The 62,292-nt window shown below is 52.4% G+C and overlaps 9 protein-coding genes across 17 annotated transcripts in view; 6 read left to right on the forward strand and 3 right to left on the reverse strand.

The window, feature by feature from the left end:
- YBX2 (Y box binding protein 2) overlaps positions 1-3,506 on the forward strand; it is a 5,842-nt gene extending 2,336 nt beyond the window's left edge. Inside the window, exons 3-9 of the mRNA XM_012655650.1 lie at positions 119-152; positions 1,010-1,099; positions 1,659-1,943; positions 2,089-2,189; positions 2,424-2,601; positions 2,951-3,035; positions 3,141-3,506. Of these exons, the coding sequence (XP_012511104.1) occupies positions 119-152; positions 1,010-1,099; positions 1,659-1,943; positions 2,089-2,189; positions 2,424-2,601; positions 2,951-3,001 (739 nt within the window). The 3' untranslated portion in view covers positions 3,002-3,035; positions 3,141-3,506. The remainder of the gene's footprint in view (positions 1-118; positions 153-1,009; positions 1,100-1,658; positions 1,944-2,088; positions 2,190-2,423; positions 2,602-2,950; positions 3,036-3,140) is intronic.
- Positions 3,507-3,818: 312 nt separating this feature from the next.
- Positions 3,819-9,736, reverse strand: SLC2A4 (solute carrier family 2 (facilitated glucose transporter), member 4). Of its 2 annotated transcripts, none has more exons than XM_012655652.1 (11): positions 9,435-9,736; positions 8,068-8,184; positions 7,786-7,958; positions 7,570-7,694; positions 7,342-7,457; positions 7,080-7,242; positions 6,796-6,983; positions 6,527-6,631; positions 6,277-6,378; positions 5,530-5,733; positions 3,819-5,011 (listed from the first exon to the last, which is right to left on the reverse strand). In XM_012655652.1, exons 1-11 carry the CDS (start codon positions 9,465-9,467, stop codon positions 4,808-4,810), a joined length of 1,530 nt encoding a protein of 509 aa, XP_012511106.1. In that variant the 5' UTR covers positions 9,468-9,736; the 3' UTR covers positions 3,819-4,807. The 2 variants fall into 2 exon arrangements, with proteins under 2 accessions (XP_012511106.1, XP_012511105.1); XM_012655651.1 differs by having other exon boundaries at positions 7,786-7,985; positions 9,435-9,643.
- A 10,894-nt stretch (positions 9,737-20,630) lies between these two features.
- On the forward strand, positions 20,631-22,982 carry CLDN7 (claudin 7). Its single transcript, XM_012655653.1, has 4 exons — positions 20,631-21,283; positions 22,127-22,291; positions 22,412-22,496; positions 22,604-22,982. The coding sequence occupies exons 1-4, from the start codon at positions 21,061-21,063 to the stop codon at positions 22,764-22,766; spliced, it is 636 nt and encodes a 211-aa protein (XP_012511107.1). The 5' UTR covers positions 20,631-21,060; the 3' UTR covers positions 22,767-22,982.
- Positions 22,983-23,244: 262 nt separating this feature from the next.
- ELP5 (elongator acetyltransferase complex subunit 5) lies at positions 23,245-29,764 on the reverse strand. 3 transcript variants are annotated; one of them, XM_012655654.1, is made up of 8 exons: positions 29,418-29,764; positions 29,202-29,262; positions 29,033-29,113; positions 26,775-26,995; positions 25,050-25,231; positions 24,432-24,527; positions 24,201-24,301; positions 23,245-23,593 (listed from the first exon to the last, which is right to left on the reverse strand). In XM_012655654.1, exons 1-8 carry the CDS (start codon positions 29,569-29,571, stop codon positions 23,479-23,481), a joined length of 1,011 nt encoding a protein of 336 aa, XP_012511108.1. In that variant the 5' UTR covers positions 29,572-29,764; the 3' UTR covers positions 23,245-23,478. The 3 variants fall into 3 exon arrangements, with proteins under 3 accessions (XP_012511108.1, XP_012511109.1, XP_012511110.1); XM_012655656.1 differs by having other exon boundaries at positions 23,535-23,593; positions 24,184-24,301; XM_012655655.1 differs by lacking the exon at positions 24,432-24,527 and having other exon boundaries at positions 23,283-23,593.
- A 548-nt stretch (positions 29,765-30,312) lies between these two features.
- Positions 30,313-36,267, forward strand: CTDNEP1 (CTD nuclear envelope phosphatase 1). Its single transcript, XM_012655657.1, has 8 exons — positions 30,313-30,824; positions 33,466-33,532; positions 33,630-33,748; positions 33,967-34,038; positions 34,445-34,561; positions 34,691-34,802; positions 35,214-35,298; positions 35,615-36,267. Exons 1-8 carry the CDS (start codon positions 30,723-30,725, stop codon positions 35,673-35,675), a joined length of 735 nt encoding a protein of 244 aa, XP_012511111.1. The 5' UTR covers positions 30,313-30,722; the 3' UTR covers positions 35,676-36,267.
- Positions 36,268-37,375: 1,108 nt separating this feature from the next.
- On the forward strand, positions 37,376-39,439 carry GABARAP (GABA(A) receptor-associated protein). Its single transcript, XM_012655658.1, has 4 exons — positions 37,376-37,589; positions 38,157-38,235; positions 38,374-38,492; positions 38,928-39,439. The coding sequence occupies exons 1-4, from the start codon at positions 37,500-37,502 to the stop codon at positions 38,991-38,993; spliced, it is 354 nt and encodes a 117-aa protein (XP_012511112.1). The 5' UTR covers positions 37,376-37,499; the 3' UTR covers positions 38,994-39,439.
- A 1,261-nt stretch (positions 39,440-40,700) lies between these two features.
- On the forward strand, positions 40,701-45,137 carry PHF23 (PHD finger protein 23). The gene is made up of 5 exons (XM_012655659.1): positions 40,701-40,963; positions 42,538-42,569; positions 42,721-42,813; positions 43,394-44,234; positions 44,336-45,137. Exons 1-5 carry the CDS (start codon positions 40,930-40,932, stop codon positions 44,548-44,550), a joined length of 1,215 nt encoding a protein of 404 aa, XP_012511113.1. The 5' UTR covers positions 40,701-40,929; the 3' UTR covers positions 44,551-45,137.
- Positions 45,138-45,652: 515 nt separating this feature from the next.
- DVL2 (dishevelled segment polarity protein 2) lies at positions 45,653-54,749 on the forward strand. Of its 3 annotated transcripts, none has more exons than XM_012655665.1 (15): positions 45,653-46,133; positions 49,198-49,267; positions 49,906-50,051; positions 50,182-50,291; positions 50,411-50,546; positions 50,677-50,767; positions 50,915-50,984; positions 51,095-51,234; positions 51,317-51,393; positions 52,024-52,091; positions 52,227-52,355; positions 52,461-52,592; positions 52,727-52,906; positions 53,357-53,575; positions 53,712-54,740. In XM_012655665.1, the coding sequence occupies exons 1-15, from the start codon at positions 45,940-45,942 to the stop codon at positions 54,158-54,160; spliced, it is 2,211 nt and encodes a 736-aa protein (XP_012511119.1). In that variant the 5' UTR covers positions 45,653-45,939; the 3' UTR covers positions 54,161-54,740. The 3 variants fall into 3 exon arrangements, with proteins under 3 accessions (XP_012511119.1, XP_012511121.1, XP_012511120.1); XM_012655667.1 differs by having other exon boundaries at positions 45,841-46,133; positions 50,200-50,291; positions 53,712-54,749; XM_012655666.1 differs by having other exon boundaries at positions 45,841-46,133; positions 50,182-50,279; positions 53,712-54,160.
- A 64-nt stretch (positions 54,750-54,813) lies between these two features.
- ACADVL (acyl-CoA dehydrogenase, very long chain) lies at positions 54,814-59,963 on the reverse strand. 4 transcript variants are annotated; one of them, XM_012655664.1, is made up of 20 exons: positions 59,827-59,912; positions 59,672-59,747; positions 59,344-59,409; positions 59,185-59,257; positions 59,033-59,097; positions 58,802-58,936; positions 58,266-58,410; positions 57,908-58,037; positions 57,683-57,808; positions 57,202-57,400; positions 56,871-56,975; positions 56,352-56,438; positions 56,205-56,267; positions 56,009-56,110; positions 55,837-55,934; positions 55,677-55,749; positions 55,518-55,590; positions 55,360-55,432; positions 55,194-55,269; positions 54,814-55,119 (listed from the first exon to the last, which is right to left on the reverse strand). In XM_012655664.1, exons 1-20 carry the CDS (start codon positions 59,886-59,888, stop codon positions 54,979-54,981), a joined length of 1,968 nt encoding a protein of 655 aa, XP_012511118.1. In that variant the 5' UTR covers positions 59,889-59,912; the 3' UTR covers positions 54,814-54,978. The 4 variants fall into 4 exon arrangements, with proteins under 4 accessions (XP_012511118.1, XP_012511114.1, XP_012511116.1 ...); XM_012655660.1 differs by having other exon boundaries at positions 57,683-58,037; XM_012655662.1 differs by having other exon boundaries at positions 58,802-59,097.
- Between the last annotated feature and the right edge of the window lie 2,329 nt (positions 59,964-62,292).

The raw sequence follows: 62,292 nt of genomic DNA on the forward strand, positions 1-62,292 counted from the left end.
TGTGGAAGCTGGAGCAGATGGGCCCACCAACCTTAGGAATGGACATTTAGTGGGGGACCTCAGTGGAGCTGAGCACTTTACCAAAGTCACCCCCTTAACAAACCATCCTGTTCTGCAGGAATGACACCAAGGAGGATGTCTTTGTTCACCAGGTAAGAGCTAGGCTGGCTTTCTGGGGGGAAGAACCAGCCCTCTCTTTGAAGGCCTTTGCCATCCTTAGCAGCGTGGTTGGTTGTGTTTCTCCGGCTTTTCCTTCACCATGGCCTGCCCACCAGGAAATAGCTCCCCTCCCACCTGCTCAGTTGCCTGTATCAACCATTAGCCCCACTTGTGTTGGGTTATTGAACGTCTGTCAGAGTTGTGCGTGTTTTGCCCTCTGGGCTTGGCATGCTCACTACCTTCTGGGACCTGTTGACACTTCAGGAAGACTCGGGCACTTTTCAGAGGGAAAAGATACTTGGATGCAGTGGTTCTCAAAGTGTGGTCCCTGCGCCGGCAGCATCACCTGACAGCCAAATTCTCAGGCCCCACCACAGACCTACTGAATCAATCAGATGTGGGGCTGGGGCCCAGCAATCTGTTTTAACAAGCTCTCCAGGTGATTCTGATGCATGCTGCAGTTTGAGAACCACTGCTTTGGTGGAAAGCGCTCTCAGTGGGATTGAGGTAAGAAGCACAGCACGTTTTACCCACTTTGCGACTTAAGACTCTCTGCTGTTTGTTTTGCCTTTAAGCTCATAATTCTTGCCTCCCTTTTTGAAATCCCTGAGGGGTAAAGGGGGAAGGGAATGTGTCCTGGGGACAGTGGTAACTGCACAGTCGTTCCTGAGGCAACTAGTTGATGACCTTTCCCCTACTAAACTTTGACCACCCTCTCCTTGCTCCACCCTCCAGCCCCAGACCCCAAATAAAAAGTTGCAAAGAATGAAATTGGGTGGTGGACCCAGCAGGGGCCAGAGAGACTCCTGTCTTGCTGTCAACCCTTTCTCACTGACTTTCCCCCATTCAGACAGCTATTAAAAGAAACAACCCCAGGAAGTTTCTACGCAGTGTTGGAGACGGGGAGACTGTGGAGTTTGATGTCGTGGAAGGAGAGAAGGTTTGGGGGCTGCTGTGGGGTACTGAGTCATTGCAGGGTTCAACCCTCCTGGGGCTATCTCTGCCTTGGCTGTGGGAATGGGACTGTGTTCTCTCAGCCAGAGGTGGTCATCTTTAAGGCTACGGCTACTCTAAGGGATGGTCTAAAGAATATGTCCCTATCATCAGTCTATAGTGTCTGGATTTTGTCTCCATAGTTCTCCAAGCACTTCTGCGTCTGTTCTCCACGTGGGGCCCTGTCCCTGAAGGACCCTTCTCAGAGTCAGCGCTCTGGAGTAACAGACGCATGCCTGCTGCCAGGCCTTCCTCCACCCCTGCCCTTCCCCCAGCCTTAAACTTAGGAGGCTACAGTAGCAGTTCTTTCAAGAGGACAAGTTGCTCCTTGCCAGATGGGTGCAAACACTGTATTGGCCCTTGGGAGGGTAGAAAGAAGTAGAAGTTAGAGGAGCTAAAGGAAAGTTGGAGGAGGGGACTTCCCCTAGAAGGGGAAGACATGAAAAGAGTCAAGCAAGTTCGTGCATTTGGAGCAGGTTCTGACTATTCCCTTTCCACCTTCCCAGGGTGCAGAAGCTGCCAATGTAACTGGGCCCGGGGGAGTGCCAGTGAAGGGCAGCCGCTATGCCCCCAACCGACGCAGGTTCCGCCGATTCATCCCCCGGCCTCGCCCAGCTGCCCCCCCACCCATGGTGGCAGAGGCTCCCTCAGTGGGGACAGAACCTGGGAGTGAAGGGGAGCGGGCTGAAGACTCCGGGCAGCGGCCCCGACGACGGCGCCCACCACCCTTCTTCTACCGAAGGCGGTTTGTGCGAGGCCCTCGGCCCCCCAACCAGCAGCAGTCTGTAGAGGTGAGGGGAAGCCAGTTACCCAACTTCTGGGAGTTGGTAAGGAGAAAGTCCACAGGGTCCCCAAAGGAGGTGGGAAGAGCTGTGGAGAGCCTGGTCCCAGGGTGGCTGGTGTCCCCACAGCTCACCTGGGCCTTTATGTTTCTAGGGCACTGATGGGGTAGAACCCAAAGAGACAGCCCCACTGGAGGGGGACCAACAGGGAGATGAACGGGTCCCCCCACCCAGATTCCGGCCCAGGTACCGAAGGTAAGACTCTCTTCTTGGGGCTCTGTCCTTCCCTCCCCAGCCAATGTTGGGGAGGGAAGGGGCCGGAGGACAGGAAGGGAAGAGCCTGAAGCCCCTGGTGAGAGGTGCCTAGAGGCAAGTGGGTGCTCATGGGCTGGAAGCCTGGCTCCTGGAGGTGGGAGCGGGGCAGCTGGGAGACCTGGGAGGAAGGTGGTCTACCCATGGTCCCTTCAGGGCCCCTGTCTCTCTCCTTAGGCCTTTCCGCCCCAGGCCACCCCAGCAGCCAACGACAGAAGGTGGGGATGGTGAGACCAAGCCCAGCCAAGGCCCTACTGATGGTTCCCGGCCTGAACCCCAGCGCCCACGAAACCGTCCTTACTTCCAGCGGCGACGGCAGCAGCCCCCTGGCCCCCGGCAGCCCGCAGTCCCGGAGGTGAGGACCCTGGGATGCCTAATCTGCTGTGGGATGAATGAAAAGGCTGGGACCAGCTCCCCCTCCCGCCTTTCTGTCCTTTTCTTTTCCCTTCCCTTCTTACTCTACCCCTTTGCTCCCCTGTCCCCTGGCCCTGCACCCACCAGGAAGCCCCAGCAGAAGTGATCTAGCCCGTGTCACCCCTGCAGAGTCCCCCTCAGCTCTGCCTGGAGCCACATCACCAGCTTGTGGATGTGAATTGGGGAACTGGGGTGGGGGGAATGGGGGGGAAAGGGAAACGTTGGGAGAAGGTTGAAGTTGGGGACCCTAAAGAACAAGGGAATCTCAGTTGGCCACCGCTGTTCTCTAGACCTCAGGCCCCATCAACAGTGGGGAACCCCCCACTGCCATACTGGAGTGATTCCAACTCAAGGGACACCCAGAGCTACCATCTGGTGAGTGGCTGCTCTACTCAGGGCCGGTGGCCAAGAGGCGGGAGACTGGGTCTTTATGATAAGTTGCTCTTATTCATGGTTCGTGCATTTCTTTCTCTCTCTCAGGTATCTGCCAGTTTTTCCAACTGACCTGTACCCTACCCAGCACCCCCTCCCCCCTTTCCCATAATTCATGACATCAGAACACCGGCTTTTCCCCTTTTCCTTGAGACTCAGGAGGGCCAAAGCAACAGCCTTTTGCTTTTTTTTTTTTTCCCACTTAGGGATCCATCCTTCTTGTTCAGAGGTACCAACTCCCTCCCCTAGATCAGGCTGAGAAGGAACCAGCCAGCTCTTACCTCCTCCTGGTTGTTTTTCTTTCCCACCCCAGTTTATTTTTTGTTTCCCTTCCACCTACCTCTGAAGCCATTTTATGAACTGTCATGTGCCACCTGAGCCTCCAGTAAAAACAAAAACAGGCTTTCCTGTTGTCTGGTCTCTGCCTCTTTTCTGTTTTGAGAATTGCCGGTAACTTACTGTTGAGCCATGGTGAGGAGGATTTGGGGCCATGGGCAGGGCCTGATCTTGAACCCTTGCTCCAGTGTTTCTAGCTGGACAGCTCTGAACAAGTGCCTTCACCCATGAGATTTGCTGTCCCATCTGTAAAATGGGCTAACACCTCCCTTGCAGAGCGAGTGTTTTGCAGAGTGCCAAGAGCAGTGCCCAGCACTTGCAGCTACAATTTATTGAGCATTCACTGTTAATAAAGCCACTCATAGAAATGTAAGTAGAGGCATGAGTAACTGCATCCAGAGGATTCTGAGTCCTTGAACTGAGGAAGAGGGAGGAGGGGGAGTTATGGTCCCTGTTTCAGCCCATCCTTGAGTAGCCTCCATGACAGGACGCTCACCTTCAAACAGTGACTTTATAGATGTATCTATATGTACACATTTAGTACAACAGACCTTTGGTTTCTTTTTTCTACCTCTTTTTCACGTATACAAAAATATCTGAAGGCTCCTCCCAGGCCAGTGTTTACAGGCAGCCTTTCAATTCCCCTCTTTCCCTTAGTTGGTCAAAAGCCTGTGGGGATAGCACCCTCCCAGGCAGGGAGAGGAAGAAAGAGCTAGAGTCCTTGCTTGGCAGCCTTGGGGGACAATCGGGGTAGGGCCCCTAGCCCTAAATTTAGAGGTGGGAGTTTGCCGTCCCTTCCTCTTACCATACATGGGCACATACTTTTCCTGTTTCCTCTCGCCCTGGAAGGCTGAGCCTGCAGTGACAGAGGTCGAGTCCTTTGCACAGGAGGGGACAAGACAGAATCCCATTCGCCCAGAGTCCATGTGGCAAGAATTCAGTGAAGTCCCAGGTCATGGGAGGAGTGCAAGGTGGTGGGAAAGTCACATCCTGCTCTCTGCTTCAGTTTGTCCCACTGAAAAAGTCAGTCTGGCCTCTTCTCCCTCCAATCCCTCTTCTCTAGCAGGGAAAGAACTTATTCTGGAGCGGAGTCTGGGGAGGGGTGGGGAGGAAAGGGCTGGACTACGTGGGAAGGGGACAGTGGCCCACCCTGATGGCCACAGCGTAACCACAACACATAAATATCCAAGAGTCACACAATGGGAGCGAGGGGGTGCTCAGACCACCCTTCCCTCCCGCTTCCCAATTTTACCAGGTTGCAGAGGTTTTCTCCACCCTGGCAGTGATGGGGAAGAGAGGGTTAAAGTGCTGCAGAGGAAAGGAGGGGGTCTCTCTGGGGGGGTAGAGAAAGCTGGCTTTCCCACCCCTGCCTTGCCCCCTCAGTCATTCTCATCTGGCCCTAAGTACTCAAGTTCTGTGCTGGGTTTCACTTCCTGCTCTAAAAGAGAGGGTGTCCGGCGGAAGGTGGCTGAGATCTGGTCAAATGTCCGGCCGCGGGTTTCAGGTACTCTTAGGAAGGTGAAGATGAAGAAGCTGAGGAGGAGGCCCGCAAACAGGAGGAAGACGTAGGGACCCATGGCATCCTGGGGCGGGTGGAGAAAGAGGTGTTGACAGCGTGGGGTGGGGAAGGAAGGGGTGACTTCAGGCAAACCAAGAACTAAAGGCTCTCACGGGGCTGAGGCTACTGCAGAAAGCAGCTGGCTCCTTTGAGGGACAAGGGAAATCACTGGGAATGAGAAGTCACCCTGAAAAAAGGATTCTCTGAACCCCAACTCTCCTTTGGTTCTCTGCCCCCTTCCCCATCCTGAGTTACGGCACTCAGGAGATTCCCAGCTGTTTGTAGTATGAAAGTCTATAATTTTATTCCTGGTCTAAGTTAGGTTATGCCACTGGTTTATTTTGAAGACAACAGTCACTATCCAATCTAGGTCTTCCCCCTTCTTTCCTCTGATACTGGTGGATCAGGCAGTTCACCAAAGTGATCCAAAGACCAGTGGCCAGCAGCTGGGGGAGTCCCCGACCAGAAAGCAGTGGGCTGGCTGTGAGTCGTCCCCCTGCCTACAGTGTGGGAGAGGAGCCTGGGGGAGGAGTGGGGACCTACCGCAACATACTGGAAACCCATGCCAATGATGAAGTTGCATGTCCAGTTGGAGAAACCAGCCACAGCCATGGCTGCTGGGCGGGGTCCCTGGCTGAAGAGCTCGGCCACGATGAACCAGGGGATGGGGCCAGGCCCGATTTCAAAGAATGCCACAAAGCCAAAGATGGCCACGATGGAGACATAGCTCATGGCTGGAACCCGCTCCTAGGGCCAGGTAGGGAGGGGAGGGTATCCAATTCAGGCCTTTCTGGATCTTCCCTTGCCCTCAACCTGGCGGGAAACTGAAATCTACCCCTCCCAGCAGCTTGTGAGGGGCCTGCGCCCTGGGTGGGAACAGGCCCTTGAGCATTTCTGAGCACTGACGTTCTGCCGGCTACTTCAATCAGATTCAAGGCAGAGGAAACGTCATGGCCTCTCAGCTCTTATGACGGTTGATTCCTCCTTGGCTTTAAAGCTAGGTCATTAGAAATTATTGTTCCTGAGGCTTGACAGGGGCTCTCTCTCCTGGCTGCCAGAGGAGACCATATCCTCCTCCCCCAAAGCAGGCCTCAGTGCAGCCTGGGTCCTTCAGGAGCACAGACCACAGTCCCAGCAGACTCTGGTGCCAACCACCCACAGTCCTGGCACAGAGGTGGCCCCAGGATTAAAGGTGTGTATGTTAAGGAGTGGTCCTGGTTGGCCACAGAGCCTCTTGGGGCTGTTCCCATGGGCTGGGCTGCTGGTCCCCTGCCAGCCCTCCGGCCTCACCAGCAGGAGCAGAGCGACAGTCATCAAGATGGCACAGCCACACATGCCCGCCAGGCCCAGGAGATGGAGCGTCCGGCGCCCAGCCCGCTCCACCAAGAACACCTGTGGGAAGAGTCAGAGCTTGGCAGGGGGCCTTCAGGACACAGGAAGTGGGAGGGTTTGGGTGGGCAGGGAAACCAAGAGTGGGATCTCTGGGACATCCAGGGACATGAAGCCAGTGGCGTGGGCCATTCCAGAAGGGAGCAGTTACCGAGACCAAGGTGAAGACTGTGTTGACCACACCAGCTCCTATGGTGGCATAGGCTGGCTGGCCTACCCCTGCTGTCTCAAAGATGCTGGTCGAATAATAGAAAACCTAGAGGTGGGGGAGAAGAAAAGGTGATGGCAAGGATGTCCGTTCCTCCACTCCAGCCACAACAAGGTGGACCTTGAGTTTTAATGGAGGGGGCTTGCTCCCTTCTCCCGTCCCCTTGGGCTATTGCCTGCCCCAGGCCCTGCCTAGAGGCTGCCCATACATACAGCATTGATGCCAGAGAGCTGCTGGCTCAGTTGCAGCACAACTGCAATGATCAGGGGTTGCCGGTGGGTATGGCTGCCCAGGAGCTGGGGTAGGGACAGTGGCCGCTCACGCTCCAGCTTCCGCTTCTCATCCTTCAGCTCAGCGAGAGCTCCAGACACATCGGCCCAGCCTGTGAGGCGCTTCAGACCTGGGGGTGGGAGGTTGGGTCTGAGGGGTCAGGCCCAGGTGCTAGCGAGAGGGGGTGGAGGCATGGGCCAGGCTAGACTGCAGGGTGAGAGCTCACTCTTTCTGGCAGGCCCCTCCAGGTTCCTGATGATGTAGAGGTAGCGGGGGCTCTCGGGGCAGAAGGGCAGCAGGGCCAGCTGCAGGAGGGCAGGTAGCACTGTGAGGCCCAGGAGCAATGGCCATAGGGCAGCAGTGCCCAGCAGGGAATCCAAGCCCAACACCTGCAGAAGAAGGTTAGGAAGGAGGTAAGGCCCCGCTGCCTTACCCTGGAGGTCTACCCGAACCCCTGCCCAGCCCCCCATGAGGCCAGGCCTGGTCACCTGGGCGATCAGAATGCCAGTGACGATGGCCAGTTGGTTGAGCGTCCCCAAGGCGCCCCGCAGGTGAGTGGGGGCAATCTCCCCCACGTACATGGGCACTAGCCCCGATGTCAGCCCTGGGCAGAGGGAAGAAGAGAGGGCTGAGGGTAGGTGCCCACTCCCATCTGAAAGCCCAAGCAGGGTGAAAGAAAACAGGGCACTTGGCAGGGCTGTGGTGCCTGTGGGTACCTGAGTAAGCGCCAATGATGAACCGTCCCAGAATGAGCATCTCATAGGAGGCAGCGGCGTTGGCCAGGCCCATGAGGGTGCCCCCCAGCACCGCCAGGACATTGTTGACCAGCATGGCCCTTTTCCTGGTAGGCAGGCAGAGTGGGGCTGTGAGGGTTAGGGCACTGTGCTGTGGCTCCCTCCCCGTTCCCTCACCCTGGCCCTCCAGCTCCAAACCTTCCAAGCCACTGAGAGATGATGCCAATCAGGAAGGAGGAAATCATGCCGCCCACAGAAAAGATGGCCACGGAGAGAGCCCAGAGGGTGGTGAGGGTGCCCGGTGGGATGGAGTTGGGTCCCTCAGGCCCCTGCCTCCCCAGCCACGTCTCATTGTAGCTCTGTTCAATTACCTGGGGGTACAGCGCAGGAGTGATTCCCTACACACCCTTCCCATTCCGCCAAACCTGAAGCTCCCGTCCTCTTTGAGCACCCCCACCTCACCAGCTGTAGGCCCCTCACCTTCTGCGGGGCATTGATGACCCCAATGTTGTAGCCAAACTGCAAGGAGCCAAGCACGGCAGTGAACACAGCAAGGGCCAAGGTCCCAGTTACTCCCTGCTGAGGGGGTTCTCCATCCTGGACAGGCAGAAGCAGACAGGGGGCATGTCATATGGATCCATGCTTTCCTGCTCCTAGGGGCCCCGGCCCAGCTGGAGCCTGAAGATACTGGGTTCCATCCAACATGTTGGGTGAGGGAAACTGGCCCATATTAGGAGTTGCACAAAGATCTCAATGTAAACAAGAGCACACAGAACTCAACAGCGGCACGGCAGGGGAGAAACTAAACGTTTGAGTCCACAAGGCAGACGAATGTTTGAGGACTTAAACATCAAAATCCTTCTGTGACCTTGGGACAGGGTTGGCCTTAAGAGTTCAGATTTGTGTGACCTTGGGCAAGTCACTTCCCCATTCTGAACCTAGGGTTCCTCTTCTGTGAAATGCAGGTGATGTTGCCTACCTTGCCTACCTGTCACTGAGAGTGTTGTGAAAACCAACATCAAATATTAACAGTATTCCTGACAGTGCTGGTTTTACAAACTAGCAAGTGCATTGTTATCATCAGCTGTCCTCTTCCCTGCCCTCTGGGGGTTCTCTCAGCTAGCTCCAGGAGTCTCTCAACAGGCCCAAGAAGTGCAATTCCATGGTCATCTCCAGACGGCCTTTTTTATCTCCGGGGCAGCCTCCCATCCCCCTCTAAGCTCGACCAACGACAGGGGACGGTGCAGGGGTTCTGCCTGAGAGAGCTATGCCCAGGGGAGGAGGGCGGGAAGGTGGTGTGAGGGGCGGTGGCAGTGGTGGCCGCTCGCTGGCGGCACAGACTGTCTCCAAGCGGAAACCTGAGCTGGGGTAGGGGGGGCTGACGCTCCCCTCTGCCCCTCCACCAACCATGGGGCCAAGGGAAAGTTCAGCGTCCTGGAGGGCGTCCAGGAGTGGGGGTGGGGGCCCACGCAGAGTCTCCAGTCCTCGAAACACTGCCCACGAGCTGGGACAGACAGACAGCTCCTGGAGGGCAAGATCCGCCTGGATCTGCTTTCCCAAGTTGGATTGAGGGCAGGGTGTCCCCGATTCTGGCGCAACTAGGCAAGGGGACGAACCCTGGACTCGCAGAACCAAATTGTGCCCCCGAAAGGTCTCCCAGACCCACTCCGCGTCCTGGTAGGACTGGAATCCGACAGTCACGGGTTGGCCAGGCAGGGTATAAATAGCCAGCCCCCCACCTCCACCCCCTGCGCCTGCGCAGGGAACGCCCCCAGCTGACCCCACGACCCCACCCCAGGAAAAACGGGACCCGTGCCCCCGCCTCGCCCCCGCACGATGAACCCTACTTCGGAGCCGATCTGTTGGAAGCCTGACGGCATCTTGTCCTTAGAAGAGGTGGAGGCTCAGGGGCTGCGGTGATGAGAGGCGAGTGGGGGATCTGTGGCCCAGCCTGGCGGACAGAGGCCGCGGGGGCCACGGGGGTCCCGGAGCGACGTGCAGAGGGCAGGCCTGGTAGGACTCACAGTCACAAGCCAAGGAGGTAGAAAGCAGCAGGGCGCCCGGGGATCTGTTGGAGCCGGGCTGGGGGAAGAGACGCAAGGAGCCCCCGCCACCTCATCCCCGCCCCCCCAAGGGCCACGCCCTACACAGCACCCATTGGCCAGGAGCCTGCACACCCCAGAAGGCCACGCCCCCCTCCAAGACTGGGGTTTAGTTTGGCTCGAGTTAGTGGGGGTGACCAGTGAGGCCACACCTCCTCAGCGTGGCTGGCGACACACGCCCCTCCGGTTCCCGCCAGCCTGGAGCTGGGAAGTTTTGCGAAAAGGATCCCAAGAACAAAAGGCCCCGCCCACCCACGTGTTAGGACTCCGCCCGCCAGCTAAGATCCCAGGCTTCAGAAGAACCTTCAAGTCTAGCGCCACGGGTCTGGACAGTGGGGTCCGAGAGGAGGGGATGGGCCAGGTGTTCTTGGCCCGGGGCGAGGGCGGAATCCAGCCACGTGAGAGACCGCGCGAGCCGGCGCGCGGGGTGGGTGAGGAGCAATGCCCCGAAGTAACCCGGAGCGGCTATTTTTAGCTCCCGCGTTGGGAGCTGCCAAATGTCAGGTCCCGGGTGTCCCGGCCTGTCCTGGGCGGGGGGAGGACAGGGATATGGAGCCTTAAAGGGTCCATGACACGCTTCCCACGCGGGGGTGGCCTTGGAGGCCAGGAAATTCCGTTCATAAAGGGTCGGGTGGCGGGACTCCGTCCTGTCTTTCAATGTATATCCCCGCTCCAGGCACTGCCTATTCGGTCCTTCCCTTACATATATTTCCCATGTTGGTTCCTGGAGGCGGCCCGAGGGACAGTTGGTCACGCCGACCGCACTACCAGCCCTGAGGTTCCTGAGCTGCCACCATGTGCTGGCCGCGTGGACGACACGCTCTCCAGAGGCCGCTCGAGGTTTGGATTCTCAGCTAAATCCTGCCGAGTAGAGAGGGTGCGATCTAGGGTTGGCTCTCCGGAGACAGAGAAGCGGAGCACGCGGAGTGTGGAGAACGCGCGGCTCAGAAAATGGGCCTCAGAATTGCAGGGCTGTAGTGCCACCTGGAGGGAGAGCGAGGAACCTCAGCGGATTGGACCAGGGTAGTCTCCGACCCCACTGTCCCTTGTCATGCTACCTCCCTAAGGCTTCGGTGACAGCCAACCCAGGCCTCTCTCTAGAGCTCCAGATCCAGGTGTCCAGTTACAGCCTGAATGGGGCAGCTCACGTGATCAGCATGTCCAAACCTGCTCCTCCTCCTAACTTTCTTATCCCAGTGAATTACCCACCCAGTCGCTCCTGTGGTGGAAATCATGCTTGGTTCCTCCTGTCCCGCGCTGCTCCTTTCCTCTTTAGCCAGTTAGACCTCAACATTGGGGTCTTGACCCAAACCCTCTCACATTCGTCTGATTTTCTCCACCTGTACTGCTGCCACGTTAGTCGAGACCACCATCACCCTGACTGGTCTTCCTGCTACTCCTTTTCCCTTACAAAGAGGGCAGAGTACAATTTTCAAAGGTCTGACCTCATCAATCTCACCTAAGACTTCACTGACTCTTTGTTGCCCCCACTGTCAATTTGAAACCCTTTTTCACAGTGAACAAAGCCTCCTGCCTCTCCTATCTCTGCATTGCCTATCTCTCCTGTCTTACCTTCTCTCCTCTCCTCTCATGTTCTGGGCAATGCCTGACTACTTCTACCCAGAACACACTGCTCTTTCAACCCTTCTTGGTGCTTTTGCTGCACTAATCCTCCCCACAATCTGGAATGCCAAAGGACTCCTATTCATCCTTCAAAAAAAGCTCCCCCCACGCCCAACTCCTATTCTACAGGTCTATTTTGCTTCCAGCTTCTGGGGAGAGACCTTGACCTCTGAACTCCAGCAACACTGTCTTTTCTCTATATTTTGTTCATATATTTGAGTCTCAGGTGCACAAGATTGAATTAATGATACAGTTCTTGGCATATTGTCTTCATTGATCTATGTCCTATATTTATTTTAAAAATTATTTATTTCCCAGCCCAGGCAACATAGTGAGACCTTGTCTCTATAAAAAATAAGAAAAATTAGGCCGGGCGCGGTGGCTCATGCCTGTAATCCTAGCTCTCTGGGAGGCCGAGGCGGGCAGATTGAGCTCAGGAGTTCGAGACCAGCCTGAGCAAGAGCGAGACCCCACCTCTACTAAAATTAGAAAGAAATTAATCGGCCAACTAAAAATATATATACAAAAAATTAGCCGGGCATGGTGGCACATGCCTGTAGCCCCAGCTACTCGGGAGGCTGAGGCAGTAGGATTGCTTGAGCCCAGGAGTCTGAGGTTGCTGTGAGCTAGGCTGACGCCACGGCACTCACTCTAGCCCGGGCAAAAAGAGTGAGACTCTGTCTCAAAAAAAAAAAAAAAAAGAAAAATTAGCCAGGTATGGTGTCACGCACCTACAGTCCCTGTTATTTGGGACGCTGAGGCAAGAGAATTGCTTGAGCCCAGAAGCTTGTGGCTGCAGTGAGCTATGATTGTGCCATTGCACTCCAGCCTGGGCGACAGAGTGAGAATCTAACTCTAAAATTAATAATAATAATAATAAATAAAATTATTTATTTCCATATCCATTTTTTTCTTCCTTCAAAAGGCTACCATTTCATTCTCAGAAAAAGATGTTAGGAAAAAAAGGCAACCATTCCAATGCATTTAATGTTCATTTTTTTTGTGTTCTTGCAAAATATGAATAATTTTGTGTGCAAATATTTTTAATTTATGTAAATAGCATCTTGTATATTTCACTCTGCTCTTATTTTCAGTAAGCACTATGTTTTTAAAATCCACTTGTGCTCTATGATTATCAAAGCTATTGCTGCATGACACTCCAGTGTGAATCACACCACATTTTACCTGCCGACAATCCCATGTCACCTCAAATTCCCAACTGCAACAAATAATATGGCAATGAACATTTTCATACAAGGTTCTTTATAGACCCTTGTGAGAACTTCTTTGGAAGATATATCTATGTCTATGTCTATGACTGTGTCTATATTTATATCTAACTGCAGGACCAGAATTGCTGAGTCATAGGGTGTTCTTATACCTAATGACTAAGTACTGCCAGCTTGCTCTTCGGAATGGCTGTCTCATTCTACTTCCATCAGCAGTACAGGAGGGTTCTGCCACCATCCTGTCCTCTCAGTCAGCATCCACCCAGAGGCAGCATAGTTAAGAGTATGGACCCTGGGCCCAAACTGCCCGACTTTGAGCCCCAGCTCTGTTACTTACTAACTTTCTGCCCTTTGAGAGTTACCTAAGCTCTTTATGCCATACACGTCATCTGTAAAACGAGAAGGGAGATAATAATAGTATCTACATCTTAGGGTGTTAATGAAGGTGAATAATATAATATTTATATAGTGCTTAGAATAGATTGAAAAATGAGGTCTTTTGTTTTTGTTTTTAAACACCTCGGCCCAGGTTGGAAACTGAGCAGGTGAAAACTCCTGCACTGATCAGTAGAGGGATTGTGCCCGGGAATAGCCACTGCACTCCAGCCTGGGCAATATAGTGAGACCCCGTCTCTAAAAAAAAATTTAAAAATTAAAAATAGGCCGGGCGCAGTGGCTCATACCTGTAATCCTAGCACTCTGGGAGGCTGAGGCGGGAGGATAGCTTGAGCTCAGGAGTTCAAGACCAGCCTGAGCAAGAGCGAGACCCCCATCTCTACTAGAAATAGAAAAAATTAGCCGGGCGTGGTGGCACATGCCTGTAGTCCCAGCTACTCTGGAGGCTGAGGCAGGAGGATCACTTGAGCCCAGGAGTTTGAGGTTGCTGTGAGCTAGGCTGACGCCAGGGCACTCTAGCCCAGGCAACAGAGTGAGACTCTGTCTCAAAAAAAATTAAAATAAATAAAAATTAAAATTAAAAATAAAGTGTACGATATATTTTGACATATGTATATATATACCTGTGAAACTATCCCTACAATCAAGATAATGAACATATCTTTCACTGCCAATTAAGTTTCCTTGTACCCCTTGGTAATCCCTTCCTCCAGCCCTTTCTCTCACCCCCTAGGCAAGCATAGCACTGATCTGCTTTCTGTCATTATAGGGTAGTTTGCATTTTCTAGAATTTTATGTAAAGGGACTCATACAGGATGTACTTGTTTTGTCTGCCTTCTTTCACTTAACATGATGATTTTGAGATTCATCTATTATGTTGCACGTATCAAGGGTTTACTCCTTTTTACTGCTGAGTAATATTCCATTGTAGAAATATACCACAATTTATTCACTCACCTGTTGATGGATATTTGGGTTGTTTCCATTTTGGGGCTATTATAAATAAAGCTGCAAGGAATATTCAATGTACAAGTCTTTGTAAAGACATATGATTTCATTTCTCTTGGAAAATAGCTAGGAGTAGAATGGCTGGATTATATGATAGGTGTATGTGTCACTTTTTGTGAAACTGCCAAACTGTTTTCCAAAGTGGTTGTACCATTTTACGTTCTCACCAGTAGTATATAAGAGTTCCAGTTTATCCACATCTCCATCAACACTTATATGGTCAGTCTTTTAAATTTTAGCCAGAATGGATTATATGAGATTTTAATCAAATAAATGAGAAACTGTTTGGATTTCTAGTATTCATAAGTAAACTAAGTGAGAGGTGATATCTTACTGCAGTTTTCTTTGATTAGTTATGGTTTGGAATATCCCTTTAAACACTTGTCAGCACTTCGGCTTTCTTCTTTGGCAAATTTCCTACACACACACACACACACACACACACACACACACATATATTTTGGAGTGGGGGTCTCACTATGTTGATGAGGCTGACCTGGAACCCCTGGGCAGCATCCTGAAGCTGAAACTACAGGCTCACGCCACTGTGCCTGCAGTTTCCTCCTTATATTCTTTGCCTCTTTTCTCTTGGAGTATTTTTCTTGTTTATTGGTAAGACTTGTTAAAAAATGGTATCAGTTCCTTGTCAGATTGGACGTTGCAAATATCTTCTCCCATCCTATCATCTGCCTATTAATTTTTCATTGGTGAACTTCATTGAAGAGAAATCCTTTGTTTGGGTGTAATCAAAATGACTATTTTTCTTCTCTTATGGTTTGTGATTTTGAAAATTTGTATATGTTCTTTTCCATCTCGCACCACGAAGATATTCTTTTACATCTTCTTCCAGTAACACTTCATAGTTTTACTTTTCACATTTAGGTCTTTTTGATCCTTCTAGAGTTCATCCTTTTTGTAGGTGTTAGAGATCCAATTTATTTTTCTCTTTAGTGAGCCACTTTTACCATATATTGAATTCTGACATACACAAGTGTCTATCTCTGAGTTTATATTCTGTTCCATTGGTGTATTTGTCTATTCTTGAACAAATTGATTTTCACAATACTTTGTAGCAAGTTTAAATTTCTGGAAGGGCAAGACACCCTCTTTTTACTCTTTCTTTTCATTGTGGACTTAACATTTGTGGTCCTTTATTGCTCCATACAAATTTGGGGGTAAACTTAACAAGATCTGTTGAAAAACAAAACACCAGTTGGGTTTTTATTGGTAACAGTGAATTCTAAATAATTCTGGGGACAACTGATATCTTTATAATATTAAGTCATCCCATTCAAGAGCATGGACCATTTCTCTATTTATTCAGATCATCTTCTATGTCCTTTATTAGAATTCAAAATATTTTTCCACTGAGGTCTTAGGACTGATCTGCTAATTCTTAAATACATTATAATTTTTGTAACTGATGCAAATTGAATTTTATTTTTATTACATTTTTCTAATAGGTTATTTCTGGTCTAGTGAAATACTAGTTTTTTTTTTTTTTGTAGGTTGATTTTGTATACAGCAACCTTGCTGAACACTCTCACTGGTTCTACTAGTCTTTCTGTTGATTCTATTGGTTTTTCAAAGTGAATGATTATATCATCTGTAAGTAACCAGTTTTATTTTGTCCCTTTCAATCTTTGTACTACTATTTCTTTTATTTCCTTGTAGTATTGGTCCAGACCTCCAGGATTTTGTCAAATAAGAGTGGTAAATGTAGACATCTTTGTCCTTTCTCCAATCATAAAAGATACGACTCTAACATTTTTTTCATTGAGTATAAGAATTTCTAATCTTTGTTTGCTAAGAGTTGTTACGATGAGGAGGTGTTGAACTTTATCAATGCTTTTTAAAATTATCTGTTGAGGTAACCATATGACTTTTTTCTTCAGTCTGTTATTGTAGTGAATAACATTAGTGGATTTTGTAATATTGAAACACTTGCATTTCTGGGATAAACTGTCCTTGTTAGTGATGTATTGCTCTTTAAGTACACTTTTACATTTGGTTAGATAATATTTTATTAAGAATTTTTGCATCTATATTTATAGATAAAATAGGCCTACAATACTTTTCTTGTATTATCCCTAACTAATTTCATAGTCAAGATTAACCTAGCCTCTAAAATGAGCTGGTCGCTTTTCACTCTTTTTCCAAATCTGTATCTCAAATTCACACCAAAATCAACCATAGGCGATCACCTGGCCCAGCTTCTTGTTTCCTAAGCAGGTACAAATATTATCACTCCTATTTCATAGATGAGACAATTGAGGCCCAAGAATAAAGTTCTGAACGAAGTGGAGTTAGAACCTAGACTATTCTGCCTTGGGTCTATAACTTCTTGGTCTCACCAGTATAATAATCAGTGACCAATTACTTTATAAATAATACTGCAGTTTCCAAAGTTCATTTTTGTATCAGTTTTTCAGAACTCAGAACATTTTCCCATAGAAACAAATAAGTTGGTTGGGTTTTCATACCAGGTTGTTTAACTCATAATATCATCATCCCCCTACTGTGGTGTATAACCCCTAATCTGACCCCATCTTCCAACCAGACTCGATCTTTCAAACTCTTCCACTGTGACCTCTGGACCCAGTATGTGTCATCATCTTTATATGCCCAACCTCTTCTATGAATTTAGCTTTCTTAGATCTTACTGAGAGCTGGCTGTCTGGAGGACTTGGTCTTAGTTCACATACCTCAGGGTCTGCATTTAGACCATTACTCTTCCTTTATCCTTCAAAATCTCCTGTTCCTTTGAAGTTCATGTTTCAAATTATATTATCCGCCACCTTTTCTTGTTGCTAGGGTCTTTAAGCCTGGTCATCTGCCCACGTTCACTGATAACTTTGGCACCTGGGTATTCATCTTCCTCTTTACACTGTTTTCCTAACATCATTGTTGATGACTGTTAAAATCCATCAGAGTAATCCATCTAACTGCCGCCTCTTAGCTCCTCAGTCTTTTTTTTTTTTGAGACAGAGACTTGCTCTGTTGCCCAGGCTAGAGTGCCGTGGCGTCAGCCTAGCTCACAGCAACCTCAAACTCCTGGGCTCAAGTGATTCTCCTGTCTCAGCCTCCCAATTAGCTGGGACTACAGGTGTGCACCACCACACCCAGCTAATTTTTCTATTTTTAGTAGAGACAGGATCTCGCTCTTTCTTAGGCTGGTCTTGAACTCCTGACCTCAATTGATCCTCCTGCCTCGGCCTCCCACAGTGTTAGGATTATAGGCCTGAGCCACCTTGCCTGGCCAGCTCCTCAGTCTTCTCTTCAGTGATCTTTCTCTCCAGCCCCTCCTTGGACATGTCCCAAAACAACCTCTTCCGATTTATTGAATTCAAGCCACCCACCTCTTATATCACCTCCTAGCCTTCCAGTTCATTTACTCATGTATCGTCACTTCTTTCACCTCATGGAGAACTCTAAACCATTGACCTTTGCAGTTTTTTACTATCCACCAACTCCTTTTTGTGTTTGCTCCCATTCTTACCCAATTTATATTTATGATCTAACACAAAAGCACTCTCATGCAAATACCCTAAGATCCCTTCTCCCTCTTTTTAGCAAACCCACAACCCTGATTAATTTCAACCATCCATCTCCTTGGGTCCTTGCACCCAACTATTTATTTCAAGGCTATTAGAGGAAAAGAAATCCACAATAATGCTCACTGGTCACACTTTAAATCAGTGATTCTTCACTGGGACCAATTGTGCCCCAATTGTGCCCCTTCCCTCCCTGGGACAATTGGCAATGTCTGGAGACATTTTTGTCACACTGGGTTGCAGGGGAGGGTTCTATTGGCATCCAATTGATAGAAGTCAGGGATGCCGCTAAATAGACTATAATGCACAGGACAACAAAGAATTATCTGCTCCGAAATGGCAATAATTAGAGGTAGCAACTCTTCTGGGGGAAAAAATGTCAATAGTGTCAAGGTTAAGAAATTCTTCTTTAAGTTAATGAGGACAAGTCTCAAATGGGCAATTGACACAGGGCCTTTGCACTTGCTGTTCCTTCTGCCTATAACACGATTCCTTCATGGCTGGCTTATTATTTAACAATCACTTCCTCAGAAAGTTCTCCCTGACTTCACCCTAGAGCAGACTCAATCTCATCACATTACCCTGTTTTATTGTCTTCAAAACATGTGCCATTTTGTTTTTGTCTTTTGTTGCCTGCTACCTCCATCTAGAAAGTAAATTACATGAGTGCAGTGTCCTTATCTGTTTTGTTCACTGCTGTATCTCTGGGGTCAACTATAGTGCCTGGCATATTATACATATGTGTTGAACAGTGGATGAAAATATTGTTTACTTGCAATTCATTCATTCATCAACTATTCATTGATGATAAAATCCTGACACATCTCTACCCTCTTGGAACTTATATTACAGTGACAATACTGACATTGAATAAATAACGACACAAAGTAAATATAGTCATTTCAAACTATGATAAGAGCTTTGAAAGAAAAGTACTGGCAGCTGTGAGAGTGTTGAGCAGATGATCTGACTCAGTCTGGGGTGGGGTGGTCAGGCCAGGCTTCCTAGAAGAAGTGATATTTGAGCAATAGCTGAATGATGAGTCGGTTAGCTGGGTAGAGGAAGGCGGGTAGGGAAAATGGAGAGGAACATCCAGGCATAGATAATGGAGGGTGCGAAGGCACTTCAGTGGGAAGGAACACAGTATGTTTCAGGAACAGAGAGAAGGCGAGTGTGGCTGAAGCACAGAGTCGGGTAAGCCATAGTGTGGCACTTACGTGCAGGAACATAAAAGTGCCACTGAAAGATCTTAAACAGGAAATGACAAGCTCTAAGTTTGTAAAAGAAGTCACTCCATAGAATAGACTTTAAAAGGACAGGAGTGGAAGCAGGGGGGTTGGTTTGGAGGCAGTTGCAGTCCAGCCTTGGCCTTGCTCGAGGTGGTGGCAGTGAGTTTGGAGAGAAGTTGGATATACTTAAGTAATGAGAAAAATGGAACTTTAGAGCTGGAAGGCACCTTTTAAAAAAGTCTCACCATTAAAAAGAAGAAGAAGAAAAAAAGCCAGTGGCCAGCCTAGACAACATAGAGATCCTATCTCTTACAAAAACGAAAACCAAAAAACTCACCATTAATCCAAAACTACAATACAAATGAATAACAAAGAGTTCGTTAAAGTCTGCATTTTATACAAAAGCAGGTTAATTAGCTTAGCATGAAGTCCTTTAGTATGTTTATTGAATAAATGAAGGAGATTTACAGAGAAATGTTTGAAAGGGAAGAACAAAGATGGGAAATGCGAGAGAGTGGAAGTAAAAAATGGAGAGAGGAGAATGAAATGAGAGACAGAGTAAACAGAGTGTACGAGAGCCTGAGCGGTGCGAGGAGGTTGGAGGAAACTGGGCAAGAAGAAAGGGTGGGGGAGGCAGCGACCAGCAGTTAGGAAAATGGAAGAAAGACTGATTGCGATGCTAGGCTCCAAGGAGGCTGGAGGTAGCGTACAAAGGTAAACTAAAAGAGAGAGAGGGAAACAGAAGCTACAAAGTGGAAAAGGCAGGAAGGGGAGATGATCAAAGACGAGGGAGAGATGAAAGGATGCTTTGGAGAAAGAACACGGCAATGGCTTTGGGAGAGAGAGCAGGAATGCGAGGGTAAGGTGGGAGGCAACAATCACCTTGGAGAGCCAGATGGTAGGGAGAACAGAACGGTGAGGGGAGTAAGAGAGTGCACACCAACAGTCCGGTCCAGGCTCCAGAGGGAAAAAGAAATGGGTGAGTGGCTGGGGCAGCGGGTGGGGAAGGTGGAGGATAGGTTTGAAAAGACTCCAAAGGAGGGGAAGGATGGGTGTGGCCAAGACTCTGACCTAGACCTTACCCTGCTCCCCACCCTCTGTGGCTTCTGGCTTCAGTGTGGTTTCTTCCTTTTACTAGGAGCCTTGATGCTGGAGGGGATATTGACAGGTGGGAGGTGGAAAATGAAGGGCCCAGGCATTCAGTCATGTCAGGGATTGGAATGGGGGGCCAGGAAGGTGGGGGCTATTGGGGAGCCGTGCTCAGAAACCGGCTGTCTGTCGGAGGGCAGAGCAGGAGGGCCAGGAGTAAGAGGGTGCAGTGCTGGGGAGGTGTCGCCGGGAGTGGAAACTCCAAGAAGGCTGCTGAAGGGCGTGATTCTCGGGGATCAGGCCAGGGCCCCAGAAGGCGGGATCGGCTAGAGTAGGAGACAGAAGAAAATGGAGAAGAGCAGAGGATGGGGGCGAAAGCAGGGCTGGACAAAGAGCACTTAGGGCAGAAACTGGAGGGGGAAAGGGCAGCACCGAGGCTGGCCAGAGGCGTCCCCCAGCTCAGGCTCAGCCGCGTCCCAGGCGCACCTGTTGGGAAGAGGGGAAGAGGCATCTTGTGCCCATGGGAAGTCCAGTCCGAGGGGCTGACTCGGAGCTTGGGACTCCGGAGCAGCCACCGCCTTCTCCGCATCAGCGGTCAAAGCACTGCAAGTGAAGGGGTGTGACCCTGGAGCTCAGGTTTCTTCCTCCTCACCTGGGCAAGGAGGGGTGGGGGCAACGACTTCCGGTTCAGGTGAGTGTCCCTTCGGTGACGTCAGGTCACCCTCTGCCGCCCCTCCGGCCCCGCCCGCCTTCCCGGGCTCTTGGTGCCCGCGGGGCCGCGCCCCCGACGCCCTACATATACTCAGGTGCGCCGCACCTGCCGGCTCACCTCGGAGCAACCTCTTCCGCGCACCGCAGCCTCGGGCTGACAGCCCAGGATACTCTCTGGGGCTTGCTGGCACCCAGGACCGCGCCCATACGTCCCCTCCACCTTTTGCTTGGGTAGGGTCCTCGAGAGCGCCGGAGGGAATCGCCTGGCCTTCGGGGACCGCTTTTGTCTGGAACCGCTCCTCCCGGCGTAGCCTGTTCCCTCTGCTGCGAGACCATCGCTCCACCGGGAGGCCGATCTGTGTGTACTAGAGGTGACAAGATTTGCAGTCACTTGGCCAAGAACTTTTTTGTCTTTTTGGGTGACTTTAAAACTCCGCCCCAAGTTATCTTTTGTGGGGCTGCCCCCTAAGTTTTGTTTGTTTTACCGTAGGGTCGCCTGCTCGGCGCCCTTAGTCTTTTTCTGAGGGCGGAAATGGCCAATTCGGGCCTACAGTTGCTGGGCTTTGCCATGGCTATGCTGGGTTGGGTGGGCCTGGTGGCTTGCACCGCCATCCCGCAGTGGCAGATGAGCTCGTACGCGGGCGACAACATCATCACGGCTCAGGCCATGTACAAGGGGCTGTGGATGGAATGCGTCACGCAGAGCACGGGCCTGATGAGCTGCAAAATGTACGACTCAGTGCTCTCCCTGTCGGGTAAGGCCGCGGGAGCGACGGGGCGGACGCGCCCAGGGCCGAGGTGTCGGGTGGTGTGCGGGGCAGGGCCGAGGCCCCGCGGCGGGCGCCCTGGGTTGCCGGGGAGCAGGAGGAAGCGGAAGTGGTCGGGCCGGGCGGTGGGGCTGGCGGCAGCGGGCCTGGGTTCTGGCGGGGCCACGCGAGGCCGCACCCCGGCCCCCTGCGCTCTTCTTCCGCCCCCTACCAGGTCTCCACCTAGGCAGGGGAAGCCTGGGGAAACTGAGTCGAGTCCGAGGCCGGGGTCATCCTCTCCTCCACCGCCCCGGGCAGGCAGTGGCCTCTGACGTCTCCCGCCCTTTTCTCTCAGGCAAAAGGGGGCGCGGGACGAGGCCACGCCGAGGGCCTAGGAGCCGTAGAGCTGTGCGGTTTGCTAGACGTGGGCCGCCGCCTGCGGCTTCTAATCTTATCGGCCGATTAGCCGAAGCCACAAACCCCGTGTCCTCGATAGCGGGTCAGAGCTGGGACGCAGCTGGGATGTGCGGCCAGCGTGGAGCCTCCGGCCACCGTCTCTGCTTCTCTTCGCTGCCCCCTTTCACCCTTCCCCCTACCCGGGGCAGTTTCATCGAAACCCTGGCGCCCCGGGCGGATCCTTGAGCAGAGGGCGGGGCGGGAGCAGGAAGGCCGGGGTGTCGGGAGGGGCGGGAACCTGCAGGCTCAGGTCGGAGCCTTGGACAAGGCTCCAGGCCGGCGGCAGAACGCAGCGCTCGACTTAAGAGGGTCCAGGGGTTAGTGGGCACCGGCTGGAGCCGTCTGAGGGCTGCTTGCATTTCCAGCAATGAGGGCGTCTTTTCCCCTTACCCGCAGCGGCCCTGCAGGCCACTCGAGCCCTAATGGTGATATCCCTGGTGCTGGGTTTCCTGGCCATGTTTGTGGCCACCATGGGCATGAAGTGCACGCGCTGCGGGGGAGACGACAAAGTGAAGAAGGCTCGTATAGCCATGGGCGGAGGCATCATTTTCATCGTGGCAGGTGAGCCACAGGTCCAAGGTGGGCCATGGGCTCCTCTCTTTCCCATCTGGGAGGAGTTAAGTGTGGGCAAGGTGCTGGTTTGGGAGCCTCTCAAAATCATAATATCCATTCTCTTTCCAGGTCTTGCTGCCTTGGTAGCTTGCTCCTGGTATGGCCATCAGATAGTCACAGACTTTTATGACTCCTTAATCCCCACAAATATGAAGTAAGTTTGGGAGCCCTTCCTCCTGAAGGGATAGGTCTGGGGTCCTGGGATATGGAGGAGGGCAAGGGCAAGGCAAGATTTCTGACCCCAACCCCTTCTCTCCACAGGTACGAGTTTGGCCCTGCCATCTTTATTGGCTGGGCAGGATCCGTTCTTGTCATTCTGGGAGGTGCACTGCTCTCTGCCTCCTGTCCCAGGAGTGAGAGCAAAACTGGGTACCGTGCACCCCACTCCTACCCTAAGTCCAACTCTGCCAAGGAGTATGTGTGAGCTGGGACCGCCATGCCCCAGCCTGACAGGCTATGGGTGTGCCCAGATGCTTGAAAGGACCTGGGGCAGAGCTCAGCCTGTGGGCAGGATGTAGGACCAAGGCCTCCTGGTCACTTCATCCCTGCACACCATGTACAGTTCTCTAGGGGATTGGGTAGGGGAGACAAAAACAGGGGAGGGTGTGCTTTTTGTACCGTAATAAAAAATAAGTTTTGGAAAGCAGGTTTTTTTTTTGCCTTCAGGGCCTCTGTTTTCCTCCTGTTCAGACCCTTGCAGGGAACTTAGAATCTAAAGTACCCCTACTTCAGTTCAAAAAACACCTAATAGAGCACCAGTGGGGTGCAAGGCTGCTCTTGGCCTCCATTTCATTGTTATTGTTATTCAGGCCCCAACTGACTCTCAAAGGTGCTTGCTTGGCTCCCCTCATCCATTCTCATCCACCCCTCTTATTTAAACAGCTACCAAAGAGTTTCTTTTGTAATAAAATATAAAGATTTTATTAGGCATGGGGGGGTATTCTATTCTCTTACCTTAACCTATGCCCTCATCTTACTTTCTATCTGGTCTCTGGCTCACAGGGCAGAGTGTCCATAGACACAGGGAACAAAGGTGGGGCAGGGACAGAGTAAGGCCAATACAAACAGCAGAAGAATGGTTCTGGGCCCAAGGTCTTCCCCCTCCCCCACCAATTAGTTTAGACAAATCTGGCCAGTCAAATATCTAGGTCATCATCTGGGTCTTCTTGGTCTAGGTCGTCGTAAGCATCTGGTTCATAGAAGATGTGGCTGGTAGCCTGGCCCAGCCCAGGGCGCAGTAGAGCCTGCTGTCTGAGGAGGGAAGAATTGGTGCTGGTGAGGGTGGGTAAAAAGAATGTCTGGATACTGTCTTCCAGGTGACTCTAATTCTCCCTCAGGCAACCCCTCTTGGGCCTCCTTGTCATTTTCTTGGTACAAGGATACTCTTGTACTGTTCCTCTCCTAACAATACGGTATGCTCCTTAGCTTTAGGGCAAGGATTCTGCCCTAGCTGCCTTGCCTCACCCACCCACACACTGGGCACAGAACAGCAGCCATCTACTAAGCCCTTGTTAACTAACCTTTGCCACACCCATATATTCCTGTCTTCCTAGCACTGCTGACTGGAGACAGGGCCACCTCCCAAGGGTCTAGTCTGACTCAGGCCAGGCCCAGATTGTTCTGAGGACAACCATGATGCTGGGACCCAGGGGTCTAATGAAGAGAAAAGAGACAAAGGCCCTCTGCCATTGTAAAGCGTATGGGTGGGCAGAGAACCACTCCTAGGACTTGTCTCTGGAAGTGGACTTCAGTCCCTATAAAGTCTGAGAGTTTAATCAATAACCCGCTGTCGCCAGCTCTCTGTGACCCAGATGCTGGGCTCTACTCAGGGATCCACGCACCTAGGCCCCAACCTTACTTTTCAGAGCTGAACTGGAAGGGCAGAGTCAGGTTATCTCTGGCTTCTCTCTCTTTCTTGGACAGATGAAGGTTAAAGGTCAAATGAGTCATGGGGTCCACCTGTAGGTACAAAGGATGCTGCCACTCTGCCCCATCCCTGGAGTTCCTAACTCTACCCCCCAACCGCTGCAGTTTTTATTTTTGTCTCTCCTTCTGCCAGACCCTAAGCTCCATTAGCATTCTTAGATACCGGGGGTGTATGAGGATCTGGGTGGGCCTGGGACTCTACAGGGGGCCCCTCTTGGAGATCTAGGCTGAAGTCTGGAAGGATGCAGAACCATTGAGTCTGAGGAGAAGACAGAAGAGAGTTAAAAGGATTTTTTACATCTTGATAACAAACCAGAGAGAATTCAGGACCTCACATCCTCAGCCCCCAATCACCTTTCAGCCCTTGCCCTCAACTTTTAAGTCTTCCTTTAAGTCCCTCCATATAGATTTGTTCCTTCTTCCCTCTAGTAACCCTCCCCAGTCTTCTCAAAATCCTTTTCCATTTCTGGGAAGATGGTGTCTTTCATTGGTTAAGCTCACAGACTCCGAGTTAGGCAATTCTTAACATTCAAATCCTGTCTCTGCCACTGACTTTATAACCTTGGGTAAGTGATTTAAATTTAAACTTCTCTAGACTGGTTTCCCAGTCCACAACATGGGGATAATTAATCTACCTCACAGGGTAGCTGTGAATAAATGGGATAAACGACAGAAAATACAGAGAAGTACTCAATCTCATCAGCTTTTTTATTGCTCTTCCCATCATGCCACCCCTCTCTCTAACCCCGATCTCCAGTTCTTCCTGGTTGCTTCTCCTGACCTGGTGAGTTGGGCGCTGTCGAGGCCTCCGACAGAGGATGTGGGCTGAGGCCTGGCCCATTGTACCACCCAGGGTCACCTCAGTCTGAGCAAGGCTGCTCAGTGCTCCCACGGGGCCTGGGCTGTGAAGCTCTTCATGTAGCAAGCCCAGCACACGCACCTGCCCCACTGGGAAGCTGTCACCTGGAGAGGGACAAGAAATGCAGGGCACGAAGAATAGTAGGGAGCATTCAGGGTGGTGGCCTGGGAGCAATGAGTGAAGAGGAGAAAGAGGAGAGGCCCACATTCCATCACAGCTCTACCATAATCCTGACTTACCTTGGCCAATCTCACTGCCCTGCTCTGAGACTCTTCTAGCCCACAGCTTAATACACCTTTTTTTTTTTTTTTTTTTTGAGACAGAGTCTCACTGTGTTGCCCGGGCTAGAGTGCCGTGGTGTCAGCCTAGCTCACAGCAACCTCAGACTCCTGGGCTCAAGCGATCCTCTTGCCTCAGCCTCCCGAGTAGCTGGGACTACAGGCATGTGCCACCATGCCCGGCTAATTTTTTCTATATATATTTTTAGCTGTCCAATTAATTTCTTTCTATTTTTGGTAGAGACGAGGTCTTGCTCTTGCTCAGGCTGGTCTCGAACTCCTGAGCTCAAACGATCCGCCCGCCTCGGCCTCCGAGAGTGCTAGGATTACAGGTGTGAGCCACCGCGCCCGGCCTTAATACACCTTTTTATTCCAATGTAAATCTGATCAATGTACCACTCTGACTTCAGTCCTTCAGCAGCTCCTCACAGCCTTCAGGATGGAATGAACACTTTCAGCGTCTGGCATCCGTTTACGTTCTAGCCACACATCTCACATACTAAACTACTTGCAGTTTTTGCAGCTTGCCAGGATCTCAATCAGTAGCTTTGATTCCCTCCCTTCCTTCCTTTTTGGGAGCATTTTCAGAGTGTCAGGCACTACACTAAACATGTCAACACAACATTTTAATCCTAATACTATTCCCTCCCCCATTTAAAGAGAAAACAGAAACACTGAGAGATCAAGTACCTTAATACAAAGCTAGGTGTGCTTTAACTCCAAAGCCCGTTCAAGTGCCCACAGTGCACTCCAGGGCTAGTCCCAGTGCCCCTACCTGGCCGAATTTGCCTGACTGACCCCTTGCTCTTCAAGATAGTTCCCTTCTTAAGATACCCTGTGCATATCGCCATATCATCATGGCCGGTATCAGACTATCTTATAACTGCCTGTTTACCTGTCTGTATCCTTTATGGAACTTTGAACTACTGTAAGGCAAGGACCCAACTATGAAGTTAGTCTTTATTTTTCTATTAGCTAGAATTGTACCTGACACACTATGTATTTAATGTTTGTTGAATGAATGAGAAAGAAACTACTTGAAAAGCTGGGCACAGTGGTGTGCACCTGTAATCCCAACTACTCAAGAGGCTGAGGCAGGAGGATCGCTTCAGCACAGGAGTTTGAGGCAATCCTGGGCAACATAGTGGGATCCTAGCTCTTGTGGGGGGTGGGGTGGGATTTGGAGGAAAAAAAAAAAGAATGGTAGATGGCATTATGGGGAAGTAAAAAACCAGAAAATAAAGTTAAAGAGATGGAAGAAGGTCTGACTGGAGATCCCTGATGTTTCTCCTTAGGGTGGAAAGGAACTGGGACACATTTCTTGGCAGGGGCAGATGTATGAGGGGAAGCAACAAAGGAGGGGTCTCACCAGGGCAGGAGTCCTGACGGCTCAGGGCATGCAGGGTCTGGCAGAGTGTGGTGCAGGGAAGGTGAAGCAACAGCCAGCTGAGTGAATCGACAGCAATGGTCACAGGACCAGGATCTGTCCTCTTGCACATGGCTGTCAAGGCTCCCAGGGGTCCCCCAGGAAGGGCCTCTCCAGTTTTTGACCAGTTGAGAGGGTCTCTGAAGAAGTCACGGTAAACCAGACTGCAAAGGGAAAATAGGAGAAAACATAATATTGCCCCTTCCCAATCAATCTCAGACTTCATCCTCTGATCTTTGTGGTTCTGTTTTCTTAATTTTCACTAATATCCTAAATACTAGTGAAGGATAATTGCTGAGAGAATATAGTGATTGAGACCACACAGCCTGAATTCCAAGCTTGGTTTTGCTACTTGCCCAAGGTTACCTAACTGAGAAATTACTTAATCTCTCTGTTTCTTCATCTGTGAAATGGAGATGCCAACCTCTAGGCATTTAGCATAGTGCTTGATACATACTAAATGCTTGATAAATGTTAGCTTATCACCATTATCAAATATTTCCTGAGTGGTATGTAAAGTATATCATTCTCTGGTTTAATAAAGAGAAAGTACAAGACATGATACATGATTCCTCCCTATAGAACAGCTTAAAGAAAGTCAAGGATTAAGTTTTGGAGTACTAACTACAGAAAAAGATAGCTCGGAGAAGGGAGAGTGACATGGGCTAGAAATCTTGGGAAAGCTCCATGGTAGTAGAACTCGTCATAAAGCACCACCTCTTGTCACAACAATGGCTGATATAAAATTAGAGCTCAATGGATACATGTATGCTACTATTATCCACTGAACTGTACAGACTAGGAAGCAGAAAGACATTCTATTAATGGTTTTGGTTTTTTTTTTTGAGACGGGGTCTTGCTTTGTCACCCAGGCTGGAGTGCAGTGGTGCGATCATAGCTCACTGTAACCTTATAAATCCTGGGCTCAAGTGATCCTCCCACCTCAGCCTTCCGAGTAGCTGGGACTACAGGTGTGCACCACCACCAGCTAATTTTTAAATTTTTTGTAGAGGCAGGATCTCCCTATGTTGCCCAGGCTGGTCTCAAGCAATCCTCCTGCTTTGGCCTCCCAAAGTGCTGGGATTATAGGCATGAGCCACAGTGCCAGGCCTACTAATGGTTCTTAATCTCTCCTGACCAGGCACATCTGGACACTTTCTTCTATTTCACATCAGTCAATAAGTCCTGGGAATTTTACCCACTAACGTCTTTTCACATTAGTTCTAAACTCTCCTCCCCTACTGCTACTGTGTTAAGCAGGCCTCTGTCACTTCCTACCATTATTTTCTTTCTTTCTTTCTTTTTTTTTTGACACAGAGTCTCACTCTTTTGCCCGGGCTACAGTGAGTGCCGTGGCGTCAGCCTAGCTCACAGCAACCTCAAACTCCTGGGCTCAAGCAATCCTTCTGCCTCAGCCTCCCAAGTAGCTGGGACTACAGGCATGCGCCACCATGCCCGGCGAATTTTTTTCTATATATTTTTAGTTGTCCGATTAATTTCTTTCTATTTTTTTTTTTTTTTTAGTAGAGATGGGGTCTCGCTCTTGCTCAGGCTGGTTTCGAACTCCTGAGCTCAAACAATCCGCCTGCCTCGGCCTCCCAGAGTGCTAGGATTACAGGTGTGAGCCACCGCGCCCGGCCCTCTACCATTATTTTCTAAAACTCATTAAGGCAGGGAACAGGTCTGTCTCATTCACTGTTGTTTCTCCAGTGTCTAGCACAGCACCTGGTTTACAACCGGTGCTCAGAATATGTATACACCTAATGAGTGAACCTGAATTAATGGATTGCTGCATTAGCCTTCCCACATGGTGCCTGTCTCCAGGCTGCCGTTTTCCAGTCCTTTCTCTATACCGTGGTCAATAGATTAGTGTTTCTAATGGATATGGTGTTATCACTCTCCTCCCAAATTTTCAAATGACTCCCTCCTGCCTTTAGGACAACAATCTAAACTCCTTTTCATGCTCTGTAAGACCATTTACAATCAGGTACAATTTCTATGATCTCTGCTTTGGATTTCCCAAATACCTCTCCTCCATTCCTCTTACTAATTTTTGCCTTCTGAAAGACCCATACCCGTTCCTTCAATGAATATTTAAGTAGCTGCTACTACATAGCAGGTTCTGCGCTTGTTGCTGTAAAGGAAGCGCCTTAGTAACAGAGGTCCCACATTTAATGAAATATCTTACAATTTGGACTTACCGGTTGTTGATATCGGAGTCGAAACCTTCACGAAACTCTTCTTCGCTCACTTCACAGCCCAGGATGTGGACTTGTCCCCCACTGAGGCAGAGACGAGAGGGGAGGGTCAAAGAGTGCGGCACAAGCTCCCTTTCCAGGGTAGAACCGGCAGACGCTGAGGGATACTCACCTCAGTGCACATTTCTTGATCAGCGCCTTCAAGAGACTGCGCCCCTCCCACTCTACGGAATCTGGAGAGAGCGAGGGAAGGATAGTGTTGAGAGCAGTGGGGTTTCCGCCTTCACGAACCCGTCGCGACTTCCAACCCTAGCCTGTGACCCATGCCCTTCCTCTCCTCTCCCGCCCCCTGAGCCAGGCCCAGAACCCCTGTGCCGCCGGCTCTCACCCCGAAGCAGCATCAGGCCGCCAAGGCCCAAGAGCGAGTCCAACATTTCCGACTTGTGTCCGGTCTCCCCTCGGGCGCCTCCTGATGGCGTCAGGGCCCACTGACCGCCCCCTCCGGGTGAAAGGGGCGGGGCATTCATGATTCCTTTCACCATTAAGAGCTAACATAGTCTGGAATGAGAGGTGATTACGTTCAATAGTCCCAGGGGGACTTAACAGAGGGTACCCTCTCAAGCCCTACCGCATATTCGTAGGGACCACACCCACGGTCTATACAGTCACTGCGACTAGGGCTGGAAGAGCCGTTGGGGCAGTTGTCAATGGCGGGGGGAGGAAGCCCCACGAGGAACCCGCCCGCCCAGTCCGGACCACAAGGGCAAGTGACGTTCACCTAGCCCAGTTCACGCCGTTCGAGGCGGGGCCTGCTTCGTCCCAGGCCCCGCCCCGCAGCCACCTTTAGCGCGTGCGCGATACTGCAGCCTTGTTTGGAGCTTTCTCCGCTTTGCTTATCCCTACCCCCATAGACCCAGTAGGGGGAACATTAGTCCTGGTAAAGCGAATACACGTCACCACCGGAAGTAGTGTCAGAGGGGAAGACGAGGGGGGAAGAGAGGAGGAGGGAGCCTTCTGGGCAGTAAAATGGCGCCTGTCAGAGTGGGAAACCCAGCTGCAGAGGCTGCAGCCCCGCTCCCCAGCAGCTAAAGGACGCTCGAGCTCGGGGAGGGGGAGGCCGCTCCGGCCCAGCACTCCGCCCCTTTTGGCTCCCCCTCCCCCTCCTTCTCCACTCCTTCGCTTAGCAGGCCCGTTCTCCGCTGCCGAGGCCCTTCGCGCGCCACTACCCCTGCCCGCCCCTTTCCCGCGGGCAGCCCCCTAGCGCGCCTGCGCAGCGAGCCACTCTCCGCTTTTCTCCTTCCCCTCCCCCTCCCTTCTCCCTTCTTCCCTTCTCCCTAACCCCCTCCCCCACAGCCCCCTCCCCCAATTATCCATCCCTTTCCCTCCCGGTCTCCGAGGACCCCTTCCTAGCCCTACGTATCTCGGCCGGCAACCTTCGTGAAGCCGTCGGTGCCACTCCCCGCCCATGTGGGCCCCCGTGGGCTGCCCACGCCTGTCCCCCAGCTCCCCGTTCCGCTGGGCTTTTCCCTCGTCAGGGGTGGCTTTCTGAGCCGCCCGCTCCGTGCCCCTTTCTGCAGCCTCTCCTGCCACTCGGGGCCCCCGTTCCCCCTCCCGGCGGCGGGGGGCTGCCCCCGGGGGGCTGGCGGAGCTGGGCCGCGGGGGCCCCGGGGCCGGCGGTGCCGGGGTCATCGGGATGATGCGGACTCAGTGTCTGCTGGGGCTGCGCACGTTCGTGGCCTTCGCCGCCAAGCTCTGGAGCTTCTTCATTTACCTTTTGCGGAGGCAGATCCGCACGGTGAGCCTGGGTGGGCGCTAGCGGTGGTGGGGACCTCAGTCTGCGGTGCTCACGGGTTTTCATAAAGTGCCAAGCCTGTGTTTGGGCCTAGGAAGGGAATCCGGGGGCTTTTCCCACTGGAGAATTAGGGCACCATAAACGGGGCGTGGGGTGGGGAGGAAGGAGACCCTTGTAATAGAATCGAGACCTGAGGGGTTTTGATGGGCCTAGATGGGACAGGATTTGGCAACTCTTGGGGGCTAGGGTGGTGGGTGGGGCGCGCTTTAAGAAAGCTGGAGTTGTTGCTAAAGAAACGGAGACGCGGGGAACACCTGTTTGATGGCAGCCAGATCAGTTGATGTGAGCTTGTGAAAGACCCTTCTATTAGAACATGTGCGTGTGTTTGGTCTCATAACCAGGGAGAGACAGGCTCAGGCGTAAAGGTGGAGGTAGGTGGGAGGGCGTATGTGACAAACAAGGATGGGAACTTAAGAAAAGCCCTGGGTGAGGAGAAACCCCTGCATTTTCCATTAAGGGTACTCCCCCCAAAAGGCTCTGAAAACTTACATCATAGTCTGAGTGTGGGTATCTGGATTTATTTAGACCCTGAGACTAAAGATGATGCTTTTATGATAGGCTTTAGTTGTGGAAGGGATCACATTAAAGTTTGGGTGTCCCTGTCAGAAGACAGTGCTGGTCAGTTGTAAGGCTTGAATCTGAGGGCACACTTGTTCTCCAGGAGACCCTAGCATTATATGGGATACTGAGGGGAGAGGAGACTTTGGATGTACCCAACAATCTCTGAGTTCCCTCCCCCATAGCTTTTCTCCAAGATCAGAGCGCCTTACGCTAACATCATTTTAATGAATGTGCCCTTGTATTTTCATCGCCACTGGAGAGAATCTTCTAAAGGAGTCTAAAGAGAATTTAGTGAGCTGGGGTACAGAGGTTCTCAGTCTGTACTCTTTGGCATATCCCAGTAAAATTTGAAAGAATAAAACCAGGTAGGGGCAGCATAGGTCAAGGGAATTTCCAAAAAGCCCTCGGTGGTAGTGGTGGTTGACTTAACTGATTTGGGGGAATGGGCCTGGCCCCCCTTTTTTTTTTTTAACCAATCTACTCCTTCCACTTCCTAATTTAGGGTTAGGACTATTCAGGATGGTTGTGGTTGTAGGCAGGGCTATTCCCCTGTCACAAGAGCTAGGAGCCAAGAAAAATGTGGGGTCAGAGGTGCTGAGATATGCTTGGGGCTAGCTCCTTGGGTTTTCTTTATGAGTTGACTGCCATCTTCTCTGTCTGACCTTCTCTCCCTAACACATCAGTATTCTGGGTGGAGAGAGTAGTGCTCCAGCCCATCCACAGGTTAGTTAGCTCAAAAATTACTCTCATTTGGGCAGCACTGACCACACAGCCTTTTTGTCCTCCCTTCCTTTCCAGTCTGGTTTCTTCCCCCACCCCCTTTCTGGCAGATGCTTGGAGCATTCCCTACATGCCCAGCATATGCAACCCGAGATAGCAGGGCAGGACACCCGAGCTGTTTCGGCCCTCATCAGGGCCCAGGGAGAAAAGAAGGGCGGATGCCTTGGGATTAGGGGGAGAGGGCTCCTTAATTTGCAAGAGGGGAGCCTGGTTCTAGTATGCTGTGGGGCCTAGGGATGGACTGAAGAGCATTTGTCTGTGCCTTAGAAGGAAAGAGCAGAGGAGGGAATTGCCAGGCTTTGCATGGGGAGATCTGAGTATTAGAAAATAGGAGCCTCTAGAGAAAGGTTGGAGAAGCAGAGCTGGAAGGCTGAGGTGATGACATCCTTGTCCCTTCTTCACCTTTCACTCACAGCCCTTACTCACTCTGGCCCTCTACATGCCCTGTCAGTCACCTTGGCAGGTGGGGCTTTCCAGTGTTCTCTGCCTTGCCCTAGGTACCAGGATAAGGAGGCTGTTCAGAGGACTGAGGTTCTCTGTAACTTGTGACTTGGCTAAGGGAGAGAGATGTGGACAGGTGGCTGGTTAAAATAGGTTTGGTGGCCCCCAGCCAGAGGAACTTAGCTGACCCGACAACCTTTGGATTCCCTCATTCTCTGTTCCCATGAGGAATCCAAGGACCTCCTCTCCTAACTCCTACCCAGTCTACTAAGGAATTTGAGGCTCTCAGTTCCCAATGTGAGATGATGGAAGTTGCCACAAAGAATCCTTGGGGTGAAGGTGGGGGGCTCGTGTGTTTCTTTGTTCAGCATAGCAGAATCATATCATGGTTAAGAGGGCAGGTTCTTGGGTTGGACTGCATGGGTACAATCCTGGCTCTACCACTGCATCTATTCTACTAATATTAACTGACTACCCTTACTGCAGTGTTCTAAGCACTGGGAATACAGCCATGATTGCAACAAAATCCATGTTTTCATGAAGTTTTCACTCTAACTGGGGAGAAAAATAAGGTAATTTGTAGCTGTGTGGCCTCAGGCAAAGTATTTAACCCCTCCAAGCATTGGTTTCTTCATCCTTAAAACAGGGATAATAATATTAGGGTTGTTTTGAGGATTCAATGAAATAATCCTAAATCACAAACACAGTGCATATGGTAAATGTTCAATATATGCTACTTCTTATTGTTACTGGGAAAGATATCCTTGTCAAGGGTTCTAATCATCTCTCTTGCTATTCTTAGGTAATTCAGTACCAAACTGTTCGATATGATATCCTTCCATTATCTCCTGTGTCCCGGAATCGGCTAGGTGAGTATGCTGGCTGGGAATACTCCTTTAAAGTGAGGCAGGGTTCCAGCTCTGGGCCGGAGGTCAGTCGGTGTTATCCCTTCCCATTGTGGTTCAGCCCAGGTGAAGAGGAAGATCTTGGTGCTGGATCTGGATGAGACACTTATTCACTCCCACCATGATGGGGTCCTGAGGCCCACAGTCCGGCCTGGAACGCCTCCTGACTTCATCCTCAAGGTGTGTGGGAGTGGGGAGTGAAGATATGGTTACATCTGTTACTCTGCCCAGCCCTGGACTCCCTTTTCTGGTCCCAGAGCATCTGGTCCTCATCCCCTAGTACTAGTGTCAGCCCTAAGGAGGGAAGCAGGTGGTGGTGGTAGGGTTGGCTGGGGTGTCCTCTAGGCCTGTGTTGTGGAGCTCAGGACTTCCCTTAGCCCATCCTTGTTCCTTTACAGGTGGTAATAGACAAACATCCTGTTCGGTTTTTTGTACATAAGAGGCCCCATGTGGATTTCTTCTTAGAAGTGGTAAGTTTGCAGGAGCTAAAGGGAGCTTTGTGATGGTTTTAGGGCTCTGGGAATTTAGGGGATTTGGAGGGATAAGAAGAAATGGGTAAAGGCAGTTTTGGAGAGGGGAGGCTGTAGGATGATAGGGGAATGGCTTTCAGTAGTTGGGGTTGATTTATTGTGCTGATGTAAGCCATAGCCATCTTTCTCTTTTTTTCTTGCATCTCTGAATCTTAAAGATATAGGATGCCTCAGAAACTGAGTTTGGAGGTGTGGGGGGTGGAGGTGGTTCAGAATTTTGCATCTTCAGAGACACTGATGTTGATGGAAGGCTTAAAGGACTAGGCTGGCGTCCTAGTGAAAGAACTGTATGGTTAAATGAATGATCACGATATATGACATTTCCCTCTTCCCTGATCTATTTCAGGTGAGCCAGTGGTATGAGCTGGTCGTGTTTACAGCAAGCATGGAGATCTATGGCTCTGCTGTGGCAGATAAACTGGACAATAGCAGGAGCATTCTCAAGAGGAGATACTACAGACAAGTAAGGGGCTAGAATACAGGTCTAAGAGTGAAGCCCAGGAGGTAGACCACCAGGGAGGGATCTGGGTTTGGGGCAGTTGCCTTGGAGGGGGTATGAAGGCGGCATACTTGATTATCCCCTGCCTTCCAGCACTGCACTTTGGAGTTGGGCAGCTACATCAAGGACCTCTCTGTGGTCCACAGTGACCTCTCCAGCATTGTGATCCTGGATAACTCCCCCGGGGCTTACAGGAGCCATCCAGGTATGGGGGAAGGTGGTGAGTCTGGCAGGACCAGAACATGGTTCTGAGAAGGTATTTTGACTACAGGGAACTAGGAGGCAGATGGCTGGGGCCTTGGTCTTTGGGAGCTGGAATTTGCTGGTTTATTGTAGGTCCAAATGCAAGTTCTCTATTTCAAATGAGACACCCTCCATATGTCCATTTCACAAATCAGATTTCTTACATCAAATTTTTTTCAAGTGAGGCACAATAGCAATTTGACTAGAAGCCTCACACTAATATTAGATCTGGTGATTAAAATTTAATTTTATTTTGGAGGATAAATCAAGAAGGCTTTACTGAGGTTGACTTTGGGTAGGGGGAGGTATATAAAAACATCTAGTCTTTCTTTAATCCTTTGTTTCTTCTCATCTGCATTTTCACACACTCTAGACAATGCCATCCCCATCAAATCCTGGTTCAGTGACCCCAGTGATACAGCCCTTCTCAACCTGCTCCCGATGCTGGATGCCCTCAGGTAAGGGAAGTGGGCTCTGGACACTTGGCTTTCTGAGGAAAGGAGGAGGTGGGGGATCCCAACAGGGAATAAACAAAGTTTGCCCTGTTTTATTTACTTACTTCTCTTCCCTTAAGAATTTAGCATTTGGACCCAGGTCTTTTTACTCCAGAGCTCATCACTTTTAGCTATTGGGTTTTGGGGACATTGAACCTTTCTCATCATGTGAAAATGGAGATAATATCAGCCCCACATCTCCATTGATGCCACCTTACACTAGTGTTGTGAGCATAGCAACTATGAGGTACTCTACCAACACAAGTTATTGTCATCCCAGGTTCACCGCTGATGTCCGTTCCGTGCTGAGCCGAAACCTTCACCAACATAGGCTCTGGTGACAGCTGCTCCCCCTCCACCTGAGTTGGGGTGGGGGGGAAAGGGAGGGCGAGCCCTTGGGATGCCGTCTGATGCCCTGTCCAATGTGAGGACTGCCGGGGCAGGGTCTGCCCCTCCCACCCTCTCTGCCCTGGGAGCCCTGCACTCCACTTGGAGTCTGGATGGACACGTGGGCCGGACTCTGAAGCAGCCTCACTCTAACTTCGTGTTCACACTCCATGGAAACTCCAGACTGGGACACAGGCGGAGGTCTAGGAGAGCTGGAACAATGTCTGTGGTGGAGAGGCAGGACTGGCCAGAGTGAGAGACAGATGGACGATGATCCGGGAGGCTCAAAGAGAAGCCAAGTCAGCTTTGTTGTGATTTTATTTTTTAAAAACTCTTGTAAAAAACGGATCCAATTCTTCACTCCTGCTCCAAGGTCTGGGCTGTGGGTGGGAGACTGGGATTTTGGGCCACTGGACTTTCCCCGAATTTGTCTCCCCTTACTTTCCCTCTTTTTTTCTCTCCCTAGATTTCCTCAGATCTGTAACCAGCTTTGTCTTTTTTTCCTTTCCTCTCTTTTAAACCATGCATTATAACTTTGAAACCAAAGCTGCCCTAGATCCTTCTCTGGGGTTTTGGGAAATGAAGGGAGGGGCCTTTGTTCACATCCACCCTGTCCCCGAAGCAGAGCGGGGAGAGACTGTGGTTGGACCTAAGGGGTAAGGGGAAAGATGATGTTGAGTATGGGAATGAGTACCGAAACTCTACACCAAATGCTTTGGCGGGAAGGGCTGAGTGACAGGATGGGTACCCTGGTGGGGAGTGGAAGGACACCTTTAGAGAGCCATGGGCTATAGAAGAATGAAAAGAAAAATCTGGACGCCCGAACGGCATATAGTTGGAGAAAGACCGGGCTTGGCCTGCAGGACTGACGTGGACAGGCTAAGCGGGCGCTGCCCCCAGGCGGCTGGTGCCCACTACCGCCACTGTTCGGGCGGGGCCGGCCTCCCTCCCGGCTCTCGCCCTGCGGGCTCCACCTCCCCAGCGCCCTCCTACTCTTCCTCCTCGAAGCCGGCTCTACATCCTTGCGTCTGCCACGTGACGCTCCGCCCTCCTTTGTGATCACATGATTCGACCATACAAATCCTGACAGTGTTCCTCCGCGCTGGCGTAGTTCCTACTTTTCGGACCTCTGCAGTCACTATGGGTCCACTCCTCCTGGAACTTAGCGTTCTATACGTCTCTCCAAACATCTGTTTCTTTTTTGACCTCTTATTTCTAGAGACCGTCTCAGCCACTTGGGTACTATTTTGTTTTGGTGTCAACGGCCGCCTTCAGCGTAGCAACACGTTTCGTGAATAGCTAATCTTGTAATTGTCTCTGCTCTTCTACGTTGTTTCCGAAAAGAACTTGGCGAACCAAGTCATATCATGATTACCATTTCTTACCTCTTCTCATTCCCAGCTTCGGGGGTGTGGGGCGGAAGGTCGCAAAATGGGTTTTCAGTTATTTTCGACAATAGCAAAGGCCAGCCACCTTTGCTACGTCGCTTGCGTAGCTCACGAATTGATGCCAAAGCGATTACGCCGATGGCGTGAGGGGGGCGGTCAGTGGGTGGTGCTACGCTAGCAGCGTTACTGCGGCTGGGCTACAGGCGTATCTTGGCAGGTTGGGCTGCCCCCGATGGCCGGGGGCGGGGTTGGTGAATAGGGAAGTGGCGCAAATTCGTGGATCGCTCCGCTGAATCCGCCCGCGCGTCCCCGGCGTCGCCACCGCCCCCCGTCCCGGCCCCCCCGCCGGGTTCCCGCAGCCCAGCCCGGTCCAGCCCGGTTCCCGGGAGGATGAAGTTCGTGTACAAAGAGGAGCATCCGTTCGAGAAGCGCCGCTCTGAGGGCGAGAAGATCCGAAAGAAATACCCGGACCGGGTCCCGGTGAGAACAGTAGCCAGGGCCAAGGACTCGGGACGCTGACGCTGACGCCGCAGCCTGGGTTTGGGTCCAGGACTGGCTGCGCGGGGGTCAGGCTGCCGGCTGTAGTGGGCTTGGTAGCGAGCCTGAAACTGCTGTCCCTGGGACCGGCGGTGAAAGGAGTGGGGTAGCGATAGAGCGGAGGATGAGGGGATGTGGACGGGAGAGAGAAACCTTGGCATTCGTGTGAGTGGAGGCCTTAGGGAGTTTGACAGCCTGAGCTTCACATGGTCAACCCCCCAGTTAACTAGGATTGCGAGGCTGGAGCTCTAGTTGGCCCAGTCATCTTTGATTAAGAGAGTTGTTTATTATGGCGCCCTATTCAGGGATTGATCCTGGATGTTTATTCAGGTAGCTACAGTCAGTGGGGTCAGGATCTCTGACACTCTGCTGTACCGCGTGTGCAGAGACAAAGAGAAATTAGTCTGGGGTAGATTTAGATACTAGGAATATTGTTGCTTGAATTCTTAACAGGTGGAGCTGCAGGGTTGTATTCCTTATGTTCCCTAATTTTCATTTTTCCTTTATCAGGTGATAGTAGAAAAGGCTCCCAAAGCTCGAATAGGAGACCTGGACAAAAAGAAATACTTGGTGCCTTCTGATCTCACAGGTAGGAACCTGACCCAAGACCCAGGTTTGCTTTCTGTGGGTGGGAGTACAATCTGTGGGAGGAGGCTCCACCTAGCAGCTGTTCCTTTGAAGGTATTTATGATCTCTGTGACTTTCTTGTACCTTGTATCTTTGGCAGTTGGTCAGTTCTACTTCCTGATCCGGAAGCGAATTCATCTCCGAGCTGAGGATGCCTTGTTCTTCTTTGTCAACAATGTCATTCCGCCTACCAGTGCCACGATGGGTCAGCTATACCAGGTATGGCAACTAGGAAGTAGTGGAGGCTTTGGAGAGGAGTCTTGGAAGATCTTGAGGGAAACAAAGTGTTAGGTCAGCAGTTCTCGGACTAGCTGGCTAGCTTGTCTTAAAATTTCATGATAGTTCTGGGTTGGGGGTTTAAATAGAACATTGGAAGTAGAGAGAAGGGAAGAGAACAGTGAACTGGAGGAGCCGTTTTGATCAGTACTCCCCCCGGTCCTCCTCCCCTTTCCAAGGCAGCAGAGGACACTTTGAGATCTTTTGCTCAGGGTTGCTGTAGGAATGATAACTGCTTGGTTGCTCACGCATGGAGTCAGTGAGGGAGAGAGTCAGGCATCGGTTTTGGGGGTCTTCAAAAATAACGTGTCTGGCTGGTGGTTGGTTCAAGTAACTGAAGCCTGGTTGCCTGAAAACCATTTTCTGCTTTCACCCCAGGAACACCATGAAGAAGACTTCTTTCTATACATTGCCTACAGTGACGAAAGTGTCTACGGTCTGTGAAGCTGCTGCCCCTGAGGTGGGGGGGGGGGTTCTCATTCTACAAAGAGAGAGGTGGCCCCTCTTCCCTGACCTCCTCCTCCTCCTTCAGGCTGAAACACCACCTCTTTTCTTCAGGACCTGCACTTCTTAATGTTTAAGTCCTCTCCAGCTCCTCTTCGAAGGAGGGGTAATGGAGGAGATGGCCTCATGTACCTCTCCTTTCTCCTTTCTTCCCCTTTCTCTGCCCATCTTTCCCATTCTGCTTTAGACTTCTTGGTTGTCAGTCTCAGTCACATCCAGTGATTGTTTTGGTTTCTGTTCCCTTTCTAACTGCCCTAGGGGCTTGGAACCCCAACAATCCCTTCCTTTCACTACCTTCTTTTTTGGGGGTAGTTGGAAGGGACGGAAATTGTGGGGCGAAGGTAGGAGGCACATCAATAAAGAGGAAACCACCAAGCTGAACTGAATTTTGCCTTGTGTTGCCCCCTCACTCTTTTGTATTTTAGTCTCGTGGAGGTGTCATGGGCTTCAGTGGTGGGGAAAGAGGAGGAATAGGTACAGGTTGGAGGGATAGAAGTATATTTTGGTTTATTCTGTTCACATTGGGCTTTTCCCTGTCTCTGTAAAGGGGATGATTTTGTTGTGATGGAATGGAACACTCCGAGTATCGTTTCATGAAATATTATTTATTTATTTATTTATTTTGAGGCAGAGTTTCACTCTTTTGCCCAGGCTAGAGTGCAATGGCGTCATAGCTCACTGCAACCTCAGGCTTCTGGGCTCAAGCGACCCTCCTACCTCAGCCTCCTGAATAGCTGGGACTACAGGTGTGCGCCACTATGCCTGGCTAATTTTTCTATTTTTTGTAGAAACGGGCTCAGCTATGTTGCTCAGGATGATGTGGAACTCCTGGGCTCAAGCGATCCTCCCACCTCCCTCTCCCAAAGTGTAAGATTACGGGCGTCAGCCACCACGCCCAGCCTATATATGTGTATATAAAATACGCATATAGAACTTAATGTTAAAAATATTGATATAAAAAATTCTATTTTTTACAGTGGGCTTCTACAGAAGAATGTTTGAAAAGTACCTGTTTTAGATAAAAACATCCAAATTCGTTTTTTATTTTTTTTTAAAGCCAAATTTAGCCATCCGAATTTGTTATAACGTTTTGGATTAAAGAGGAGAAGATTTTCGTGTGTGGGAGCCAGTAAAAGGACTGTTTTCAGTTGCATGTTACTTGGCCAGACTTTGTGCCGGCGTGTGCGATCCAGTGGAGTGGAATCTGAGGAGGGAGAAAACTGGGAGGAGGGCGCCATTATCACCAGGAGAACTTCATGTCCCGACAATCATTTCTCCGACTGGCCGGAAGTGGGGCGGTCCCCCGGGGGAGAAAGACTATGCAGAAAGAGGCAGTATGGTGGCCGAGAGTTCTAATCGCTTCTTCCTCTTCTTTCTTGGTCCCGCCTAGCCTACATTTCCCAGGGGCCTGCGCGTGCTCTTCCGCTCTATCGTGTTGCTCCCAGTCCCCCCGCCACTCCCCGGGGGAGGGGAGCGGCGTAGCGCGCCTGCGCCAACATATGGTTTGCTGGGAACTGAAGTTCTAGAGGTTCATTCAGTCCTCTTTCCGCTGTCCCCGGACGAACTACACACCCCTTGGTGCATTGCGCCTCGGCGCTGGCGGAGGGTGGGGGAGAGAAGAGGAGGGAGGGAAGAGAGAAGAGGAGGAGGAGGGAGCAGGCGGCCGGCGGCGCGGGGGGAGGGGGCCCCGGTCCGGGAGTGCGGGAGGCAGTGGTAGAGGGAGGCGGCGGCAGCGGCTAGCGGACTTGAATCTCGACCAGGCTGAGGTGGATACTTCTGTGGAGCGAAGCAGTAGGAGCACCAGAGCACTAGAGGCGGCACTGGGATCCCCGGCTCAGGGGAGGGGGGCGCCGGACCGGGAGGAGGGGAGGGGGCGATGCTGGAAGCCATGGCGGAGCCCAGTCCCGAAGGTGAGCTCTCGACCCTCACTGAGCGCTGAGCCGGCAGGGGGTGGGCGAGAAATCAATTGGCAAACTTGGAGGTCGAGCCCTGGAGCCCAGCGGGGGAATGTAGGGAGGGGGTCGGGGGCCTGGCCCTGGAGGTGGGAGAGCGACGAGTTGAGAGACCTTGGAGAAAGAAGAGTGGAAGACTGGGTTGAGGTAGTTGGAGATCAGACACTGTGTGTGTGTGTGTGTGTGTGTGTGTAGGGGGGAGCGGAGGATAGGAGCTGGAAACGCGGAGTTCGGGGGTTAGGGGCAGAAAGGGCCATCGGCAGGTTGGGGCCCTGGAGCTGGGGGAATCTGAGGGCCGGAGAGTTGTTGAGGAAGGAAGACGTATAAGAGAACTGAGTGAGGGGCCCCGGTAGTTCGCCGAGGTGGGGGAGTTTGTGGCTGCGGTGCCGGAGCTCCAAGTAGTTGCCGCCGGAGGATAGCCCGGTGATTGTTAGAGGGGTGGGCAGGTAGTTGTGGGGAGCAGAGAGGGTCTGGGTATTGTCTGCGGTAGAGGGACCTGTAGTGGGGGTTAGTTGTGGGGAGAGTCGGGAAGCGAGGCGAGCTGGGTAGTTGAAGGGGGCGGCGGGGGGGGTTAAGACCAGCGACTTGTGTGTGTGGGGAGTGTTGGTTGGTAAGGGTTAGAGCCTGGGAGTTGAGGAGGATGATGGGGGCAGCGGCGGCAGTAGCAGGGGCCGCTGTGGAGAAAGTAGCTTGTTGGGGGGAGGGGGCTAGTGTTTAGGGGTCCGTAGCCTGGTGACTTGGTGAGTACGGGGGCGGGGGGGGCGGCGGTCATAGAGAGCTCGGAACAGGGCCCGGGGGCCCGGCAGGGAGCCCGAGGAGCTCGAGACGGGGAGGGGCCAAAGCCCCGGATGGGGGCGGAGGGACGACGAAATTGTGGGGAGCGCGGTGTGGGGGGCAGGTGGGGCCGCGTCCGGGTTGGAGCTCTTTGGTCTGTCCCGGACGCGAAGTAGCGTTGGATGTGTGTGCCTGTGTGTGTGTTTGGGGTGGGGGTGAGGGGCGCGTCGGGCCTCGTGCTCGAGTAGAAGGAAAAGGGCCGGAGGGCGGGGAGCGGTTCAGCGTGGTCATCCTGGACCCTGGGGGCCGGCGGGCGGCGTGTGCGGTCTCGGAGGGCCCGAGGCGGTAGAGCGCGGTCGGGTAGGAACTCCGGGCTCTGAGCGGGTGTGAAGGACGGGGGGCAGGCGGGCGGCGGCCTGGGCTCGGTCCCAGGAGCGGTATGGCGGGGTGGGGCGCTGAGAGATCGGAGTAGTCTGGAGTCTATAGAGAAACCGTGTGTTGGGGGGGCGGGGCGCCGGGCCTCCGGTTGGGGGAAGGGGAGCGCTATAGCGAGGCCTGAGAGGGCGCCGCGCCCAGGCTCCGCCCCTCGTAGGGCGGAAGGGGGAGCAGGGGCGGGTCCAGCACAGCTGGGGGCCTGCTGGCCTGGCCCAGGGAACCTGGGAGAGGAGGGGATTCACTTGGTGCCAACAGGGTTTACAGATGAGGTTTTACACAGATTGCTTCTTAATGTCTTGACTCAGCTTTTATTGCTTTTACAGATCCACCTCCGACCCTTAAACCAGAGACTCAGGTGAGTTTTCCCTTACCTTTGCAGCATAGTATCACTGCCTGACAATCTCCCCTCCCCCCCAACCCTCCTCCGCCCCTTCTAGATTTCTCACTTAGGGCTCTTCTTAGACTCGTGTCTGAATTCCATATTATCCATGTTTCCTTCCTTTCAGCCACCAGAGAAACGGCGGAGAACAATAGAGGATTTCAACAAATTCTGCAGTTTTGTTTTAGCCTACGCTGGTTACATCCCCCCTAGCAAAGAGGTAGGGACAGGGGGACGACTGACTTAAGGCTGGTATCCTAGGACTAGAGGGGCTGTTGTGCAAATGGGACTGTATTACTTTCTGGAAGGAGGCCCCCGAGAAATTATATGTAAGGCACAGGAAGTTGGAAACTTTTAGAGCTGTGCTAGGAAAGCTGATAAAGAGGGAGGAGGGGATAGCTAGCTTGAGCAGCAGTGATAGAGGGGACTTGGAGGCTTTGGTCAAGATTTTGGCGTGGTTTTGGAAGGTATTCCTCACTAAATTTAGGAAGGTGAAAATAGTAACAAATGAGGCTGTACAGAAATACAGGGAAAGAAATACAGCTGTAGCTTGGGGGATACAGTGTTCAAAGGCCCTATGGGGGCAGTGGGGAGCTGGTTAGAGCTTGAGGGCAGAGGGCACATGACAGAGGAGATGCTGATGGGAATTGGTGTGGTAGTAAGTTTTCTGAGTACAGTGAGATTTGGTGGTTGGGTAGGATATTTTAGAGTAATCTAGTCCCTGGTTTTCAGACTGGGTTTGTGGAGGGGCTGAGATGGCACTGGGCTCCTGCTAATCCTGGTCTTTTACTCCTTTTAAGGAAAGTGACTGGCCAGCCTCTGGCTCCAGCTCTCCATTGCGAGGTGAGAGTGCAGCAGACAGTGATGGCTGGGACTCGGCCCCCTCAGATCTTCGAACCATCCAGACCTTTGTTAAGAAAGCAAAGTCATCTAAGAGGAGAGCTGCCCAAGCAGGTCCCACCCAGCCAGGACCCCCAAGGTCCACTTTCTCTCGTCTCCAGGCCCCTGACAGTGCCACCCTGCTTGAGAAGATGAAGCTCAAGGACTCTCTCTTTGATCTGGATGGGCCCAAAGTGGCATCTCCACTGTCCCCCACATCCCTGACACATCCCTCCCGGCCCCCTGCTGCTCTCACCCCAGTTCCCCTTTCCCAGGGAGACCTTTCCCAGCCTCCTCGAAAGAAGGACCGAAAGAACCGCAAGTTGGGGCCAGGTTCAGGGGCTGGCTTTGGGGTGCTTCGGAGGCCTCGGCCAGCTCCTGGTGATGGGGAAAAGAGGTCTCGAATCAAAAAGAGCAAGAAGCGGAAGTTAAAAAAGGCAGATCGAGGAGATAGACTCCCACCTCCTGGGCCTCCCCGGGCACCCCCCAGTGATACAGACTCTGAAGAGGAAGAGGAGGAGGAAGAAGAGGAAGAGGAGGAGGAGGAGATGGCAGCAGTAGTAGGGGGTGAAGCCCCAGCCCCTGTGCTCCCAACACCCCCTGAGGCTCCTAGACCCCCTGCCACAGTGCACCCTGAAGGAGCCCCTCCCACTGACAGTGAAAGCAAGGAGGTGGGCAGCACTGAGACAAGCCAAGATGGAGATGCCAGCTCCAGTGAAGGTGAAATGCGGGTCATGGATGAGGACATCATGGTAGAATCAGGTAAGATTTGGGGCTGCCCAGAGGCAGCTGGGATGAGGGTTTGGGGGTGTTGTGGATCCAAGAGCTCAGGCAGAACACCAAACAAACCTTCTTTTCCCTAGGTGATGACTCATGGGATCTGATCACGTGTTACTGCCGAAAGCCCTTTGCAGGGCGGCCCATGATTGAGTGCAGCCTGTGTGGGACGTGGATCCACCTCTCCTGTGCTAAGATTAAGAAGACCAATGTCCCTGACTTCTTTTATTGCCAGAAATGCAAGGAACTGCGGCCAGAGGCCCGGCGGTTAGGGGGCCCTCCAAAATCTGGAGAACCCTGACAGCGCCAACTTTAAGCTGGAACTTCTAAATGACAACATGACTTGGGAACTGAGCCTCAGGGTCCTCAGCCTATCCCCTGGAGCTTGGATACTGTCCCCTTTTCAAGGCAGGAATTCTCAAGGGAGACTTGTTTGAAAGTGTCTCAAATTCCTACCCTATCTTTCCTCCCCACTCTGTGAACTTGAAATCGGACCCATTACAGTTGAGGGTGGGAGGCTGTCTTGGTCTGTAGACACATAATCTCTGCCTCTTGGCCCTGTCACCCATCACTTTCTGGGCCTGGGTTGGAATTGGGATGGAATGGGACAGTTGTCTATAAAACTCTAGTGTAAATATAGCACTCCCCTCCCTCATCTTTTCTTCTGTTTCACTCCCCATTTACTTTCTTCTCCACCGGTTGTATTTTTAATTTTGGACTTCCTCTTCTGGGCATGGCAGCTCAAAGGTGGAGTACTAGAGCCTGGCCAAGCGAGGAAGGAAAGCAGAAAGGTGACGATTCTCACTCACCTCTTTTGTTTTTAACAATATTGGCTGGCTGTTTGTACAAACAGCCTGCGTGTTGTAAATAAAGCAGAGTGGGCTCTTTCCTGTTTTTAGCCCTCACTGACTGTCCTGCTTGGGAGGGAGGCTCCGGAAAAGCCGGCTGAAGACTGGCTGGAGGTGGGCCTGAAACCCACCTCTCAAAATCCAATCCAAAAATGACACGCCTGTGGGCCACCCTTAAGATATTTTGGAGTAGCCAACCCTAGGCCTCAATCGGATGTTTCCCCCCCCAACCCCAGTCTAGGCCCTTCCACAATCCCCACCCTCAGTGCCTGCACAAACACTCCCGCGGGTCAGAGTTGCTTCTCGCTCCTGCCTGAGTGGGGTAAACCGGGGTGCCAGCTGGTTGTCTGCTACCTGAGGGCAGAGCCCAGCTTAATCGGTGCTCTGAGGACCCCGGTCGGGGGAGAGATTTGGGGGCGGGGCCGTTTAGGGCTGGGAGACCGTTGCCAAAGGCAGTGATCACGTGGCAGAGGCGCTGGGGAGTCGGACGGTCACGTGACCCAACGGGAGTCACGTGTTGGGGACGACAGAGGAGCGCGGGGTGGGCGGGCTTGTGTCACGTGACGTGGGGAGAGGTGGGCGGGAACCTGGAGGGCGATCGCGAGGTCGGCGGCAGTGGCGCGCGGCGGCTGCCGAGTCCGCGGCTTTGGGTCGCATCCCACGGCCCGCCCCGCCCCTCGCCGCCACCGCGCTGACCCCCCACCTTCTTCCCTTTGCATCTCTTGGGTTCTGGGTTCGCCCTGTCCGCGCTCGCGCGTCGGTGTGCGGGTGTGCGCAGGCGCGGCGGGGGCGATTAGCCCCGTTGGGTGGGCGGTGGATCCCGGGAGCGCGCGGGCGAGACCATGGCGGGCAGTAGCACCGGGGGCGGTGGGGTCGGGGAGACGAAGGTGATTTACCACCTGGATGAGGAAGAGACGCCCTACCTGGTGAAGATCCCCGTTCCCGCCGAGCGCATCACCCTCGGCGATTTCAAGAGCGTTCTGCAGCGGCCCGCGGGCGCTAAGTACTTTTTCAAGTCTATGGATCAGGATTTCGGGTGAGCGCGAGGCCTAGATGGGACCTATGGGAGCAATGCTAGTGTGGATTGGACGACATGGTGGGGCACACATCTGGGCCATACTGGGATTTTCTGGCTATGGTGGAGCGCGTTGTACTATGCAGAGGTAGATTGGCTATCCCAGGATGGACAAGGTTATACTTGAACAGACACGGAGCTACATAGGAGGACGAACTGGGGTATACTAAAGCAGGTTAGGGAAGATTAGGCTACACCGGAATAGATGGGGGCACACTGGTTTATTTTGGGATATTCTGGACTGTACTGAGTAAATTGATCTGCTGGTAGTTTAATTCGTTCTGAACAGTCTTGTAGCACACAGGCCACGTATTCTGGAATTTCTTAATGTAGATTGGGCTATATGGGGGCAACTTGGTGACATTCTGGCCAATACTAGGGCAGACGGGATTGTTTTGGGTTATTCTAGTCTGTACTAATGCAAAGAGTGCTCTATTGGGATGTTCTAGGCTGCCCTGGCATAGATTATCCTGGAGAAGCAGGCCATTCTGGACTCCACTGGATTTTATTGGTTAATCCTTCTCTTTCTCTTGGGGTCAGATACAGTTTTATTGGGGCGCTCAGTGTAGGGGCAAACAAGGCTGTTGGGGCCTATGCTAGTATAGACAGCTGTATTGGAATATTCTAGTCTATATTGGTGCAGGCAGCAGCATGTTGGGTACATCGTGGGCTGTGCTGGAATAGATTGGGCTATCTTGGGGTAATTTGGGACATCCTGGGCTATCCTGGGCTAGACTAGGACTGTAAATAATGCAGAGTAAACTCTTTTGTGTTTATGGCCTTTGGGACTGAGCCCTCTGGGTCCTCAATCTCTTGCTTTTTTGAAGGCAGATTGGATTAAGTTGGGATAGTGTGGGTTCTAGGAGAATTGAACAAACTGGACTGTACCCAGAAAAATTGTTCTGTATTAGATGAGTGATACTGTCTTGGAAGTTGTCTTGGATTTAAATCAAGATTCTTTTATTTGTCAGCAGTGTAATCTTGAGTAATTTATTTAACTTTGTGCCTTGATCTCTTCTTCTATGACACAGAAATAATCACAGAATAAAATGCTTAGTTTAGGTGCATGGCACATGGTAAATACTTGGTGAGTGGTGATTGCCATTATTAGTATTGAGATTGACTAGTCCATAAACTACGTTATGGTGATACAGAATAATTTGTCTTGGAGTAGGCTGAGCTATGTTGAGATTGGGTTATGCTGGGAAGAGTACTACCTTATGCTGAGACAAATTGATAGTGACTGGGCTGTCTTGTCACATTGATAGCAAATGGATTAAATTGGCATATATCCAGGCTCCCAGAACCATATTAGGCTAAAAGGTTAATCAAACAAAATGTCCTAATTTGGGGGTGAGGGTGTGTATGTAAAAGAGAGAGAAAGGTGGAACTAGGGTTTAGAGTCTTATGGTTTATATGTTTATTAATTTAGTTAACAAATAATCGTTAATGCCTGCTAAGTGTCAGATACTGTGCTGTGTGGCCAAGACATAGTGTTGAACAAAGTAAGTGTTTTGTGTTTTTTTTTTTTGGAGACAGAGTCTCGGTCTGTTGCCTGGGCTAGAGTGCTGTGGCGTTAGCCTAGCTCACAGCAACCTCAAACTCCTGGGCTTAAGCAATCTTGCCTCAGCCTCCCAAGTAGCTGGGACTACAGGCATGCGCCACCATGCCCAGCTAATTTTTTTTTATATATTTTTAGTTGTCCAGATAATTTCTTTCTATTTTTAGTAGAGACGGGGTCTTGCTCTTGCTCAGGCTGGTCTCGAACTCCTGACCTCGAGCGATCCTCCCGCCTCAGCCTCCCAGAGTGCTAGGATTACAGGCATGAGCCACCGCGCCCAGCCCAAAGTAAGTGTTAATGATTTGATTTTGTGGTTGAGAAGGAGCAAGTCCAGTCCACCTCAAGGAATCCATGGGAGATACGACCTCCAATGCTGGGCTTTGGGATCTGTCAGGCCAAGCAGATAGGTGCAGAGCTGCTCATGCCTGTAGTCCCAGGTACTCGGGAGGCTGAGCTGGGATGATCGCTTGAGCCCAGGAGTTAAAGGCTGTAGTGAGCTATCATCACATCACTGTACTCCAGCCTGGGCAACAGAGCAAGACCGTGTCTCAAAAAATGAAAAAACTTAGGCATGGTGGTGTACCCCTGTAGTTCCAGCTACTCAGGAGGCTACAGCAGGAGGATTGCTTGGGCTGTATTGTACTATGCCAGTTCGGTGTCTGCACTAACGTAGGCATCGATATACTGACCTCCTGGGAGCAGGGGACCACAAGGTTGCCTAAGGGAGGGGTGAATAGGCCCAGGTCAGAAATGGAGCAGGTCAAAACTCCCATGCTGATCAATAGTGGGATATGCCTGTGAATAGCCACTGCCCTCCAGCCTGGGCAACATAATGAGACACCCATCTCTAAAAACAGAAAAGAAAAAAAAACATTGCTTAGTGCAGAGTTTTGTGCCAGGTGAGGCTGAGGAGAATGAGAAGGCTGGCTTGGAAACTCTCAGCCTGATGAGGAGGTACTAGTATTTGATCTAATGGGTGTTTTTACCTAGGCAAAGACAACAGCTTTGGACAGCTCTCTGGAAGTGAATTAGAGAAAGGTGAAGGAAAGTGTAAGAGTAGAGACAAGATGAGGACCAAAGCTTTTTTGGGGAAAGGTGTGTAAGGAATAGGAATGGGGCTGAGGGGAGGCTACCAGCAAGGCTCCTAAGTTAGATATTTTGGGGAGCTTGGTAACCACAGAGGATTGCCTTTGAAATTGGACTGAGAAGTTTGAATCAGACTCAAGGATGTCTTTGTAGCAGCACTGTATTCCTGAGGATGAGCTGAGGAGAGAAGGAGAAATAAGGAAAGGGAATTGAGTTTGGAGATTTCTTGGGTGTAGGAGTGAGTTGTTTCAACATAAGAGAAGAGTACTTGGACAGAGCAGGAGAAAGTCAACATCCTTGAGCTGGATAAAGATTTCGAGAACCTTCGAATGGGTCACACAAGTTTAGCTCACCGACCTCTATCTGATCTTTTGGCAGGGTGGTGAAAGAGGAAATTTCAGACGACAATGCCCACCTCCCCTGCTTCAACGGAAGGGTGGTATCCTGGGTAAGGGACCCTGAATCTGAGGACCCAGTCCCCTCAGTACTGCCACACTCCTCCAAGCTTCAGTCTATGTCTGTAGCCCTCCCCATCCCAGGTGTTGGAGGCCTTGGTTCTTTGCTGGGGAGCCCCTCAGCCTTCTCCTTCTGGAGCCTCTAATACTTGCTACTGCTTTTTGGGTTGTTCTCCAGCCTCTTTCAGACTCTGTCTCTTTTCGAATCCTTCCCCTTACTCCCATCTCTTATACCCTATCTCCCAATTGAGCTGTTTTTTTTTTTTTTTTTTTTTTTTTTTGAGACAGAGTCTCACTTTATTGCCCTGGCTAGAGTGAGTGCCGTGGCGTCAGCCTAGCTCACAGCAACCTCAAACTCCTGGGCTCAAGCGATCCTGCTGCCTCAGCCTCCCAAGTAGCTGGGACTACAGGCATGCGCCACCATGCCCGGCTAATTTTTTCTATATATTTTTAGCTGTCCAATTAATTTCTTTCTATTTTTGGTAGAGATGGGGTCTCGCTCTTGCCCAGGCTGGTCTCAAACTCCTGAGCTCAAACAATCCGCCTGCCTTGGCCTCCCAGAGTGCTAGGATTACAGGCGTGAGCCACCACGCCCGGCCTGAGCTGTTTTTTATCACTTGCATCCTTCTAGCTAGTGTCATCAGATAATCCCCCACCTGAGATGGCTCCTCCAGCGCATGAGCCTCGCACAGAACTGGCACCTCCTCCCCCACCGTTACCCCCTCTGCCACCAGAGAGGACCAGTGGCATAGGGGACTCGAGGCCTCCATCCTTCCAGTGAGTCCTTTGTATTCTCTAGCCCAGGGGAGGGAGGTGACAAGGGAATCCAAACCCTTTGGGAGGAGAAGCTGAGGATTTGGAGCCCTGTTCTCCTGACATGGGTTGGAAACCATTTCTGCCCATCTAGCCCTAATATGTCCAGCAGCCATGAAAATCTGGAGCCTGAGACGGAAACCGAGTCAGTAGTTTCACTGAGGCGAGAGCGGCCTCGCAGGAGAGACAGCAGTGAGCATGGCGGTGAGGGGCAGACCCTGGAGGCTGGTAGCCTGGGGTCCAGGAAGGGCTGGGCCAGACCCTGGCCTTGGTGGGGGTGAGGCATGGGAGGCCTAGTTCACAAGCTTCCTGTTCATATGCAGCTGGGGGCCACAGGCCTGGTGGTCCCTCAAGACTGGAGCGCCACCTGGCTGGGTACGAGAGTTCCTCTACTCTTATGACCAGTGAGCTGGAGAGTACCAGCCTGGGGGACTCGGACGAGGATGATACCATGAGCAGGTACGGCTCCACTCATCTCCCCAGGGCTTCCAGCTCCCTCTCCTCCCTCCTTCCAGTCAATCCGTCGTTCTTTCTCTTGGCCCCGTGACTACCTCAGCCTATAAGTGCTCCCCTTCCCACCTCCTGACAGGTTCAGCAGTTCCACAGAGCAGAGCAGTGCCTCCCGCCTCCTTAAGCGCCACCGGCGGCGGAGGAAACAGCGGCCACCCCGCCTGGAGAGGGTGAGGGGGATCCCCTTGGGCAATTGGGATTTGGAGAAGGTGGGGGCATGGACCTTGGTTTAGGCTGTCCTAGGACACAGACAGAACCCAGGGCTTATCCTGGGTTCTTGAAGGGCACTGCAGCTCCTTCCCCTTTTCCCACCACAGAGCTCATCCTTCAGCAGCGTCACAGATTCCACCATGTCTCTCAACATCATCACGGTCACACTCAACATGGGTATGGAGGGAGCCTGAGGCTGGGACAATGATTGGGGAAGACTTGGTCTCCAGGGTTCCCTGCGGTCACTCAGCTGGGGCTTCCCCTCCTCACATGGACTGTTTCCACAGAGAAGTACAACTTCCTGGGCATCTCCATTGTGGGCCAAAGCAACGAGCGGGGAGATGGAGGCATCTACATCGGCTCCATCATGAAGGGTGGGGCTGTGGCCGCCGATGGGCGCATCGAGCCAGGGGACATGCTTTTGCAGGTGTGCTGGGGCAGGACCAGTGGGCAGGGGCTCTCTGTAGCCGGTCCCACCTTGCCTCTGACCAACCTCCCCTGATGTCTAGGTGAATGACATGAACTTTGAGAACATGAGCAATGATGATGCTGTGCGGGTTCTGAGGGACATTGTGCACAAGCCGGGGTGAGTCTCCGAGTTGGTCTCAGGTCCTCAGTCCTCTTGTTTTTTCTCTTTAACCTTTTGTTTTGTAGTTTTAATAAGTGGTGAAACATAACACTCAGTACATGAAGTGAAAACATGTAATGCAGTGAATGATTTTAGAGTGAACACCCGTGTTACAACCACCCACCACCTAGATCATGAAATAGAGGACTGTCTATACCCCCCAATCCTCTACCCGCACTGCCCCTTCCTGTTGCCAACCATCGCACTCCCCCTAGGGTTAATCACTCTCCTAGCTTTTTCGGACATCACCATGACAAAGAAATGTTTGCTTCACTTGATGGTTTACAACCTATAAGTTTACCATCCTTAAACAACACAGTTTAGTTTTACCTGTTTTTGAACTTGCTGTGAATAGAATTGTGCAGCGTGTACTCCTTTGTTTCACTCAGCAGTGTGTTTTTAAGAGTTATTCTTGTTGGTGAGTCATCCACATTGTGGAGCCTTCCCACCCTCACCTCTGGCCCAGCCATGTATGTGCACTTTTCTTGTCACCTTCTTTCTGTCTCTCAGTTCATTCTTGTTCCAGGCCTCTGCCCTCCTGAGGCCTCCTCCCGCACTGTCCCCTGACTGGCCTCCTCTTCTCCACAGCCCCATCGTGCTGACTGTGGCCAAGTGCTGGGATCCCTCTCCCCAAGCCTATTTCACCCTTCCCCGAAGTGAGTGATGCTCAAGGAGGTGCCTGAGGCTGGGGCTGGTGGAGGAGGGGCCAGGTAGAGGCGGGGACCAGAGTGTGAGTCAGGGAGGGACAGGGCTGGTTTTTCGGGACTGAGAAGTGGTCATCTTGGCCCCAGATGAGCCCATCCAGCCAATTGACCCTGCTGCCTGGGTGTCACACTCTGCTGCACTGACTGGTACCTTCCCAGCCTACCCAGGCTCCTCGTCCATGAGCACCATCACGTCTGGATCCTCTTTGCCTGATGGTGAGCCCCCAGCCCACCCACCCAAAGGCTGACCGGTGATGTCCTGACCCGCCATTCCTGTGTAAGTAGGTCCTACCCCTGATAACCCGTTGTCTCCTCCGCCAGGCTGTGAGGGCCGGGGCCTCTCCATCCATACAGACATGGCATCTGTGACCAAGGCCATGGCAGCTCCAGAGTCGGGGCTAGAAGTCCGGGACCGCATGTGGCTCAAGATCACCATCCCTAATGCCTTTCTGGGTACAGCTGGGCCTTGGGCAGGTGGCATGGGAAGGGGAGGAGGAGGTGACCAAAGCTGGGAATGGCACAGGCAGGGGTGAGGGCAGAAGTTGAGAGGAGACCCTGAGGCCTCTTTCCACTGTGGCTGCTCCCAGGCTCTGATGTGGTTGACTGGCTCTACCATCACGTGGAGGGCTTTCCTGAGCGGCGGGAGGCCCGCAAGTACGCCAGCGGGCTGCTCAAGGCTGGCCTGATCCGACATACTGTAAACAAGATCACCTTCTCGGAGCAGTGCTATTATGTCTTCGGGGACCTCAGTGGTGGCTGTGAGAGTTGTGAGTGCCCCTGCCGCAACCCTGGGAATTGAGCTCTGCCTGCCTTGTTCTGCCTCTCCAACCCCAGACCTAGCCTGGAAACCCAGCCCGGGCCACTGAGGATGGGTTGAGCAGTATGTGTCCTATACTAGGTCCTGCACTGGCCCAGGTGGGGTTTGACTTCCACCCGTGTGCTGCTGGACAAGTCCTGCGCCATGTGCAGGGCTGTGTCTGCTGTCAGGAGAGGCACCTCTTCCTGAGTTCCACAAAAGCATATGGGCTAGTGGTGGCCCTGGCTGTGCTCCTGCCCTGATGGCAGCAGTAGATGGGAAATTTCCTGTCAGAGGCCCTTGTGACCCCCCATTTTAACCCCCATCATGGGTTGGTCTGGTCCCAGTTCCCCTCTGTTCAGTATTTGAGGCCATGGCCTCTTGAAGCAGTGATTTCTTACTCTCTTCCCCTGCTTTCCAGACCTAGTCAACCTGTCTCTGAATGACAACGATGGTTCCAGTGGGGCTTCAGACCAGGACACCCTGGCTCCTCTGCCTGGGGCCACCCCCTGGCCCCTTCTGCCCACCTTCTCCTACCAATACCCAGCCCCGCACCCCTACAGCCCACAGCCCCCACCCTACCATGAGCTTTCATCCTACACCTATGGTGGGGGCAGTGCCAGCAGCCAGCACAGTGAGGGTAAGTCACCCCCAGATACTGATACAGCCAGGGTCTGAGGGTGGAGCAGAGCGGAACCAGGGAGAAAGGCTGGGGTGATGGGAAGCCAGTGGAGCTGGGCTAGGGCTCAGTTGCCCCATCTCCACTTCTCCCACAGGCAGCCGGAGCAGTGAGTCAACACGAAGTGATGGGGGGGCAGGGCGCACAGGGAGGCCTGAGGAGCGGGCCCCCGAGTCCAAGTCTGGCAGCGGCAGTGAGTCCGAGCCCTCCAGCCGAGGGGGCAGCATCCGGTGGGGTGGAGAACCTGGTGGGACTGGCGATGGGGGTCCTCTTCCCTCCAGAGGCTCAACTGGGGGTGCTCCCAATCTCCGAGCCCACCCAGGGCTCCATCCCTATGGACCACCCCCTGGCATGGCCCTCCCCTATAACCCCATGATGGTGGTCATGATGCCCCCACCCCCACCCCCTGTACCCCCAGCAGTGCAGCCCCCGGGGGCTCCTCCAGTCAGAGACCTGGGCTCTGTGCCCCCAGAACTGACAGCGAGCCGCCAAAGCTTCCACATGGCCATGGGCAACCCCAGTGAGTTCTTTGTGGATGTTATGTAGAGCCCACTGTGGGGTCATGTTGGGTTTCCACCCTGGGCCCATCCAGTCTCAGCTTGGTGCTCCTGTTTTGTGATTAGGTGTCTTGTCAGTCACATGCTCCTTACTCCTTGCAGTGCCTGAGCTCAGCCTGCTGGCTGCTGTGGAGTTGTTGCCACTGTGACTCTCACCAGCAGTGCCTGGTTCCTCCCCCTTCTCTCAGGGGTAGACAAGGGACCTTTGGTTATTTTTAGCTTTACTGTTTTTTATAAGCCTTTTTGTGGGTTAAATTAGACTTTTTTACATTTGGGGGACTATTTTTTAAATAGACATTTCCTCTTTTATATGAAGAATCCCCATCTCCTGGGACCCCTTTTCTAACCCCAGAATGTGACCTCCTCTAGTTGCCCAGTAGGCTCTGCTCTGCTACACAGGGTGGGAGGTGGTCAGTGGTACCCTGGGAGGAGGAAAGGGGTTGGTCACCCTAGACAGCAGTCCAAGAAAGCTGGGGTATTTGGCATTTGGGGCCACGTAGCTGCCTTTGTTACTCTATTTATTTTAGTCACTTGTATAAAACACGAAATAAAGCAATAGAGGCAAACTCCCCACACCTCTGGCTCCTTTCTTTGGGAGGGAAGCAGGCAGCTGAGGGAAAGAACTGAGACAGCAGCAAAGCATGACTTGTTAGAGACTTTATAATTTGTGAGGCAGTAAGTGCTCCTGAGAGCAGGCAGTTCTGGGAGCAGCAGGCCCTTCAGGGCAAACCAGGGACCCCAGGAAAGGGGCCTTGGCTTTGGCTTAAGAGAAGGCACGTAAACAGGCCAGGCCCTGGCTGGAAGTACTCAGAAGCCGAGTGGGTTGCTGGTGACCACGCCACCTCGCTCCACCAAGGCCGTGGAGATGCTTTTGAAGTTCCGGAATAGTTCCTGTTGCTGGGGGTCAGACTGCAGAGCCGTCATGTTCTTCAGGATCCGGGCTGCAGCCTGAGGAGAGAGGGAAGAAGGGGTTCAGGCTTGTGCCTTGAGACCCCACCTATGCTTGGCAGCCCGAGTCTCACCTCAGTACACCAGGTGTCACAGAGCATTTTCTCATGCTGGGCTGTGGAGTGGCCCTCACTCAGGGATCTTGAGGCCCTAGTGGGAAGCAGGAGGAGAAAATCAATCTGGGCTGTGACCCTGGCCCATCCCCTCCTGTGGCACACGTCTCCCTCACTGCCGCCTCACCTGGAGAGAACCACCACCATGGCATAGAGGTCAATGGCCCCGTCTGCCAGACGCTGCAGCAGGAACTGTTCATCTGTCAGGTAGATGGGAGAGGGGTGGGAGGCATTAATTTGCAGGAGAGGAAAGGGAGGGGGTGGGAACGGGCCGAGCTCACTCACTGACAATCCCCTTCTTGTGTTTTATCAGCTTGGCCTCTACCACAGTGGCAAACTGCTCCAGAGCTTGCACCGCCTGGGAAGATGGGGAAGGTGCGCAGGGCTCAGAAGGGCCGCACTAGCAGCTCTGGGTGCAGCCTCACCCCTGCCTTGACTACTCACCAGCTGGCCGCTCCGGCTCAATTCTGGGTGGACAATTCCACCGAGACTCAGGCCACTGCCCAGTCCTGCCCGTCTTAGAAGAAGGGGGAGAATGACTGGTCAGTTGCCATATGTCGCCCTGCCCTGCCCCGCCCTGCCCCACCACACCCCCTAAGCCTACCTCCTCAGCTGCTTGCCTGCCTCTCCTAGCAGGAGGCCAGCATTCCCAAAAGGATTCTTAAGAGCACTGCCAAGCCCAGAGAGCTCCTTTCCTTTGTCCTAGGAGGGAGGAGGGTCCAACAGTCAAGACTCACTGTCCTCCCCACCTCTTCCCCCCTATTCTCCTCTCTTACCATACAGCCCTGCAGAGCCACAAACAACCGAAGAATGTCGTTTGTCCCTTCAAAGATGCGGAAGATTCGAATATCTCGGAGCACACGCTCTACCCCAGCCTCCTACCACCAGGGAAGACAGATTGTAAGCTCCTGCTGAGATGTGCCTACCTTCCCAGCCCAACTGAGGCTCCGTGCAAAAAGGACCACCCTGTACCTTCATGAAGCCCATGCCCCCCATGATTTGGATGCACTCGTCTGTCACCTTCCAGGCTGCTTCCTAGGGACAAAGAACCAGAAGAGATTGGTTTTGGGGCTGAGTTCCCAAACTGGACTTTCCCTCCCAGCATGCCTGGGGCCTCACCGAGGCAAAGATTTTGCTGATGGCGGCTTCTATTTGGAAGTCCGTGGATCCCTGGTCCATGTTGGCACTCAACATGTAAGCCATGGACTGAGGTTGCATGGTTGGGACGTGGAAAGGAAAGTTGAAAAGGTCTGCATCAGACTCACCCTGATCACCACGTCTCTCAGACCAGGTCTGGCCTAGCTCCCCAGCTAGGCCCTTCCATTCACCTTTAATTCTGTGGTCAGGTCAGGTACATCTAAATATTTGGTCCCCTGAATCAGTTCATTGGTGCTTCCAGGCACTTGACTTCTTGAATGGGGTCGGGGTGGAAAGTAGAGTTAACTTCTGGCACCTCTGGGAAGCACCTCAGCAGAACACCATTGCTCTCGTCCTGCAGAAGCTCAGCTGGCTATGCCTCCCCGCATCCCCTAGGGCATTGGTGTAAAGCTGGAGACCCACTGCCCCAGGTGCTGCTGGGGGTTGTAGTCTGACCGACTGGGAAGAATGCCTCAGGGCTCCAGGGAAAGGAGACCTCACCTCAGTCACATACTGCAGCATAGCCATCCGGGCCAGCTTCTCCTGGATCAACCCAAAGTTGTGAATTTTCTCCCCAAACTGGGTACGATTTGCAGCATGATCCACCTGGAAGAGGGTACATGCATCCCACTGTGGTTAACCATTTCTGCAATTTCCCTAGGAGAGGGGCTGGGGATGGGTCCAAGGTGGATTGAGACCTAAGCTAGCAGGTCTGGAGCTGCTAGGGGGCAGGGTCTGCTGTGGGGAACACCTGCATGGGAATAGGAACACGTGGAAAGGAGGATAATAACGTTACTCACATTCAGGCTAGTGACTTAGGCAGGGTACTCACCGCCTTGGCAATGATGCTTCTCATGGTGCCTCCAAGGGTTGCAGCCATGCCAAACCTTCCATTATTGAGGATATGCATGGCGACCTTGAAGCCACCCCCCACCTCACCCAGCACGTTCTCTGCTGGCACCTGTACTCCATCAAAGAACACACTTGCTGTGTTGGAGGCCTTGATGCCCATCTTCTTCTCAGGGGGCCCACTGTGAGGGGGCAGGATAGGAAAGCAGAAGTATGTTTAACAGATTGCTACTGGGGTTCTGGGAATACTTCCTGAATGCCCTGAGGACTAAGGAGGCTTGCTATGTTCTGCTACCACATGTTGGACTTGGTTGCTAGAGCCAGTACTTTAGATCAGTTCCATACATGTTAATCCCAAAGGGAACATGCTGTATACCTGCTTTGGCTTTTGCACACCCCCAAGGTGACCTGTAACAACCAGCACAGTACTGCCTCCTTGGTCCTTCCTCCCCAAGCCCACTCACTGGGTAACACCCCCAAAGCTCTTCTCCACCACAAAAGCTGTGATTTTCTCCTTCACGGTCCCTGTGGCTGCATCTGTAACAGGTGTCTTGGCAAAGACTGTGAAGATATCTGCCAGGCCCCCATTACTGTGGAAGAATGAGATGGCAGTCAGGACACAGGACCCAGAGCAGTGGGGCCCCGGACTGGGCAGAGGGGGCAAAAGGGAGAAACGGGAAGAAGATTGCCTGATCCAAATCTTGGTTCCATTGAGGGTGTAGTATTTTCCACAGGGGCTGGGCACAGCGGAGGTTCGGATGGAGGCTGCATCTGACCCACTTGAGGGCTCGGTTAGACAGAAAGCGGCCATAGTTTCCCCTGTTGGGGAGAGGGCCACTTTAGCATGAGTCCTGTTGGGCATCAGAGTTCCCTCAGCTGGCTTCCTCATCTCCCCAGGCAGTTCCCCCTTAATACCTCTGGCAACATCCAGTTTATAACCTCCCCCAACCGAAATGCCCAGCTATGCAGTGATCTAAGTGCCAACTGGCCTAATCAGTACCAAGCCCAGGACACCCCCAATCCCTAGGTCTCCTAGAGTTGTCTCACCAGATGCCAGTTTGGGGAGGTACTTTTCTTTCTGGGCCTTTGTGCCAAAGAGCAGGATGCCTTTGAAACCGATGCTCTGATGGGCCCCCAGGGTAACGCTCATGCCAAGGTCGTGCATGCCCACGATCTCCGCCAAGCGGGTATACTGGAGGGGAAGCAGGCGTCTGGGGCTGTAACTAGCTTCATGTGGACCTGCTCTTAGCAGGAAAGTGTGGGCAGCAGAGCAGGGCCTCATGTGGGCCATCCTCACAGAATGAGTGTGGAGAGAAGGAAGCCAGACCATGAAAGTCTGGTAGGAGAGAGACTTCCTACTATCCTCTTTTTGGGCATTCCCCAACTTAAGAGATTTATAAGGACGGGAACCAGAAGGAGGTGCATGTAGATTGTGTTGTTACAGGGGTGAGTGTGTATTTTTCACTGGCCGCCCCCCAGGTCAGGTGCTTGGAAAAGACCTCAGCCCTAGGGATGAAGAAAGAGGTGAATCTGCCAAGCTGGAGTATGAGGATATTGGGAAGTGGAGAGAGGGGTCCCCTCACCTGGGTGTTGCAGAGGCCCACACCGCCCAGCTCACTGGGCACTTGTAGACCAAAGGCCCCGAGCTCCTTGAGGCCCTGCAAAGTGGTTTCTTGCACCATCTCCAAAGTGTCATTCTCAGCAGGATCATTCACCTCCTGGGGAAGGCACATGGATGCCACAGCCAGGCTCCATTTAAGCTCCTTAATGTCGCCACCCACCCCATCAGGGACCAAGCCCCAGTCATTCCTCACCTCGAAGAAACGGGACACGGGCCCAACTAGCTCTTTGAGAAATTGTGTCTGCTCCTCGTTGAGCACTGCAAAGTTGGGAGCCAGGCGGGTCAGGCGAGGCTGTCAGGGAAAACCATCCTGTCCCTCCCCAGCTCTGATGATCGTTTCCTTACCAGACGGGTATGGGAACACCTGATCCGTGATGAGCTGGCCCTTGAACATCCCCACAGCAAAGGACTTAGATTCCTGGGCAGGGAGAAGGGAGCTTCAGGAGCTGACTGAAGTGGGTCTGCCCTGGCTTAGATCCACCCAGGGGCCTTGGGGCTACATACCGCCTTGGCCCGTTTTTCCCTGGTCGAAGCTTCAGAGGAGAGGGAATCTGACTCATCCCGAACTGCCTGGAGAAAGGGGTGGTTATTAAGACAGATGAAGGGGCTTCCGGTTGTGCCTAGGAGAGCACAAGGCGGGGGACTGGGCGGGTCCGGTTACCTTTCACCCAGTTTCACCCCAGGGCACCCTGGCTTGCCCTTTCCCCTGCTTTCGGCGCCAGAGCTGTCGGCAGGTGACTCGTACGAAGAGGGACCCCTGCCGGCGGCGGGGACGTGGGAACCGAAGCGGCGCCGGTTCCTACACCCCCCTACCAAGGCCACTGTCACTCACCTGGGCGGCCCCACTGGCATAGGGTCGCCGGGAAAGGCAAAGCCGGGGCTGCCCCAGGAGCGCACTGGGCCGCGAGCTGTGGGGAACAGGGGTTCAGTCTTGGCCGGGTCCCCAGACCCGCTGCCCACCCCCCGTCCCTCATGTCATACACGGACCTTCCGCCCCCCAGCCTCAGCAGCTGCCGCCCCGCGCCCGGGGCCATCCGAACCGCCAGCATCTCCGAGCTCTCCGGCTGCTGCTGCCGTGGGCGTTGACCTAGCTCTTGCGTCCCTCCTGCCAAAGTCTCGGTGCCCCTAGCCCTGACGGATCCTCCACAATGCATCGGGCGGCGGGGGGCGAGGCTTCCGGGCAGCGGGGCATGCTGGGAGCTGTAGTTCCGGGTCTCCCGGCCCCTGCATTCTGGCTGACCTAGAGTGATTTCCAAGCGTCCCTTGTCTCCCTCAAACTCCTTCATCCCGCCTGTCCGAACTAGAGTCTAGTTCTTTGAAGGGGTGGTGGGATAGGATGGGACGGAAGAGGGAGGAGCGGAGCGTAGGCTATTGCAGCCAGAGGGATGGAGGTAGACTGAATGGAGGACTTCTCAGGTGGAGTTAGAAGGGAGAAGCGGGAAGAGAGAAGTGTAAGATAGAGATACCAGATGTAGGGGCATGAAAAGACGATTCTTTGGGGTTCCTCGTGAAATCTATCTCCACTAACACAAAAGGGAGTGTATGGTGATGGTGGGGATTCAAGCTGGGGTGTGAATGTCCCAAGTGTGTTCTCCTAAGACCGAGGAGGTGTCACTAAATCCTGGAACACCTAAAATTTCACAGTAGGAAGGACCCCCCCAAGTTCATTGCCTCTCCCTTAAAGCCTCTGAGACCTTCCTGAACATCTTTCTCTCTCTGTCCTCTGTTCCTTCCAGAGACCACGTGCCCAGGCTAGACCTTTGGGCAGAAGGATTCTTCCCAGGCTTGAGAGGAACTATAGGAATTCTCATGTGTCCCTCCTACACACATTTCTCTAGCCCTGGGTCAAGAGGTCCCAAGCAATTTATATCTCTTTTTATGCAATTCCCACTAGGATCAGGCCCAGGAGGAGAAAGAGCTGGGCTCAGCTTCCTTTCTTTTTGAGTTGGGGGAGATACTCTTCCCTAGTTCCTCAGGAAGATGTGGCTAAGTTATGCCTGGCTTTGGAGGGAGGGGGCCACGGTGGTGGTGGTGCCTAGGGACCTGGGGAAGAATGGAACAGCTGGTCAGTTCGGAGACTGCCTACTTTATTAACAGCTAGAATTGGGTGGGGAGAAGGCAGCTCAAGTCCAATCCTGGCGGATTAGGGAGATTAAAGTGAGAGAAGAGAGAGATGTCCCAGAGACCAAGAGGTGAAAAACAAGGGTCCTTGTGGAGGGGAGGCCTCAGCGAAGTAGGGGGCTGGGATTCAGGGATCTTTCTCCCTGAATCTTTCCGCAGAGTCTGGGGTGAAAGGGAAAAGGCTGGGGTAAATGAGGTGACAGTGTGTTTGTCTCTTCCTTGTCCCAATCCTCTGTCACTTGCAATTCACCAGCTCCCAGGTCAGCCCTCTGGCTCCTGGCCCCCCCACTATTGCGGTGGGCACCCCCCCTCCTCACGGTGCTGCACAGTGACCTCTTCCAGGCCTTGCTGGGTGAGTAGTCCCAGTTTTCTGGGGGACAGTGGTGGAAAGGGCTGTCCTGGGCCTGTGAAGGCAATTCCTGAAATTCGGAGCTGGTTGGGAGCCTGGAGATCATTTGGTCCAAGCTGGAGCCCCGTGCAGGGTCATCCCCATGGTGTCCACCATTAGCATAAGTGTGGACCAGCCTTGGCTAGAGGAGCTTCTTCCTTACCAGACAGACATCAGCAGGGGTGCTGTCAGGCAGGGGTGACCTGACAGGAGAGGCCTGGGGTGGGGGAGGATAACTCAGTTCTCTTTCTGTGACAGACATTCTGGACTATTACGAGGCTTCCATCTCAGAGAGTCAGGTAAGGAGGTGGGGATGAGTCCAGACTTTCTGAGGGAGCAGGCAGGGCTGCAGGGGTGAGCAAAGTATTGCTAATATTAAACTGAGACTTGGGGGCCCTGGTGACAAAATCCTGAGTCAGTGGCCCAGGGGCTTGGGGGCACTGAGAATGTACTCTCTTCTATCCTGTCTGCCCCAATTTCAGGCACTAAAGAGTCCAGAGCATAATTACCTTTTAGGCTTCCTCCTGTGACTCCTGAGGGAGAACTAGGCCCCCAGGGACGCCCTCCTGCTAGTCCCTCTCTCATATCCTACCTCTGCCATGGCCTCCCTCCAGTATTTGAACAACCATGGGTGCTCCCAGCCCAACTATGGGTGCTTCGTCCTCTAAGAAAGGAAATCCAGCCTCATTGTCTTTGCTGTCATCACTGGTGGCTGGCCAGATCTCCATGTTTGCTTCAGGGCCTCTCTGCTTCGGCTTCTATCTGCTTTCCCATTATCCGGGTTCCTGCCAGCACGGAAGGAGTTAACTCTGCCAAGGCACCCCCCCCATTCTGGCTCCTAGCTCCCTCCCTCCCTCCCCCTGCTTCCTCTCTCCTCCTCTCTCCCCTTCCCTCCTCGGCTCCACGGCTCCCTCGGCCGCTGCCGTTTCCAACCCCCCCACCCC

This window comes from Propithecus coquereli, unplaced genomic scaffold (assembly GCF_000956105.1).
Source record: "Propithecus coquereli isolate 6110/MARCELLA unplaced genomic scaffold, Pcoq_1.0 Scaffold482, whole genome shotgun sequence".
In the NCBI taxonomy this organism is placed as follows: domain Eukaryota; kingdom Metazoa; phylum Chordata; class Mammalia; order Primates; family Indriidae; genus Propithecus; species Propithecus coquereli.

Excerpts from the sequence above, each read along its gene's own strand:
- CLDN7 (XM_012655653.1), top strand. The coding sequence starts at position 21,061 with ATGGCCAATTCGGGCCTACAGTTGCTGGGCTTTGCCATGGCTATGCTG. Across the intron at positions 22,292-22,411 it reads CATCATTTTCATCGTGGCAG|GTCTTGCTGCCTTGGTAGCT; the intron begins GTGAGCCACAGG and ends TTCTCTTTCCAG. Across the intron at positions 22,497-22,603 it reads TTAATCCCCACAAATATGAA|GTACGAGTTTGGCCCTGCCA; the intron begins GTAAGTTTGGGA and ends TTCTCTCCACAG.
- ACADVL (XM_012655663.1), bottom strand. The coding sequence starts at position 59,888 with ATGCTGGCGGTTCGGATGGCCCCGGGCGCGGGGCGGCAGCTGCTGAGG. Across the intron at positions 56,268-56,351 it reads TCAGCAAAATCTTTGCCTCG|GAAGCAGCCTGGAAGGTGAC; the intron begins GTGAGGCCCCAG and ends CTTTGTCCCTAG. Across the intron at positions 55,270-55,359 it reads ATGGTGGTGGTTCTCTCCAG|GGCCTCAAGATCCCTGAGTG; the intron begins GTGAGGCGGCAG and ends GCTTCCCACTAG.
- SLC2A4 (XM_012655651.1), bottom strand. The coding sequence starts at position 9,467 with ATGCCGTCAGGCTTCCAACAGATCGGCTCCGAA. Across the intron at positions 8,185-9,434 it reads TCCAACAGATCGGCTCCGAA|GATGGAGAACCCCCTCAGCA; the intron begins GTAGGGTTCATC and ends CTGCCTGTCCAG. Across the intron at positions 6,379-6,526 it reads CAGTCTTCACCTTGGTCTCG|GTGTTCTTGGTGGAGCGGGC; the intron begins GTAACTGCTCCC and ends CTCTTCCCACAG.
- PHF23 (XM_012655659.1), top strand. The coding sequence starts at position 40,930 with ATGCTGGAAGCCATGGCGGAGCCCAGTCCCGAAG. Across the intron at positions 40,964-42,537 it reads GGCGGAGCCCAGTCCCGAAG|ATCCACCTCCGACCCTTAAA; the intron begins GTGAGCTCTCGA and ends TTGCTTTTACAG. Across the intron at positions 42,814-43,393 it reads ACATCCCCCCTAGCAAAGAG|GAAAGTGACTGGCCAGCCTC; the intron begins GTAGGGACAGGG and ends ACTCCTTTTAAG.
- ELP5 (XM_012655654.1), bottom strand. The coding sequence starts at position 29,571 with ATGGTGAAAGGAATCATGAATGCCCCGCCCCTTTCACCCGGAGGGGGC. Across the intron at positions 29,263-29,417 it reads CGGCCTGATGCTGCTTCGGG|ATTCCGTAGAGTGGGAGGGG; the intron begins GTGAGAGCCGGC and ends CGCTCTCTCCAG. Across the intron at positions 29,114-29,201 it reads ATCAAGAAATGTGCACTGAG|TGGGGGACAAGTCCACATCC; the intron begins GTGAGTATCCCT and ends TCTCTGCCTCAG.
- GABARAP (XM_012655658.1), top strand. The coding sequence starts at position 37,500 with ATGAAGTTCGTGTACAAAGAGGAGCATCCGTTCGAGAAGCGCCGCTCT. Across the intron at positions 37,590-38,156 it reads AATACCCGGACCGGGTCCCG|GTGATAGTAGAAAAGGCTCC; the intron begins GTGAGAACAGTA and ends TTCCTTTATCAG. Across the intron at positions 38,236-38,373 it reads GGTGCCTTCTGATCTCACAG|TTGGTCAGTTCTACTTCCTG; the intron begins GTAGGAACCTGA and ends TATCTTTGGCAG.
- DVL2 (XM_012655665.1), top strand. The coding sequence starts at position 45,940 with ATGGCGGGCAGTAGCACCGGGGGCGGTGGGGTCGGGGAGACGAAGGTG. Across the intron at positions 51,394-52,023 it reads GACATTGTGCACAAGCCGGG|CCCCATCGTGCTGACTGTGG; the intron begins GTGAGTCTCCGA and ends TCTTCTCCACAG. Across the intron at positions 52,907-53,356 it reads CAGTGGTGGCTGTGAGAGTT|ACCTAGTCAACCTGTCTCTG; the intron begins GTGAGTGCCCCT and ends CCTGCTTTCCAG.
- CTDNEP1 (XM_012655657.1), top strand. The coding sequence starts at position 30,723 with ATGATGCGGACTCAGTGTCTGCTGGGGCTGCGCACGTTCGTGGCCTTC. Across the intron at positions 33,749-33,966 it reads CTCCTGACTTCATCCTCAAG|GTGGTAATAGACAAACATCC; the intron begins GTGTGTGGGAGT and ends GTTCCTTTACAG. Across the intron at positions 34,039-34,444 it reads TGGATTTCTTCTTAGAAGTG|GTGAGCCAGTGGTATGAGCT; the intron begins GTAAGTTTGCAG and ends GATCTATTTCAG.